Consider the following 72,089-nt stretch of genomic DNA (forward strand, 5'->3'; position numbering starts at 1 on the left):
TCCTTCCTCATTGCTTCAGTATTTATTTATGAAGATATTTGCTGTGGGTGCAAAGGTCAAATGTAATGCCCTAGAGATTAAAAGCTGATGTTTACTTAACATTAACTGGGAAGGGAGGTGAGCTGGAGGCTGTCAGAAGAACCTCGTGGTGGGTCCACTCCCCAGCCCTGTCAGAGGGGCACAGGTTACGAGCACCAGGGAAAACCTTCCAAGGCTGGGAGAAGAGTAAATAACCTGTCAGCCCAGAAAATCCAGGCTGCCTGTGCTCACCTGAATGGCAGTATGTGTGTGTATAAATAGTTATAGATGCCTGTGTGTGGCTACTGCATTTTTTCCATTGTATATGCAGTGCTCTTTCGGTGCCTACCCGTGATGCTGCATATCGCAAGCGTCTGGCTATGCTGTACCACGTGTGAGGTTGAGAAGTGAAGCAAAACATCTGAGGCATGTTACTGAACTGCTAACCAAAACCAAAAAAAATGTCTGGCTCTCAGGTCATTAAAATGTTAGAAATACTCTTATGGCAGGTCTTGGAAGCTATTGTTTTCCAAAGCTGTGTATTCATCCCCTTCTGGAAAGTGGGAAATAGGCAAACCATAGAACCATAGAACCATAGAATAGTTAGGGTTGGAAAGGACCTTAAGATCATCTAGTTCCAACCCCCCTGCCATGAGCAGGGACACTTCGCACTAAACCATGACGCCTAAGGCTCTGTCCAGCCTGGCCTTGAACACTACCAGGGATGGAGCATCCACAACTTCCTTGGGCAACCCATTCCAGTGCCTCACCACCCTCACTGTAAAGAACTTCCTTATATCTAAACTTCCCCTGTTTAAGTTTAAACCCATCACCCTTTGTCCTACTTTGGAGTTTCTCCAGTACTGCTAAGCTGATAGATGGTTTGGAGCATCACAGCCCACAGCACCATCGGCTTCATTGTATCTTTGCAAAACTCAAACCACCAAGTCGTCAGGCAATACTTTGACAATATCTCCTTTTTTTTTTCTCTCTCTTTCAAATGCTCCATCATCTTATTCCAGGAATCACTGTCATTACTAAGAGTCTTTTGTGATAAAAAATCCCAACTGAGGTGACATTTTCTGACTTGTCTATTTTTTCCTGATCTTTCAGCTGGAAGTGTATAGAGCTTAGGAACTAGCTGCGTAAACAATCGTCTTGCACATACAGAGGCAACACCACAGGAAATACTTTTCCAAAGAAAACGATAGAATGATGTTTCACATTACTGTAGGAGCTTCAAAGATACTCTTGGCTTGTTATTTTTACTTTCTCCTGCTTTCTATGCATTTGTTTGATACTGTCCTGCTTTATACATAAATGTCAAAGTATGTTTATGTTCTTCTTTGATAACTGATGATAGCCACAGCAATGACTTGGAAGATAGTTCTTGTCTCTCCCATTATCGATGGTGGAAAAAAATTGCATCCCTGGGATAACATTCTCACAAGTAGCACTCGGTCTTGCTTACATGTTCGGTAGAAGGGACCTGTTGCAGAAGGGAAAGTAGAAGTAGCAAAATGTTATGGCAACACCTTAAGTTTCAGGTGAGGATGCTTCCACACAGAAATTTCTGTGTGGTGGTTCTGACTACTGATGCTGCCTCTCCAAAAGATTAGAGCTGAAGGAAAAATAGCAGTATTTCCTAATAAAATGACAAAAGCATGCCATGAGGATGCAATAACATCTCCAAGGGTTGCTCAGTCCCTCAAAAGTCTCTTTTCTCTCCCCAACCCCCTAAATACTACTTTTCTAATCGCCCTTGAAAACAAATGGAGACAGGTAGAAGAGTCTTACTACAAACAACCCTAAAGCTCTGAACAGGCTGCCCTTACCCAGCCTGAGTGGGAAGTGGCAGCCTCCAGCATCTCTGGAAGCAGTGACCCTCCTCTTCCCGAGCCTTCCTCAGAGACAGCAACTTAGGCACCGTGGTAGTGTAATGGGCTTCACGCAGGATTTCACGTCTTCTCTAAAGAAAAACATCCTGGTATTGCTTTTGCAGTGCTAGGTGACCATTATCCTATGCCAGCACTCAACTCCAAGGATAGTATCTCTAAATTAAATGTGTTGTCTCTATAGTTTGCAATGACAAAATGGGCATTGGCTTCTGAATGCAATCTCGCTTTTGACTTTGCTTTCTGCAATGAGCTACAGGATATTCAGTGGGACAGCAAGTATTTGGTTTTTACAGCTACTGAAACTGAAATCAAACAGACAAATCAACCTTTTGAGGTTGAGAAAATCTAAACTACCCTGATGGCGTGTTGTAATGGCCACTCATAGGCCACCAAAGGGCAGCCATGTGGCTCAGCCCTTGCAGCAGGCATGGCCTGGCACATCTTGGTTAATCAAGTGCTTGCAGGCTGGAAAGGCAGCTCTTGGTGATTCAAACAATGCTGGAAAAGGCATGACTCCCATGGAAATTTCTTTGAGGCTAGAAGGCAGTTATCACCTTACTGGAGCAGCTCAGTCTGAGAGAGGGCTCTGCATTAGGGTCCCTTTTACCTCCCTGCCCTACAGGGCAGCAGCAGCTGCAGGGCAGGTCCCTGTCCCTCTTCTAAAATAAAGAGTATGTCATGATTCGTGGAGAGGGTTGTGTGGGGAAGCATTCAGTATGTCCTTCCTGTAGTTGGTTCTCTTTATTTCTGGGTATAAGCAGGCTACAGCTGCTGCCTGTACTAGCACTTTGCACTTCTATGTTTCCACCTGGCTGAAAGCTTCACAACCCTTTTCATGAATAAACACTCCAGAGAGACAGCTTTTCCATCTCAGATATGGAGAAACCGAGTTTGCATAGATAAGGAAACTATTCACCTCCATATGTGAGCGTTGTAAGGGGACGATGGAGCTGAGGTCTCTTAATTTCTTGCCATGTACTTCAGCTGCAAGTTCTGAAGGGAAGCTTTCATTTTTCCATGACCTGTAGGGATTGCTGCTTTTAAACAGGACCCATCTGTTTGTGGTAGAGAGTGCAGCTTTGGAGAGACCATCGGTCTGCTACATAAAATGTGATGCGGACACCAAACTGTTCATCTAAAACAGCAGAGTGGGTGAGAAAAGGGCTCTGTGGAAGTGGAGCAGTGAAAGGCAGCAGCCACACAGGGATGCCACAGGGCTAGGGGATGCTCTACAGCTAATTGCTGCTTACAAGGTCCTGGCACTAAACTCTTTGTTGCTTCACGCCTGTGATAAAACAGGCAACCCAGCACTCAGAAAGGCGAGATTACCTTAGCTAGAAATGAGCCTGCCGATGGATCCCTCAGCCACTGAAAAGCTTTCATTTCAGACTGATTTTTCTGTGGGTGAGGCAAGGTTGCTCTCTCGCGTGGCAGTTTTGTTCTGGGGGGCGGTTGGTTGCTCAACATTTCGCCATTAATACTGTCACTTTCTAATAAAAGCATTGATTTGTAGACTTGGGATGGAATACCTGGGGCAGCTGTCACTGCCTCAAAGTCATAAATCCTCATGGTCTTCCTCATCTGTCCTCCGTGATTAAAGCAAGGGCTTTTTGGCACGATGAATCACCGAGACTCATAGGTATTCACTTGCTGTGTTACTGCTGTAGCCCACTCTGTGTGTTGTCCAGGCACTGTTTGCCTGACATAAACAACAGATAAAATGTCAAACATGCAGAATTGCTCTGGAAGGAAACAGCAATGATCTCCAGAGCTCCAGGATTCTTATTTCCTTCTAAGCTTGGAAATTAAATGTGGAGGTTCTCTAAAACTAATACAAACATTGGGGTGGTTGGCAGTTTCCTTTACCCGTGCATATAAAGCATGTTTCAGTGTAGCAGGGAGAGAGATGCCATTAATACCTAATACCAAGCATGCAAATTACTACTGGATTTTGTGTAAGTAATTTAGATCCCCTTGGGTTTTTTCCACAGTGTCCTCTTCTATTTATCAATTTCTTCCCTGTATCTCCCAGTTTGCCTGCATCTTCAGTCATCATTCATTTACAAAGCCATTCAGACCATCAGAAAACAATTTCCTCCCTGAACCCAGTCCTGTTACAAAACAAGACTACCCCACATGCAAGTGATGTTATGAAGATGTATGTTGTTTTGGACAGAGGGGTGTGTAGCAGGAAGTAGATTAAGACTAAAAAGAAGCCAAACTGCATTTTGTGAACTAAGTCTTGTCTTCAGCTCAGCATCCCTCCACACCATAAAAATAGGTAATTTTCTGTTAGATTCAGAAAACTGAAGTTTGACTTGCACTTTTGTTCTTTTCTCACTCCTGAATCCTTGATTCCTTTCTCCAATCAGACAGCTTAATTAGCCCAAGCCCACCCAACAAGTAGCTGGCTAGCAGCTACCCATCCCGCGCGTGCTGCTCTGCCTCTGAATCACTGCCTTGACTGACATCCAAGGGCTCCGCTTTACTCTTCCTCCAGGGTGTGCGTGTACGAGCGTGCAAGCGTACTGCAGGCACCCCGCGTTTCATCCCTATCTGCAGATAGCACATGTAAATCACCAGGGCTGTTACACAACCGCTACCTTACATTGCTACAAATTTGCTGGTCTGTTCAGTCCTGCGAGTGTTTGCTCTGGTGCCTCTGCCCAGCAAATCCCCGCGGCTGTCCTGTGGACAGAGGATTGCATCCTCCCAACACCTCCGGGAGGTAAGGAGCTCATGTGGCTCTTTATGTCTTCTCAGAGGTAGGATCAGTTGGCCAGGAGGGCATGGGGAACTGTGAAGTAGGTTGGGTTTATAGTTTTCCTAGGGTGTCCAGTCTTGTGTTGCATGCTTCTGCCTATCTCACTGATACCTGTGTCCTCTGTAGACCATGCGCGTGTAGGAGGTGAAGATGAAGGAGTCTGAGATTTGCATAGATACGATGGCTTTTACATCCTGCACTGCTCTAAGTTTACTGGGAGAAACATTTTAACTTCTTAGTACTTGGCCATTGAACTGTGCATTGTCCATGAGAGTGGTTAAGGAGGAATGCTTTTGCCAATATAGCCATAAATTTTGTGTGGGAAATAATGATTATGTATTAAAACTATTTCTGTCAACTTCACTATTTCAATGTTGCTTTGCTTTTCATAAGAGAGGAAAAATACTGCCCACACATTTCAGATCCTGCTCTCTCTATCTCACTCCTGTAAACTGAGAGCCATGCACATGAAAGGGTTGCTTCTGTACACAGCATGGCGGAGACATGAAGTCCTCCTGACTTTTTTCACCCTATCCCATACAAATAATCTTCCCAGCCATGTTCTCACCATAGTATTCCTGCTGGCATCCCTGCTCCAGTGTACCTTCAGGGAAAAGGCTTCAGGTAGCTCATTCCAACTTACAGGGCACCAGGAGCTGAGGAAGACCATTTCTTGTGCCATTGCTCTCACTTATTCTCTAATTTCTAATTTTTTTGTTCTCTAAATTGCCAAATTTCCAGTCTGGTTTATTATCAGTCTTCATGTGCATGTAAATGCATACAGGTGCATGTAAATATGTTACTCATATATATGCATATGTGTATGGAAAGATTGGGAAGCTGTAGGCCAGTATGATGCCCAGCTTTTCACTCTAGGACACGACACTCCTGCTCTACATAACCACCGTTCTCAGATTAATAAAAGCCTTTTCACTTGCCAGAGCATTTCTGCCATCTCTGCAGATGTTAGCCCATCCTCTCCTCTGCACAGCATCCCTGGCACTGAGGGGGATGTGCAATGGTGAAGGCTGGCCATGCCCTGCCTGCCCCCCCTACCGTAGGACTTGCCAAAGCATGGTGCACTGCAACCAGCCACATCTCTGTAAGGTAAACTTGGAAAGTCTTGTCTGAACCCCAGCCTTGACTGCTTTGGGAGGAGAAGCAGGTTGCAATGGCTGACATCCAAGTGAGAGGCTCTGATTTTAATCTCTTCCTGAGAATTTTGATCTGCACTGGAGGCAACACCTGGAGATGCCTCCTTTTGCCTGCAGTCCAGATGCGCCTGAGATACTTGAGCTCTCATGCCCTTGTGGCACCAGCGCCTCCCAATGTGCTGGACTGGACTGGCATGGCACTTCCCACTGAGGACTTCTTGCTATAGTCTCTACCAGGCCGCATCACTGCCCTCGCTATTGCTGAACCCCAGCACCTCCTCACTTATTAGCAATTCCTGCTTTGCAGCCAGAAACCTGCAGAGTGAGTGCCGTCTGCATCTAATCTCTCCCTGCTCCATGTCATCCAACCCTACTTTGTGTCCTCTGGACTGGCTTCTAGGGAGAGCCTGCGTGCTCTTGATGGCTCCTCTGGCTGGCCCAGGAACAGCCAGTTCCTACCTCCCTTCGTAAAACAAAGCATCACCTCCCAGGGCTTAGTGTGCACCCTGACATCAGGGCACAACTATTTCAGGAGCTTCTTGCTTTCTGCAACGTGTATGTAGCTGCACTGGGAAGTAAAACTTAAGACATTAAGTGCATAAAATGGTGCATATAAGGATGGGGAATGTTAACAACAGAGGGTAGCATGTTGTGCTTATTTACTTCACGTGACTATGAGCATAGGCCTCTCCATACTGCTGTATTTCAGAGCCAGTGGTTTATTCATCAGTGCTTTTTGGCTATTTATATTAGTAAGTGTAAATGACAGAGAATAAGCTTCACTAACGAGTTTTCACAACAAAAAGACTTTATCCTAAAGCACCTAAAGAATTAGGTGGGGGGAAAGGTTTATAATTAGCTTCATTTAGTTATCAATATAGACAAGCAATCACTAGAGTGATTTGAACAGTTTTTGTTTGGTTTTCTTCTTTACTGTTTCTCTAAGAGGCTGGAGGTACATAAGAGAGATCCTGCTCTGGTGCAAAGTGGCTCAGCATCACAAAGCCATGGACCTATGTCAATTGAAGTAGCTAAGAATCTGCCTGCATTTTTCAAATGGCATTCAAGGCTTAATGTTGTTAACTAACTACATAACTTTGGTTTGAATAATTTTATCTTACCATTTTTTTTGCTTGTGTTGCTCTACTCTCCGAGAACACTCTTTAGGCCAATACCCCAAAAAATACTTTTTTTAAAGAGGTTTAGTGGTAGAGGAAGGTGACGTGTTCAGATACAGTGATTTATATGCTGTTGATTGAGTTTAAATAATTGAGAAGTATTGATATTCTATTACTTCTTACCTACCTATGATTAATCATTTGTTTTTCAGCCTATGGTTTTCCTTCTAGATTTTGCTCCCAGATTTTTTCCTTCGGAGTACTGCCATGTACTTTAGATATAGTGGGGATTACTCCTGAGCAAGGAATGTCGAAAGATTTGTGAGGAACCTGAGAAAAAGATAAATGTGAGATTATGAGAGACAGCATCTTCATCACAGCTGCATCTTTAAGCCAACAATCAAACCCACTAAAAGGCAGGGATACCTTAGGCAAAGTTTCATTTCAGTCTCACGTAACTGCACAGACCGCAGAGACTGAAATTACTAATAACGATAGTCATCTTGAGTTTTCCCGACAAATAATTTGGTATTATCTTCATTGTAGTTATCTGAATCTTCACACCTCCCTTCGCTGGTAGTATCTGGATTGCCTTCTCCTCCTCATGGAAAACAGGCTGCACAAAAAATGAGTCACCCATAAAAGATCAGAAAATATTGGCATACATCATCTGCTCTTCAGGCTCTTGCTTTGTCCCACGTGCTGGCTGATTAAAAGCCTGATTACAGAGGGAAGGCTAGTGGCACAGCACGGCACGGGATGGCTGCCACGGCATGGAGGGCCCCCAGCATCCTGGCTGGATCACTGCCATTGCCCACCGCACGTGTGCACTTCCAGCTGCATGGCGCAGCATACCATGGGGCTCCTCTCACTGCCCAGCTCCTATAGCTGCAAGGCAGGGTAGGGCTCCAAGGATACTCAGGCACAAAGGGAGAGCAGGCACCAGGTAAGGAGTGCAACTACTGCAGGGTCGTAAGCGGTGACCATCCCCTGCCTCCACAGCTGGGAACTCTCAGGGCATTTAGCCAACCTGATCACCTCCTATGGCAAGATGAAGTGCCCTGCTTAGTGGATGAGGGAAAGGCTGTGCATGTTGTTTACCTGGGCTTCAGTAAAACCTTTGACACCATTTCCCACAGCATTCTCCTGCAGAAACTGGCTGCTCATGATGTGGACGGGTGTACTCTTTGGTGGGTAAAAAACTGGCTGGATGGCAGAGCCCAAAGAGTGGTAGTGAATGGAGTTAAGTCCAACTGGCAGCTGGTTGCAAGTGGTGTTCCCCCGGCCTCAGTGTGGGGGCCGGTTCTGTTGAATGTCTTTATCAGTGATCTGGATGAGAGGATCGCGTACACCCTCAGTAAGTTTGCAGATGACACCAAGTTGGGCAGGAGTGTTGATCTGCTGGAGGGTAGGAAGGCTCTGCAGAGGGATCTGGACAGGCTGGATCAATGGGCCAAGGCCAATTGTATGAAGTTCAACAAGGCTCAGTGCTGGGTCCTGCACTTGGACCACAACACTCCCATGCAACGCTCCAGGCTTGTGGAAGAGTGGCTGGAAAGCTGCTTGATGGAAAAGGACCTGGGGGTGCTGATTAATGGCTGCTGAACATGAGCCAGCTTGTGCCCAGGCAGCCAAGAAGGCCAACAGCATCCTGGCCCATATCAGAAGTAGCACAGCCAGCAGGGCCAGGGCAGTGATCATCCACCTGTACTGGGCCCTGGTGAGGCTGTACCTTGAATCCTGTGTTCAGTTCTGGGCACCTCATTACCAAAAAGACATTGAGGTGCTGGAGAGGGTCCAGAGAAGGACCACAAAGCTGGTGAAGGGTCTGCAGCACAAGTCTGATGAGGAATGGCTGACAGGAACTGCGGGGGTTTAGTCTGGAGAAGAGAAGGATCGGGGGGACTTTATAGCTCTCTACAACTACCTGAAAGGAGGATGGAGTGAGGTGGAGGTTGGTCTCTTCTCCCAAGTAACAAGTGATAGGACAAAAGGAAACAAAATCAAGTTGTGCCAGAGGAGGTTTAGACTGGATATTAGAAAAAAATTCCACACTGAAAGGGTTGTCAAGCATTGGAACAGGCTGCCCAGGGAAGTGGTGGAGTCACCATCCCTGGAGGTATTTAAAAGATGTGTAGATGTGGTGCTTAGAGACATGGTTTAGTGGTGGACTTCACAGTGTAACATTAATGGATGGACTTCATGATCTTAAAGATCTTTTCCAACCTAAATGATTCTATGATTCTATTCTATGATTTCAAAGTTTTTCCATAAAACTACTTCCCAGTTCACTACCCCAGGGTGCAGACTATGGAGTAAACGCACAAGAAGCCTGTAGTGACCCAGAGGTGAATATTAACCTTCAGAGTAGGTGGGGCACGTCCGAGAAGGCTTAAGAGCTGGAAAACCTGACTGCTGTTCTCTTGCTGTTTGCCCAAGTCCTCTGCTTTCTCTTCTGATTTACACACAAGTCGAACAACTAAAGCCATTTTACCCCCAAATTAATAATTGCTCCTCTCCAGTGTTTTGCAGATATTGCATGCTCAATATGAATGAGTGCATATCCTTGATATTATGATACGAATACTTTTTACATGGATCTATTCCCAGTATCAGAGTAATATACCCAGCACAGGAGAAGAATCATTATACACTTCTTAGAAAAAAGTATTAGGACTGCAAAATCTTGACCGGCATTATTATTGTGGGCAAACTGCTTAGGGACCCAGCTGCAATATCAGAGTCATTTACTGGCAGTTTAAATGCTCTCTGCCTCAGTTTTCCTTCTTGTAAAATGGACACGAAAATGTCCCTCAAAGCCATACAGATTAATTCAGGTTTCTGAAAGATTTGAGATCTTGGCCTGAAACAAAATAATTGAATGTGATGTTTCTACTGATGAGGGGTATGCGCTGCACAGACCCAGGGAGAAGTTATTTGCATAGTTTTGTGGAATTAGTTTTAGGGTGTTATTATCCACCAGTAATCAGACTGGTAAACTAAAATAGGACATGATCTAACCCATACCAAGAAAGACAGGCTTATTAAATCAAGCAGATTTGTTTTGTGGTTTTCCCATATCTCTGTAGTTACATAATTTTCATTGAAAAAAAAAAATCTCAATTTTCAGTTGTGCTTCAAAGTATTTATTTTTAACTATAGAAGCTGTACTGTTCTGCGTTTTATCTTTGTTTCTTCAGGAAAGCTGGTATATGGTAGTTTGTGACATTTCCATCGTGAAAGATCCTTAACATTAAACAGTTATTTAGAACCAAAAGCCCTTGCCCTAAGATACATATGGTTGCACTTAAGCTGAAATCACCACTTTATGTTAGAAAATATTGTTTTCATCATAAAAGGTAAGTGTTCCCAGAAGTGTATTAAAATGCTCAGAGATACAAAAGAGAAATATTGGAATTCAATCTTGGGTACCAATGTAAAAATATTTAAATATCCTATAAATTGTGCAGATCCAGCACTGTTCACTGAAGAATATTTCAGGTTATTAAAATATTTTCTGTTGAATAAGAGACACTAAAAGTAATCATGCAGTTTGTGTGCTGTTCAGTGTTAGAAACACTTCTTGATATACTTATTGAATAAAGTTCTCTGGGTCACAAACAAAAGTTATTTCAGCTCCTAAGAGGAGCAATTAGAATAGGAGAGTGCATCAAAGAAGAAAGTGGAAGGGAAAATGTGCAGATGATAATTAGTTCAGCTCCAACAGGGGTGATAAAAGGCAGAAAGGACTCACGTGGCTGAAGTGTATTAATTCATAAAATCACAGACTGGTTCGGGTTAGAAAGGACCTTAAAGCTCATCCAGTTCCAACTCCCTGCCACAGGCAGGGACACCTTCCACTAGAGCAGGTTGCTCCAAGCCCCGTCCAACCTGGCCTTGAACACTGCCAGGGATGGGGCAGCCACAGCTTCTCTGGGCAACCTGTGCCAGCACCTCATCACCCTCACAGGGAAGAACTTTAGCCTAAGATCTCATCTCAATCTCCCCTCTGTAAGGTTAAAGCCATTCCTCCTTGTCCTGTCCCTACAGGCCCTTGTCCAAAGCCCCTCTCCAGGTATCTTGTAGCCCCCTTAGGCACTGGAAGCTGCTCTAAGATCTCCCTGGAGCCTTCTCTTCTCCAGGCTGAACAAGCCCAGCTCTCTCAGCCTGTCTCCAGAGCAGAGCTGCTCCAGCCCTCAGAACATCTCCATGGCCTCCTCTGGTCTCCCTCCAAGAGGTCCTCCTTATGCTGGGGGTCCCAGAGCTGGACACAGTACTCCTGCGCACGTAAAGGCTTCCTATGCACATTGCATGCAAGAAAGGTACTGACTCATAGAGCTCATGCAGAACATCTTTAAGGTAAGCAGGCAGCATTACAGGGGGCACTAAATGAAAATAATGGCCCTTTTTTGCCATTCTAGCCCCAAATCCTGGAAAAACACAAGGCAGTTTTGTCATCTTTGCTGGAACAGAAGGCTTGGTCAGCAAAGGTTTTGCTAACAGCTTACCTTTGTGACAGGTTATCAGGTAGAGCAAAAGGAAGGATGTTGCAGCTGTATGTGGGCTGCAAATGGAAGAAAACTAGCTTCAAATCTATGTTGCAAATGGAAAGTAGGAGTGGCAATAATATTTTTACCAACAGCCTCTAACATTGCTGAGTTTGGTGCATTTACAATAAAATCATAAATAAGACTCTATAAAATCTTGCTTTAGACTTGTCCCTGTCTCTGGGTGCCTTGATTTTGGAAACGGATCTCAGCTCTACTGCTTCAGATTGGCTAAGAACAACAGACCTAACCCACCTCAATAAACAATGCATCTAAAGAGATCTATTTTAAGTGGGTAACTGCTCTCATTAACAGCAATGAATAACCCCATCAAAAAGTTAAGCAGGAGTAATAGCATCACCTGAGGCAGAAAACATCATGCAAATCATCATCAAACAATGTAGGTAAAGCAGTATGTGTGCCAACACCCCTTAGCTCAAACCTCTGCATAGAACTCCACAAAATAAGATTTTTCGCTATGAAAATTCATCTGTGCTGGAACTGAAAGGTCTCCAGTAGGATCCACGACCTTCTGATTTGGCATCAGAAGTCTTACCCTGAGTACCACTATTTTCTTCAGAAGTGTATTTATAAAGCTCTCAGCCTCACTTGCCAAATTGGAATAGCGAGACCATAGTGCCTAGCAGGGTGTTTGTCCCCCTGGGCTTCATATGCATTTTGCAGTAAATGTTTTCAGAGTACCTTGTGTTAAAGGATCCTTGCAGGAATTCTTATGCAGGAGAAGCTTTATTTATTTAGGTCAACATTAGCACTATTTCCTGGCTGTTGTGAATACTGTCTCAGGGGAGAATTTGTTTGTCATTTTAGTTGGAAAATGACAGGATAAAAATATACTGGACAGTTGCAAACATAGCTGGGGTTTTTTCAGTTACCTCGGTGCAAGAGGTTATAATTTTACTAAATGCTTTCAGTTCAGTAGTGGCCTCATAAGAGTTTCTCTGTATTTCTACTTTCCTTTAGTGTTTGTATCCTACATTACTATTTCCCTGTTTCCCTCGTCTTCTGTTGTCAACTTACCTCCTTCCTTTTTTACACTAGGGACTTACAGAGAACACAGTTATATTTGGAAGAGTTCATCATATAAATGCTGAGACAAAGTCAAGGGTCACTCTTACTCAGAGCTCGCCAGCAACCCTTAATAATCCTGACGTGATATGTACCCAGTTCCTCTCACTCTCTGCTAACTCAGTGTATAATTTCTCCAACAGATATTTTGTTCTTAACAATAACATGTTTCCATCATGCTCAATGAGGTTCAAATACGCAGCTGTTACTGAGAACTCCCATGGAAACTGATAGGGTATTTGACTGTCGAGAAGTAGATTAATATGGTTTGGGAGATAGTTTCCTTATAAACATTAACTTAGAAAGGAACTAAAGTATGCGTTTACTTTCTGCTCCTAAGTACAATTAAGGCTAATTCCCTCTAGTTCCATAAGAGTATTTCTGTACTGGAAGTGCTGGAGTTCTTTACTAACTCAGGGCTGTACAGAACTGCATTTAAAAATGTGATGAGGTGGTGGCGTAGCTTATTTTGTTCACGGTCATGTTGTATGTTTGCTCTTCTTAAAGGAAATTGAAAAAAGAATCAGTTTTAAAGGTTGATATGCCCAGAAATACTTTCCCTGTGGTTATGTGAAGCAACATTGTCTTTACTGCCAAAAGACAGGGTCCTCCACCATGTCAACGAATCCCGTAATCAGGTTGCAATAGTAACAGATTACAGCTGTCATGTTTCTTTTTTTCTCCAGGTTCTGATTTCTCTCCCTATCTCTGGTTTTCTTCTAGTAAGGGATACTCGCTGGCTCATTTTGCTCAGGTCATCCAGGAGAACTTACGTGGGCCAATAGTTTCCATTACATTTATCTCCGCTCCTGTCTTTTGCAGCTAACCTAAATGAGTGCCACATAAGCAGGTAAGATATAGTCTGAATTACGTTTGCATCAGTGGTAGTTTGAGAAAAACAAAACCTTATTTCTAGAAGTTTTCCTGAAACAATGCCTTTTCCACAAATAACAAAAATAGCTGGAGTAAAACTTTTTACAATAGTTGATGGCAAATAAATGCTTAAGGCAAAATTCAAAGACCTGTTCTTAAACTTTGGGTACAGCCCCAGTGTGCTGCAAAAGCGATGCAGGACGACCTAGAGCCAGCCAAGAATGCACAGCCAAGTATTTTCCCAGCATGAGCAAAAAGGCTGACACAACGCTGGCAGACCCACTCCTACCTTTGCCATGTTTCCTCCTGCTCTAGCCTGTGCTGTTGCCTCTGCAGTGCTGGAATACTGGCCCAGGCACCCATCTCAAGGTGTTTGCTCAAAACACCTTGGATGGTGGAAACCCTGATGTTATCCTGACTTATACCAGGTCTGAGTTTCCTTGGGCAACCCAGCTGCCCTTTGGGTCTCTCTTCTGGTTTAACTAATCGTGAACATGTGCTTGGCACAACTTGTGATTTTAACAGAAGCCAAGGTGCAAAATGCCTCCCATTGATGCTGATGCTGAAGCCCCTCTCTCGGGGTGCTGAATGGAGGTGGGCAGGATTCAAGGCTCTGTGCTGGCTATGGACCCACTACCTGACCTTGGGGGTCTTGCCCTCTCTGCCCTCCAAACATGCACTCAGAGGCAAGTCCGTGCTGAGCCATTCTCTGAGGTGAAAACATAGCAAACACACTTGCTGCCGCCTGCCTACTCCAGAGGATTTCCTGGTGCTTTCAGGAGATTGAAAGCAAGCTGAAACGTTCTAGTGCTTTAAAGGAGGACTAGGCATTGGTGGGAGGCTTGTTTAGTATCTGAGTGGGATCATGACTACGATGTTCATCTGCATGTTACCAGCACAGAATATACGCAGTTGGGAGCAGTTTGAAGACAAGTAGGCTCAGAAAGAAAGGAAAACTCTTCCAGGGAGAGAGGAGGCAGAGTGAAAGTCTGCTAATGCTTGCAGCAGGAAAAGATGGAGATATTGGAGAGGGATAATCTCTCCAGGAGGAGGAGATCAGCCACAGAAAATCAACACTTGATGGGAGGCTGCTCTAAACATGTACTGGGAGGATGGTATTTACCCTCCAGGGAGTAGCAGGGCAGGTGCCAAACCTGCCTGTTGAAGAAGCAGGAGGTTACCAGCCAAACCAGCACATAGTGACCCCTGGGAGACCTTTCAAACACGCCATTTGATGGCTGGCAGTCCCGTTTCACACAGCAATAATGTAATAATACAGCTTTCATTGCAGAAGCATCTACAGAAAGTTGACAGCTGCAGTTAGCATCTGATTCTGCTTGGATTGCTAACGCTGGTGTTCCAGGAGGGTTTTCAGGGATCTCTGAAGGAGCAGCCCGTGCACAATGGGTGTAAGGTGTCTTTTAGCGTGTGCTTAGCAGTTGTCCACACATTTTGGTAGCCTTTCAAGCATGTAAAAAAGCCAACCAAGAATAGCTCATTGTTTTCAGAGATGTTTTAAGGCAGGGAATGAATGTTTGCAGCTCGCTGAGGATTTTTGGGTGTTTGGCAGGATGGTTCAAGGTGCTGTGACTTTCTAGCAATGCTCCTGCAGTATTCTTCACATTCTTTTGTCTGAGAGAGGGGAAAATGTATGACTGATTCCCACTTAATTAGGCCTCATCTGATAAACAGTTATGTCACTATTTACATATGAGTAGTCCCACCGAAGTCAAGTCCTACAGCTGTATACTTCATCTGGTAACAATGTAAATCCAAGATAAACAGACTTGGAACAAGAGATGTACATTGCCTTATATGTATGAACTACCTGAATATAGCAAATTCTGGGCCCTGTCATTCTGGCAAAAGCTAACAGCTATCCTGTTTCAACACCCTGTAGATGGATCACCTGGCTATCAGTTTTAAACGGTGGACCAAACTCTACTCCCTGGTCCTGACTTGTACTGACGAGTATGACTTGTCCAATGAGTAATTTTGAATCAATTGTGCCCCTCTATGGTAATAAGGAAAAATAATCCCCCGCACCTACTCACATCAGGTGATTTTTCATGGCTGCATCTCCCATAGCCTAGGGATCAGTCCTTCTAGAGATAAGAACATAGTCGGAAACAAGATGTAGACAAAGGAAATGGCTGGAAACTCAACAGGCATCTGGGCTTAATTCTGCTCCATTCCCTCTCCAATGCCTTTCTTGCAGGAATCTCGGCTGTCTGTCAGTGATTCTCCTCCAGCATTTCTGTGCATTGACTGATGTCCCATCTTTAGCTCTGCTTCATCAAAACAACCTGGGCTGTTCTCTCACCATGGAGAGTGAATGGCACAACAAGGAAAGGACTGTGATTGCTTTATACTACCTCCTCCTCTTCTGCCAGATAATTCCCATGCTCCATAGCATCCCATATTACGCTACCAATGATCTTTTCTTCTTCCCTACACTTTGGTACCATTGGTACCATTCTCTTGATTACTGTGCCTGGTTTTGTATTAATTACTTCAGACTGACGTGATTGAAGTGACATAAAGAAAATAGGTGCTTAATTTGGCCTAAAGAGCATGAGGTAGGTTATCACTTGTCAGCTATCCCTAAGTGGGTGGAGTCCTATTGTGTTGTCTTTAGCAGAAGTCTTGACCAGGAGCTCTTTTAGTTAGCTCTCTCTTTGCTGGTGGTTCTGTCAGCATGACCCTGCCTTAGTATTGTTAGCAAACCCCATTGATTTGTTCTGGAAAATGCAGCTGGGCAGGACTGAAATGATAGCAAGTCCAGTTCCCGCTGTGGATCTCCTGGGAAGTTTTCCTGGAAGTTTTTTGTAAGTTTAACATTACTACATCAGTATAATACTATGACCCACCAAAGGATTCTTCTGGGCATCTCTAACAACTGAGGCCTTCCTCAGAAAATGGAAATATCTAAGAACTTAATGAGATGAGAAGCTGAGGGGAAGCAGTGCTGTAGATAAAATACTTCCTTACAAGTGATACAGCTGGAACTGCTTTCTCAATGAAAGACTCTGTTTCTTGAGCTATGAAATAAGTATGTAGCAATATTTTTTTTAACTGATAGTTCATCTTTATAAAGTTCTCTCTACTCCAAACCAGTGAGGACTCCATGGAGTCAGAAACTTTTAAAACTTGAATACATATTTGTGTAGTCAAAATATGAATTCTGTGACTAGCTACCCAAAGTAGATATTACCATAGTTATTTTATTCCCCTGAGGGAGGGGCAGGAGCTGTTTGCTTAGGGACTGGGGGAAGGCAGAACTCGTTGCAAGCCCACTTGCTGAAACACTTTGGTTTGGGGTTGTTTTGGTTTTTTTCTCTTTTAATGTAATTTAAAAAGCAGTATTCCCAACTAGTAATAACACAAACGACGAGTACTTCCAACTGCTGGAAGAAAACTTCAGCTTCCTGACTGAAGATCAATACTTAAGGATGGAGCTCGGGTGACAACTGATAGGGTGATCTACTAGGTGCAGCCTTACATCAGCAACAGCCTTTCTGAACGGCTCTGCCTGTTGCATGGCACACAGCAAGTGCGGGACGACGATGAAGGGATCCAGCAATTCTTTCTCTTCAGGGCAGCTTTGCTGGAGACCACTTGACTTTTCTTCTAACACCTTGCCCCCGAGGCAGGAAAGTACCAGCTGTACCAGTCCTAGGGCAGCATCTGCTGGTTATTGCATGGATCAACATAAATGGTTGTCATGGACGAGGCTGTTTGCTTGGGCTCCCGGGCGGAGGTACCTGGGTTGCGAGGGGTGGGCATGGGAGAAGGGGCGCTCGGAAGAGGAACGACCCGTAAACGCGATTGCGACAGTCGCTCGGGAGACAATGGGAGCGGGTGAGGAGCTGCTGGGGCTTGGGCTTTTTTTTTTTTTTTCCTATTAGGAGAGGCAGCACCCACAAGCTTTGGAGAGTCTGGGTTCAGTTGGCTCCAGTTCGACTCCAAAGGCGAAGCAGCCCTCCCCGCATTCCAACCCCCGCCCCGCATCCCATCCCACCCCGCGCCGCACACTCTCCGCGCTGGGCTGTTCAGTGGGAAATTAACTCGAGTTTCGGAGACAAAAATGCTGGGGCGAGGACTTTGTGAGACTTGTGGCAGGAATAACAGCCGGGATCGACCTCCTCCCGTGGGGAAAGGGGCCACGGTTGCGCACGGGCGGGTGGTTTTACGCCGAGGACGGACCGAACCGTAGCAGGAACGGCCGGGGACGGGCGGCGGGGAAGGGTAGAAGGGGAAGGCCGGGCCCCGGGATGCGCCCCGCTTCCCTCCTCCCCCTTGGTGTGAGGCAGCCCCGAGGGGCACAGCGGGGGAAGGGGGAGGTGCTGGGAACTTGCGACTGGGAAAGGCAGGGGTTTCCAAACGGAGCTCGTCTTGGCAACTGTGCCACGCTCCTCTTGTGGCAGGAGGAAGGATGCAACAAGTCCCTGGAGCGCTTCCTGGTGTGAGCCGGAGTGAACGTGACATTTAAAAATAAATAAATAAATAAATGGATAAAAAAGAAATAAAAGGCAAACGTTTACTTACCTGTCCCCAGCGAAGAGCTCCGGGGACGGCTCCCTGTGCGGGCCGGGAGGCGGACGGAGGGCGGTGGGAGTCGGGGCTCGCTCCGCGGCCGGGAAGGACTTTCCTCGGGAACTTTCCGTCCCGCTCTGGTTTCCTGGGAGGCGGCTGCGATCACGTTTTATACCGTTGTTAGCTGGTAACCCCTCTCATTCATTAAGCTCACGTAATAACTCAAAGGGAAACGTGACTCTGAGCTAAGGCGTTTGCGTAAATCTATAGGTTTTTAAAACTCCCTGCCAGTTGCTTTCTGTCTTCTGTAGGCACCAAGGTGGTGGAGAGTTTAAGCTTGCGGATATTGCAAAGGGTTATTAGATTCATAAGTCACACCAAGTGGTGGGCGATCCACTGAGCAAAGCAGAAGTTCTCACATGATGACTTCAAACAAGACACATTACCTTCCAGCATCTGTTGGAGAGACTGGATTTTAAGACACTTCTGTCTCCAGGACAGCAAAGAAACAATGGTGAGTACCAATAAAAAAGCCTATTTTTATAACTGGAGAGAAAACAACAACAACAAAAAATTAAGAAAAAGCTTGAGTTGTTGCTTAACGACAGTATCTGGTATCACGGGCTCGGCTTTCTGGCACTTACTATACCAAAGCAGCATGTCAGGCGCGGAGGCCGGGGGAATTGTGCTTTAGACGGTGTAACTTTAATCGCAACGCTCTTTGATTTAAGGATGGAGACGCCGCGCTTGAGAAACTTGGAGCTGCCGCCGGGCGCTTCCCCCCCCCCCACACCCCTTCCTTCCCCCCCGACTCTCTCCGCGGCTGACAGCCGGGGTGGGGGGGACGGACACACACACACACGGACGGACGCGCTCCGCGCCCCGCCGCGGGAGGAAGCGGGGGGGGGGGGGGGCGCGGTGTGCGGAGCGGCGCGGCCGCGGCACGTGACGGCGCGGGGGGACGCGGAGCGGCGGAGGCAGCACCCTGGACAGAGGCGGCGGGGACCGGGCGGGGGCGGCCCCGCTCCGCATCGCTCCGCGCCCGCCCCGCGCCCCTGCGGGCTCTGGGAGCCGCTGGCACATGGTACCGGCTTCCCCCCCCGTCTTCCCCTTCCCCTCCGCCACCCCCTCTCCCCGCTCCCGGTCCTTCCCCTCCCCTCCCCGCCCGCCGCCCTCTCGCCCCGCTGGAGCTGGGCGAAGTTGGATTCCTGGTGGTGCGGGCTGGAATAGGAAACGGAGAGGAGGGGAAATAAAACACCCAAAACCAGACCCCACAGAGTCTTGCAAGCTCCGGGGCTTGGTTTGACGGTATCAACTTTGGGAAATGCCAGTGTTTATCTCCGCGATCTAGCCACTGTCCGTGGTGTTAGCTGTGACCAAGGTAAGCGGAGGGGTGACCCCCCCGGCCCCTGCCTCTCCCCCTCCGCGGCGCGGGGATGGGTGCCTGCTCTTTGCCATTAGTCTTTAGTTTTGTTACCTTGCTGGCTGCTCTGTGTGCAGAGGCGAGAAAAGGAAGGAGAAGCTTGGTGAGATTGCACTACGAGTTGAGTTAAGTTGTGCCTGATTTTAATCTGGGAATCTCGTCTCTCTATGTGCGTGTGCATGCTTTGGGCAGAGATGCAACTGAGCTTTACCTAGATAAGCAGATGCAATGGATTTTTCTTTTTTTTTTTTTTTTTTTTTTAAATCCCCTAGCTAAGGATGCAAGTTGATTTTGCATAGCTAAAGAGACGCAGCTGAGCTCTAGCTGGCACTGTGCACAACTGATCCTACATAGATAAAGAGACGCAGCTGATCCTTACCTACATGGAAATGAGCTGGTCCCCAGCTTGAGGGAGCCCTGATGGCCCCTCTGTGTACGCAACCTACGGCTGGGAGGGAGAGCCGTGCATGTATTGCTGATGATCCAATATCCGCAGCTACTTTGCTATAATTAACGGGAGGGTGGTGGTGGCGTTTGACAAGCCTGAAACCCAAACGCAGCCCCCCCACCTGGAGATCATTCGGATAAGCTTTCTGCTCATCTCCCTCTCTCTAGTGCCTCCCTCTCCTCCATCCCCCCTTCCGATTCTTCCTACGTAGAAAGGTAGCTAATAATATTTAGTCTCCGGGCTAAAAATAAGCTCTGGAAAGTCAGCAGTTTGGCGGAGCAGCGGCGGTAGCGGCAGTGCTCGCAGGTAGAGAAGCTCCGGAGCTCTCCGGCGCCGTACGGAGATGTGCCCCACTGCCCGTGCTGCCGCGGAGGGGTGCGCTCCCGCGGAGGAGGGGTCCACACTGCCTCCGCCGCTCCGCTCGGGCCAGCCTGCGCCTCCGCACTATGGGGGATCCTGGACACCGGCAGCAGCCGCCCCGGGGGAGGGGGACACGGAGCGTGGTCCGGTTCCCCTCAGCCCAGCCCGCCACGGCGCGGCGCGGGGGTGACGGGCGCTCCCTGCGGCAGAACCGGCGGCGCCCCGCGGCCGGCTCCGCTGCGGCGCCGGGGCCCCCGGGGAGGGAAGGAGGGAGGGAGCGGGTGAGGAGGAAGGGAGAAAGAAAAGAGGGAAGGAGGGAGGATCCGTGGGCCTTCCCGCCGCGGCTCGCACGTAGCTCCGCCGAGGAGGGAACCCCGCGGCAGGCGGGGAGTTGGCACCGCGGGGGACGGCGCGGCATCCCCGCCGCGCACCGCACCGGCAGCACCGGGCCGGGCTCCCCCAGCCGCTGTGGGTGTCTGTGTCCCCGCCGCGGTTGCTACGGCGACCGCCTCCCCACCGGGAGGCACCGTCCTGCGGGGAGGGGGCCGGGGATGCCGCACACCCGTCCCCGTCCGCCGGGAGAGGCTCGTCGGCAGCAGCCCCCGGATAAACAGCTAAAATGGACGTGCTGCAGGACGGCACCGGGGGGAGCTTCCACTAACTCGGTCACCTGGCTTCTCTTCTGAGTTAGTACTTATTCGGGGTGTGTGTATGTGGTTTTTTATCATTAAAGACAAGCAGGCACCCTCCTCTCTCGGAGATACGCGGGTGGGAGCCCGGGGACGGCGCCAGGCAGGATCTCCACTGTGTGTTTTTCCATTTCCACTCGTAGACCTTGCGTTTGCTGGGGATGCCTATCAGGATGTGATGAGAGGCGCTTCTCGGGAGCTCCAAGGCGAGGAGAAACTAGCCCAAGAGCTGGGTCTTGGAAGCATCCATCATGGGCAGGCTGGATAAAACTCACACACATCTAGTTTGCAGTCTCAGTTTCATTCAGTTCGTGATGAAACGTCCCCTGATCTTTTTTTTTCACTCCATGGAAAAGTCGGGTGGTAGAGTTAATACTTGAATATACCTACTGTGTTCTAGTGGTGATGAGCCCTACTAAAACCTATCCACTTCCCAAAATAAATGGTTCTGTTATATAGGAGGTTGCCAGGGAGCTTCTATTTATATCAATTTTCCACTCCATGGGTAATCTTTTATATCTTCCTATATTTTAATTTTACACCTATTACTTCTTTTCCAGCTCTTAAAAACCCTCTTGGTTCCAGTATTTCTCTTTCTACCTCTGTTGCTGTGTTTGTATTGAATTCTAATCGTTCTCTGCAGTTGCATGGGATGGGCGGCTGCTAACAAATAACACTGGGCCCTATTCGGTCACATTTGCTCACTGTGACTCATACCTTCATCTGCAAGTAGCTTTATTGATTTTAGTATCTACTATTTCCCAAGAGCTGTCACCATCGTGGTGGTGGTTCATCACCACCTTTCATTGCTTATGGTGATGATACTGTAAAATTTCCTATCTATCTCCTTCAACTATCCCTTTGTCCTGCAAAGTTTTGCTGTCTTGCTCCTCTTTTATAATTTTCCTTTCATTTTACCAGATACCATGAGTGTTGTCTTCAGTGGTTTAGTGGCTGCTGGGTGTCTGTGTCCAGCATGAGATATTGTTTTCATGTGGTATTTGACGTAGGCATGGTCTCTTCCAACTTTGTCATTCTTGGCATCTCCCCATTTGGATAATAACATGATTGTTAGCATCATTCAATAACTTCCCATTTCAAATGGTCTGATAGTCCTCACTATTTATTTTTAGTGGTCACCATTCACAGGCAGGTGTGCTGGAGGATTATGTCTAGCATTTCATTATTCTGAGGTGGCTGGATGCACGCATTTCCCTTTGTGAAGCAGGTCCTTTATTTTGTTTCTTTATCACACTGATACTGTTGAGGTCTCAGAAATGCCCCAAGAAAATGAAAGACTGGCTGCCATTTAGTAACCATACGCTGCTTCTGCTGCTTCTGGTGGCGGACGATCGCTCTGCCATGAGAAATTCCGGAAAGGTGGATGAATCCCGAGGGACAGATTTTCCTCAGAGCTGTAAGTCTCACCATGAATCACTGTAGTAAATCGCCACAGAGTGCTCAAAGATGTAGCTGCTTGAATTTTTTTAATCAGATACACAGAGCATCCATAAGATTTCGGGAGAACTAGTTCATTCCTCCAGCAAAAAATAGCCATGTCAAGTGCTGTAAACAGCATCTGCAGGAAACAGTACCTCTCAAAGTCGTTGAAAATCAGCAGGTTCCCCAGGCCTGGGAAAGAGACAGGTAGCACAAGGTAAAATCCATATGGATAGGCACTTTCACAGCTCACTCCCCTTTGAGCTAACATTAGATTGGGCTAAGAAACTGGGGCTAGCGACAACAGGCTTGTCAGGGCAATCCTTGAAATGGGGATGATGTTTTTTTGGGCATGAAGAACTGAGAAACGTGGGTTAGAAACACTGGGCTGGATTTATAATCCTCATTTTCATTTGTGGTCAGTGAGTCCAGCTGGTAACAGGCACCACAGAACATGGGCAGATGATATGTAGAAAAAAGGTTAATCCTTGTATGCCTGGAAGTAAGGGTTTGAAACCAGTGTATCACGTGTTTCCCTCATGTTTGGGTTTCCAAATTGTTTTGCACCTCCTGTCTGCATCTCTCCCACCACATGATTAGGAATACTAAAATGCCCTGGCAGGAAAGTGTCAGAGGACGTCCTGCAGCACCCAGGGTGACTGGCGTGCAGTTCTGCATGCAAATGGCTCGCCAGCCTCAGTGAATCCCTACACCCACATGCCAGCAAGGTGCAGGGCAGGGCAGGGCACCGGCTTCTCCCATTAACCAAAAATATCTCTGAGACACACTCCTGCAGAAATTATAGCCAGGAAAACATACCAACTGACATGGGGTTCATATAACAACTGCCCACCCTTTTCATTATTTCACAAATGTGTGATTCGTGCTTGTGAGCTGTCACCGTTAACATTTCCATCTGTCTCAATATTGCTTCTATTCTTAGTTGCTATGTGATAGATGTAGGTGTATGAAAAGGATTTTTCCCCCCTCCCTGTGCCATGAAACAAAATAAATGAAAGCCACATACATGTATCCACACATTTCATGCAAGCAGCAAGAAATACAGGCATCTTTGTGGCACTCCCATTACTAGAAGTAGAGGTGGAGTAAAAAGCACGTGCCTGTGGCCTCTTGGTGCTGCTAGAACATGTACTCAATGGGGAAAACCATAAATAAGTCAAAATCTAACCGCAAAAGAACAACATTGCTTTGATCTCTCTTTGAACATGCTGTTTGAGAGTCCTATTTTACTAATCACGTAAGTACGGGAGTAATTTTGCTTATCACATAATCCTAATTGTTCTTTTCCTGAGACAACCTCATAGGGAAAACAGCTGTGACCTGCTTTGGTGTTCAAAGAATTGGGCCCTCAGCTGTGTAGATATTTCCCAGCTTGGAGCTTTCAAGGTACTCCTTGCTTGGACAAACAGAAAACTCTTTGCATAAAATAGGCAAAACCTGCCTTTCTCAGTACCTTTATGCCAAAACTGGATTCAATGGGGTATCTGTAGAAGTGAACAGGAATTTCACAACAGCCTCCAGCAAAAGCGAAATCTGGCTCCAGCCACTTTATTCCTGTTGTCATTTGAACTTCATGGCAGAGTGCAAACTCAGAGTCTCCTGATGAAAAGTGCCTTTTGGAGTCAGTAATGGATGTGACTGGTTTTCACCCACAGTGCAGCTCCATGCTTTCCAGGGAGGCGGAGATTAGGGATTAGCCAGGTCTGGTCTGTGGCATAAACAGGGCTGTGGGGGATTGGCCCCTGCTCCTCCTCAGCTGGTGGAGAGCCTCGAGTCTGGGGCATTTGCCATAGAGCCAGTTCTGCCGTCGGTAAGTGGTTTCCACATGGTCCCAGGCTGTTGTACAGTCTCCCATGGGGAATATTAGCAGTGGGACTGTAATGGACCAAGGTCTTGCTGTAAGTGGCCGAGTGTATGCTTTCTCTTCCCCCCTGCCTTTCTGTGGTGTGGCCTATCCATTTTTATTTTTTTTTCCTTCCCAAAATAGCACACAAACCCCCAATTTAACAAGCGTAAGCCGTATGCTTTGGCCTCCAATTTATTTTGACATTTGGCAAGAATGATTACGCAACATGTTCATTAAGTCATAACATTTTCGCTGCTTTCCCATTCCAGATCCTTTGACTGTAGCACATGCAAAAATAACGAACTTATTTATTCTCCAAATGGACAGTAGACCACAAACCTCCCAAGAAAACACATTGTTTACAGGTGCAATGTATGCAGAGGCTTTTAAAGCTCTGGGTCTCAACTGATTGCTAAAAAAAATAATGGTTCATTTCTGAAGGGGGACTGAAGGGGGTTTATCACCCACTAAAATGTTGATAGGGTTGCGCAGCTAAGGAAGTCTAATCAAACAAGTTGTTTCCTATTTTCTTTAACAGAGCCCCTTCCTCCTGACAAGCCTTTGTGGGACTTGGGAATAATGCAGCAAACAATTACAGTGATAGGTAATTAGATGGACCAGCCAAAAGCAATATAAAAGGGGGATGGTAGCACAAGGATTACAGAAGGTGTGTGGGCATTTTGACATCCAGAAAGCATTATAGATCTGGTCTCAACTACCTCAGTCTCATGATGATAATTAAGAAATGTGGGTGTAGAAAAGTTCTTTTGCATGGTTTGGTTGGATTATTGCTGTAGTTCAAAACACAATTGGCACAAACACCCACATTGGATATGATTGCCCTTTGATGAGGCAGATACTGACTTTTTAAAGCTGACATAGTTAAAATTGTGTGTAAAGTTTATGGGGCCATGAGCTTCTCGCTAGACTCCATTATTATAACAAATGGTAAAATACAAGCTGAAGCAGTTTAAAACAAAAAGTTGAGGCATATTGAGGAGGAAGGGATCCTGCCAGTGGGAAGACTTCAGGATTAACCCTTCTCTCATCTGCTTGGCAAGAGTAGAAGAACAAGGGTAATGTCCAGGGGGTTTGCTTTGTACATGTGGTCATACATCCTCTTCAAAGACAGACCAGAGGGAAGACCAGTGAGTCTGGTTCCTCAGGTGCTTCATTAATAAAGTCTAGTTCCTATGCATTTTGAGTGGTTTGTGGCAGGTCTTTCCCGTTCTTTTACCTCTATTTGTTCATCAACAATACAGAGATGTTACCAAACTCACCTCTGAGCACTGAATCAGGTAAAAATTACCATAAATTAAAATATTATAATAATAATTAATAATAACAATAATTTCAAGCTTCTTTATAAGTAGATTTTTTCTTTTTTTAAGAAACACTTGTGAATGGTGCAGGCTTTCTAGATGGGGACTGCTTGTGCCTAAGATAAGACATAACAGCATAGGTTAATGTATTCACTCTTGCAGTGTGTTATTCTAAAGTTAGGGATGCTAAACCTGTACGGCTATGGAAATGTCAAAGTATTGACTTCAGCCCTGATCATTCATTCAGGTTTCTTTATTCTTTTACATCTATCACTTCTTACAACAAGAGCAACAGAAGAAGGTTGTATGGTGGCCAACTGGTCGTCCTGTATCTATCTTTTGGCTTCCATTCAGATTCTCCCAGAGGAAACAGAAAAGGCCACACATTGACAGGGTAGACAGAGTTGTGAAAATATTTGACATTTCAGAATGATCTTCCTCCCCCAATATTTTCAACACAAACTCAGCTCTGTATTGTTTTACAGAGTGTTTAAGCAGTCTTTCAGTATTTCCCTCTAAAGCTACCATCAAAAGTCTGACAATGACTTTTGATAATGATTCAGATTCAAACCAAAATGTATCATGAAAAGGCAACAGGTTTCAGGGCAACAGGTGGTTACCAAAAGAAGAAGAAAGAAAAAAAGGGGGGCAGCTGATTTCTGACAGCAAATACCTTTTGAAACCTGACCAACTCTATTGCAAATGAGATGCAGTAGGAGTCATGAGCAAGGGTCAAAAGACTGGAGCTGCCTAGGTGGAGAGTTGGCTCTGTTAAATACATGTTCATTCACATCTGCCAAAAATTCATAAAAAAGAGACTATTTGGCTGAATTTTGTAAACAGGTATCTGATAAAATAGTATTGGCCAGGAAAACAAAAAGCCCTAGCAGTTTTTAAGTGAGGCTAAATTCTGGGTTTGGAATTTGCCAGTGGATGATGATACATCTCAAATTTCTTTTGCTTGTGTATGTGTCGCTTGCTGCAGCCTGAAGTGTGACGCTCCTCATTCTATTGCTGAAAATTTATTGCATTGGACAAAAAAAAAATAAATCATAATGTATCTACTGGTTATAGAAAGACATCTACACAAGGAGTGAATCTTATAGTATTTCCCATGTGAATCTCTTTTCGTGTCCCAAATTTGGTTTATTAACTAAGTAAGTTATTCTAAGTCCTTATACCATGCTCATCATTCATCGTGGTATTCAAACACCTTTCTAAGTGACATGACTAGTATCTGTCACGCTTTGCTCTCATCCTCTTTGAAGGGAACAAGTACTTTTAAGTCTAGGGGTTTTCCTTAGGTTTTTTTAGGAGGGAGAGTTTAACCATAGATTCATCTGATTCTTCTCTTTCTCCATGGCATTTTCTCTCACATCAGCAGTCGGTCACTCTATCCACCATCTATTCCCCAGGCAGATCTGATTCTCATGCCTTTTCTGCTCGCCACCTGTTGTTTTCCTCTTCCCAAATCCTTCACCTAGACTCAGTCATCAGCTGCCCAACCATGGTCATAGCCCAGGATACCCACTGCTTTTTATGCCTGTTTTTTTTGAGCTCTTTCAAAGACCTGAATGTCTCTGACTTCAGAGGGGCTTTTAATCCTCAGTCTACCGCCTTTGGCACCAAATAGTTATTTTTATCATCTACTTTCCCATCAAAGATTTCCCACAGCATTCCCTAAAGAAAATTCGGCTGGCTCCCAAATTTTAAGGAAACCAAAATATCTTACAAGAAGGCTGCACCCTTTTTAAGGCAAAGCTAGAAAGTTAATTTGCAACAGCCAGAATTTCATATTCATTTATCCGTAGGGATTTTCCAGACAAAATTTGGAGGAAATTCAGACTGATGTGAGGCATACACTCAGGCCAGGAGGAACGCCAAAGATGATGGACCTTTCAAATTGTTTTCTTTTGGGTCTGTACCATCCCCTGCCAAGTCAGCCCGTCCAAGAGCAATAGGGCAAGACCAAGGCAATGTACTGGCTCGCTTTCTTGACCACCAGAGGCCATTTCACCAGCTGCTGCCTGTGTGTGACAGCTGCCCAGGGCTCTGATTAGCAGCAGAACTTCCTAGCTTGCCTCTGCCAGGGCTGTAAACATGATGATGATGATGATGTAAGTTATGCCAATTCCCTCTCAGAAATGGAGAGTCAGGCAGACTTCAGCGTATGCTCTCCTAAGACATACTGGGGATGGTGCAACCACAGACCCAAGCCTCATTTGGATCAGTTTGTCTTTTACTTTCTCCCAGTTTGGGTTCCCAACACAGCTTGCAGGCTGAGGTAACCCCTGAGACCCTGCACATAGGATCAGCCACCTCCACAAAGCTCACAGAGCTAATTGTGGGTGGACATTAATATCTCCCTGCATAGCCGTAGCCTCCTGCTCACCCTCGCTGCAGACCTGTAGGTGGTAATGAGCCATGCGCTGTTCCTGCAGCCAGAGAATGGAGATAAGAGGGATGGGGGACTGTGCAAGCAGATGGTTTGGAGGACACAGAGCCCCTGATATAAATAACCATGGGAAGAGGGTGGGGAGGACATGGAGAGCCCCTGGAAGAGGAAATGGGTTGTGTGACGTGAGGGAAGGAGCCCCATGGAGGGGTCTCTGGCAGATGCTTGGTGTGTTCCAGGTGCTCAGCTTGAACACTTGGCATCGCTGTGAGTTTTATCAACCTCTTCTCAAGCTTTGTCCAACCCCACCTTTGACTCCTAGAAAAAGGCAGCACAGTCTCTTAGACACAGGCACTTGGAGACTTTGGGCCAGGATATAGCATCACTGCCATGGTGGGATCAAGCCATGGTCATGAGCCCTCCCTGAGCCCCCAAGTACCACTCCTACAGTGGCAGCCCAGTTATACTCTTGGAAAGGAGGCAGCCAAGTTAATTTTCCCTTATCCATAATCATAAGCATTGTCATCACTTGGCAAGGCAGAGACTAGATGATGATCATAGAATCATAGAATGCTTTGGGTTGGAAGGGACCTTCAAAGGTCATCTAGTCTAACCCCCTGCAATGAGCAGGGAGATCTTCAACTAGATCAGGTTGCTCCAGACCACATCCAGCCTGGCCTTGAATGTCTTCAGAGAAGGAGCATTCACCACCTCTCTGGGCAACCTATGCCAGTATTTTACCACAAATTTTTTCCTCACATCCCACCTGAATCTCCCCTCTTTCATGGGGATATGGTAACATAGATTGGCAAGTGATAGGGAAGGAAAACTATAGGGTTGTATGGTTCAAGCATATACAGAAGAGATGTGCTTTAGGTACCTGAGAATACTCCCCAAACTCTATTTATTATACCAATACAAACAAATCTGATGGGAGGAGCAGCTCAGATGGAAAAGAAATGGTGATGCATCTTGCCCAGATGTAAGGTCCATTTTCCTGGCAAGCCATTTTAGCAATCCCTCAGCTGTCTGTCAGTATGTCCTGCCTGGCTGTACCTGAAACCTTGATGGGGCAAGCTGCCCGCCTTCTCCTGAGTCCTTGCTTTTTGTGGGATGTTAGTAAAGATCAATGGTTAGCTAAAAATCAAGCAGCTAAATTCCGATGGAGGTGTAGGACAAGTTTGTCAAACAGACAGCAAGAATGTGGTTTTTGTACACTTGTCTTTTGTTTGGGTTAGTACTCCGGCTCAGCCTTTTTTCCTGAGCCTCTCTAAGCCCATCAGTACATGGAATTAACACAACATTCATTTACTGAAAGGGTGAGGGCCTGGCAAAAGCACAGCAAACCCAAACTGCAAAATAAACTACGTTATCAGTTAGGCTTCCCCAGCTTTGGTAACTGGCGCAATTTTCTGGCAGTTAACAGGGTCTAAATTAAGAAACTAATCAGAAATAAGCCTCTAAACTATACTGGTTCTTATTCAGTTTCTTTTATCTTGATACAACTTCTTAAAAGAATATTTTCAACAGATCTTTTAAACATTTGTAGTAAGAGGCAGTAGACAAAATGTCATAATTTCCATATGAAGGAGTTTCTCTCAGTGTAATTTCTATCTAAAAAGCCATTTTACCCTAATATGGTCCCAGAGTCTAAGTAACATATTCTGTCGCAATGACTTTTGCATCAAAACAGTTTTTCTGTTTCATATCTGAGAAGAGATGTTGAATATTTAAATTCCATATCCTTTTTGATCTTAATTCCCATCACAGAGGAGCTCTTTAGGCCTCATCAATGTGCTCTAGGTGCAATATCAGAGTATATTTTTCATATTATGGGATCTAACCCAATTAAGGAACCAAAGAGGAAGAAATGATACATGCCTGGAAGAGAAAAGGATCCTGCTTGGAGCACGTAGCAGGGTAAAGCATCAAACAGCAACGTAATGCAAGTGTAAAATAAGGGTTTAACTGCCTTGCTGCAGAGCCCTCACTGAAAATCGAGCACTCGGCTCTCTTCCGATTTAAATACTTTGCATTCCTGTTGACTTCAGTGGTTTTTATAGTCAAATAAGTCCAGGCACTATAAGGCCATATAGTACAACTGTGAGTTGCAATAAATTATAGCAGATTAAACAGGCTAACTAATGAAATACAAAGAGGTGTTTCAAGCCACCAGTCCCTTGTAAGCATTTACATTTCAGCTGTATAAACTACATGAAAAATAAACAGTGTCCAGGAAATAAATGTGGATAATGTTGTTTACGAATGAATACTCCAGTGGCATGAGTCCTGAACCACCAAGAAAAGGCTCTGCTGAATGTCTCGCCAAAGCCAGGGGTGGATTTTACTGGAGTAGTCTTTGAGTTGCCTCCAGCCCTAAAAATAGAGGGTGTTCGGGCTTGTGGAGTGTGTAGTTGCTTTCTTCCTGCTTGATGTTCTGGCTGCATGGGTTTTGTGGTGGTGGCAATGTCCCCGCTGTTGGATGCTCCTGCCCCCCCACCACCTCTCAAGAGCCACCCTGTCCTTGTGCAGGTTGGGACAGATAAATCGATATGTTTTCCCATTTAAGAAATGGTGGAGGACTTCAGGAAATTTAAAATAGCTTAACATTTGTATTGATTTTCTGAATCAATATTTCAGGAATATATCAATATTTCTCCTCCGCCGCAGATAAAGAGACCATCCCTTTTATCTGGAGAAGTGAAAACTGCCAGACTGACACATGGCTGCCTATTAATCTCCAAAGTGGACTGTAGTAACATTATACACATCATGGTTCCAGCCATTAAATTAGTGGGAGATTAACAATCCCAAGTGTTCAAGAAATGGAAAAGACAGCAAACAAATGAAACGTGTTAGTCAAGGGAAAATTTGGCTTTAATGTGACTAATCCAGTACTTGTTTCTTGAGCCACAAGTTACAGTAACTGGAGGAGGAGAACATGATGTGGTCTGGGTTTCATTTTGAGGACTCTATTTAATCTTTATTGCTGCACTGATAATTTTAGTTTGCAATTAATAAAAATATCTACTGTTCCTCAGATACTTCTCTCTTTAATGCTTTAGGTGCTTAACATGGAAAATGCTTTGAACTCTAGAGTTGCTTCTTAGGTAAAATAGCTCAATACTCTATTTAAAAAACAAATCTTGAATTCATCTTTAAACACATCAGCTTGTTAAAAGTCTTGACATGGCTGTGCTTTAAAGAGAGATGGAGCCAAAGCGCCTTAACCTCTTTGGGAAGATGAAGACAGCAATCTAAGTGCAGTCTGAAATGCCTTAATATGAAAGTAACGCAGGGCAGGAGAGCTACAAGAACTATTTAATGTTTACACATGCTTTTCATTCCCAAGGATCTCTGCGTACCCGACAAGGATCCGTCCTGCCAGCTCTGGGCTGGAGGTGGTGGGCACCCGGGTGCATCTACCGGCCCCCATCAAGGAATGCCATCTCCCATCTCCCCTCCCTGTCTATTTGCTTTAGATCTCTTATCACCCATCACCCTCCAGGCAATATAACTGAGCGGCCCGCACCTGGCAAAGGGAGTGCTTGAGCTTCATGTCAGAGGAGATTTTAGTTGCTGGAATAGAAATAAACTACAAAGGAGGACTCACAGGGCTGCAAACCTGGGGAGTTGAGCCTTGCTTATTTTTAGGACATATCCAAAATAAGCTCCCCACAGTCACGCGCTGAGGAGGGTTTGGTAAGGTACGTATGTACTCTGACAAGATGCCTGACTAAGTTTATTAAACCCTTGCAATCTGATCTCTTTAAATAATAAAAATTATCCACTGTATTTCATCTAATTGAAACCCACTGAATACTTAGAGAAAAGGAGAGATGAATCAATCCCAACACCTTTCACTCACAAGTGCACCTACAGTTTTCTGATCTTCTTTAATCATAGTGCTCCAACGGCTGGATTCATCACAGGAGTGTATCTCCAGCCATCTAATCTTTCTGCGCTTGGCTCGGGTTTCCCCCATCCCAAGGAATCACACACAACCTCTTTGGGGAAGAGGGGATTTTCTTTTCCCTTCCCATGTCTGCAGCTGACTTGGAGCCTGCTTTGTTGCTGTTGTTGTTCCATGCCCTCTTTTCTGTCCATTGCAATGGAGCCGTGGCCGGACTGTTAAGTGGGTAGGCCAGGGGTGAGTGGGGAAGGGCTCTGCACTGCACGCAAGACAGACAGCCGGTACACAGGACACCCTCAGGCATAACCCAGATACTTTGCTCTTTGCTCAGGTGCCGGGTGTTTAATGCCTCCAAAATGACAGCAGTAAGGCAGAGACACTTGGGAGGTGAATTCCCAGTTTTAGCGAGTGTCGAAGCATTAAATGATAAACCCAACTTTTCATTTTGCTGCTGGGCCAGATTCATTCTTCTCTTTTTTTTTTTTTTTTTTTTTTTGCCTGGTTCTTGCCTTTTTGGCTGTGCCACCATCCTCAATAGCTGCCCTCCACCCAGCAGTGCGGGTCCAGCCTGCCAACAGCTCCACACTGGCCATGGGACCAGGTAGTCAGAATGAAGAGTGAATTATCCTGGGGGCTACCCCCAGCCCGTCTGCACAGGGAAGAGGGATTTCCTGGGTGGTGTAGGAGCATGTGGATTTTGTACAAAACCCCAAAAGGGAAGCCTGGAGATTTGGATGGGGAGGAGTGTGTGTGTGTTCATCACTTGATGTATGTGGTAATTGTCACGTATGATTCATATTCCTTTTTTGTGACAGTTGATGCCAGTAGAGACAACTACACGAGCAGTGGCAAGAAACAAACACAGAAGGGGCGTACTCGTCAAACAAGTATGTTCATGAGCAGCTTAATGAATTTATATATAATAGACACATGCATTTCCTCGTTTGCAAAATACTAATCTGCACCTACCACAGAGCTCTGTTCTAGAAGCTGTTTCATGCGCAAAAATTGTGCTGAAATCCCTGACTAGAAGGCATGGGACAAGATCCAGGGTACAGATCCCCCCATGTGACGGAAAGCTGGCATGAGCACCTCTAGCAGACATGAGAAGAGACCAATTATCTTAATTGTTTGTTGGAGTTTCAAATTCACTTTTTCTGTAGCTGCAGGGTGAAGGTTCTGAGCTATTAGGTGATATTTTCTTCAGCAAAAATGTTGTGGTTTCGGTGCCTGTGATTGAAAGGGTAAGTTTCACTGCTTTATCCTCTACACGTGCAGGCTACAAACTATGTCTAATGAAAGATTTCTGTGTCTTTGCTGTTTCACAAATACTTTCCCTGCTAAAATGAGGCCGAAAGGCCTCTCGGCAGACATTGTTCACCAAAGGCGAAATTATGCTCGATATTAAGAGCAAGTACCCTGTGCTATTTAAGGCACAGGGTATATTCTGGCCACCCAGCAAGCTACTTGCAGACCAGAACCATAGCAACTCTTTGTGGCTTGGACGCAAAGTAAACCTCGAGGCTGTGAGATCCAAGTGAGATCCAAGTGCCACCAACCCCAGGGCATTAACATGTACTGCAGGTGCCCAGGAGAAGCTGTGGCCACAGTTTGGATGACCCCCTTCTCAGTCACAGCCTGGATGATGATTACAAAGGTTTTACATAGCTGAGCAGAATTTGGGCTTGGTCCTCAAAGATGCTGAGGGTTTTCCAGCCCTGCTGATGGTAGTGTGGAGTATGAGTGGTTCTGCTGTGTGTGCTGTGATCACTGAATCATTAGAGTGGCCTCACAGCCCAGTCATCTTCTTACAAATGCAATGTGCCTGCAACCTCCGATAGTGTTTATAATCCATTGCAATTTTTAGCATTACTTGAGTTGGAAAAGTTTATTTCCATGAACTTTCCAGCCCTTTAATGTGACAAAATAGCAAAGATAGGTAACTAGGAAACATGAATAAACATAATTAAACATAAAATGCTTGTCGTGATATAAGAACTGACCTCAGCCAATTAAAATTATTAATAGTAAAAATACTCCAGTGTCAAACCCGAGTACCTCGACAGCATTCCCATTTCTGTAATCAGGATTAGTTTATATTTCCTGACAACCGAGTGAGAGGCAGTCCAAATTGTAGCTTCTTGACCTTTTTCTCGTTCAAAAACAGGTCAAGATACTATGTGAATAAAATGAGGAGTGTAAAGACATGGTTGTGGGGGGAGACCGAATCGCCAGCTGTGTATTGACTAACTATGGACTTTTAAGAATGTTACTCTTTTCAAATATTGACTTTTTTATTGCTTCTCTTACAATTGCAATGGGGGAATTTAAGAGCCCCACAAACTACTTTATCATATAATTAGTTTATCAGTAAATTTGGACCTTGTACATCAATCACTATAATGCACAACCTCCATCAAGACAGAAAACAGATGTGTGTGCTTCAGCTTTCTTCTTTATAGTATCTACAGCATCATTAGTGCCTATGCTACAGTTTAAATTGAATTCAGCAAAAAGCAATGGTCTCACCCCCCTGCAAGCAATCTGATATTGCTGCAGGGATAAATCAACATTATGTTGATTGACAACTCATACTCCTTCTTGCTGTTTCCCTGTTGCTGAATGGAAAAGGGCGAAATGTGGTTTGTGTATGCAAAAAATCATTTTAACTAGTTAGGTATAGGAAAAAGAGACTCAGTTTCATGGTAAATGCTGTAAGGTGGGCATGCCAATGACACCGAGAGGCTCGAGGTACTGAATTAACCAACCCAAAATCACCAGGAAAGGGCCTGCCTGCCTGTTTCTTCCCCATGCAGCCTGAGGTGCAGCTTTCCTTTTGAGTGCCACTTGGTTCTGACGCCTGTACAACCCAAACCTCTGCAACTGAAGATGGGAGATGTTCTTTTCTGCACATGGCAAGAGAGAATTCTTCCTGGGGTCACCTGGGAATCTCCACAGGAAACATTAGGATGTCTGAGCATTGCATCCTACATATCCTACAAATTTCAAAGGCGAAGGCTTACGTACACCTCCAAGCTTACAATATGTCATGTGGACAAAGGAGCAGAGCTCTGACCAGGGCAGTGTCTCCATGTGATGACTGTCGGTTGCTTCACAAACTAATCCTTTGCAGGCCCAATCTTTTGGGGCTCATTCATACAAAATTCTCTTTGAGGTCAGGGCCTGATTGAAAAATATGGAGCCCAGCCTGTATGTGCATTAGAAGTCCAAACAGATCATTACTTACACTACTTTTTCATTTTCCCAGTAATCAAGCACTGGCTAGTTAATAATCCCCAAAGGGCTGATTATACCGGCAAGATACAGCATCTCTCTGACCACGCCTCTTCCCCAGGAAAATCTCTGCACTGGCGCAAAAGGCGGCATGTTGGTAGCAAAGTGGGAATTTCGGGACACATTGCCTGGGATTGATGGCTCTCACAGTCTTAGCAGAGCTGAGCTGAAAGCGCACACCACAGTATGAGGACTTGTCAGGTGGTCCGTAACATGCTTCCGTTCCAAAATTAAAAAGCTTGTTCTGATTGCAAGCAGACTTTTTGAAGATATGTGCCTTCTCCTTCGCTCCTGAGAACAAGCCAGCAGATGCTTGGGTGTCTCTAAAGCATGGTACTCGCTGCTGCTCATCTGCTTGTCTAGTGTAGTAGGAGAAGAGGCCGTCCTCCAGGAATAACACGTGTGTAACGTATTACATGACGGCTGATTAAAGTAGCCTCTGCTGCTGCTGTTAAACTTGACTGGTAGATCATCCAAATATTTGCAGACGTCATGTTATGAACACAGAGTATCAAAACTGGATTGTCTTATCACCATGCAAAAAGGCTGCTGGATGGTAACGTGGTACTTTGGACATGGTTTTTAAAGGAGTTCTTAAAGCTGCAAAGGATATTAACCACCAGGATTGTTTCCCTTAATATATATTAAAAGCTGTTTTATATGGAAGGCCTTAGGTGTGCTCAAATTTCAAACGCCTGGGATATTTTATTACTGATCTAATCAATGCAGGTGTTTCATAGCAAAAGCACACAGGCAATCAGACTGTCTGAGGGCAGCAATGAGTTGCACACATTTCTCCCAGTATAGTCAACCACAGGCATGCCGAAGTGGACAGGCCTTTGGTGTTAACTGCAATTAGACAGCAGTCAGGCTTTAAAGGTGTAGAAGGATACTTGGTTTAACAAGTTTCGTAAGGTACTGAGGCCCTGGCACAGGTTGCCCAGAGAAGCTGTGGCTGCCCCATCCCTGGCAGTGTTCAAGGCCAGGTTGGACACAGGGGCTTGGAGCAACCTGCTCTAGTGGAAGGTGTCTCTGCCTGTGGCAGGGGGCTGGAACTGGAAGAGCTTTAAGGTCCCTTCCTGTGAAAGGTCCCCAAACCTTTCTGTGATTCTATAACCAATTTGTAAAAGAGATGGGGTACCTTCTCCTGAAAATCTAATTTCTAAGGTATTATTTATAGGTGAGGAAATGGGAGGTGAGGCCACACCGGTCCATGCCAGCCTTGGGACGAAGTGGGAGCCTCCTCTCCCATGGCTGGCTCCCGTTGTGAGCTGTGACACGAGGTGCTGTGCCCTGCTTGCACACACGTGTGCTTCCAGCCCAGCCAGGGAGCATGCCATCTCTCTGTCTTTACCAAGATCAAATGGAGCTACTCAATCAGGGGATGCCATTATTGCCTCTGCCATGCAATTTCCACTATCAATAATTCACCGTATCGGCTACACAGGCAGAAGGGGGAAAAAGCCAGACAGATTTTTGACAGGGGGGACGGAAAACTCCCCGCGGGTGGCCGGGCAGGGCCGAGCGGGCGTCTCTGCCAGGAGGGACCCCGCGGGCACCGCGGCCGCCCCTTGCTCCGGTGACCGGCGGGCACCGTGCGGCTCCGGCTGCCGGTCCCGGCCCCGGTGCGGCCAGAGCCGCCTCTGGGCCGCCTGGATTGAGCACCCGCGCCCGCTGCGCGCCTCCAGAAAGTCACCGGTGTAACGTTACCTGGGGCGCTCATTAATAAGCAATGCCTGTTATTATCTTGATTGCATTCTTAATAGGCAAACTACGGGAGAGGTCAGTGCGGGAGCGATATTTAAATGGATCGGGCTTGCTTAATACCCCTCGGAGTAAACCAATATCCCGCGCCGGGCGGGCGGACCGACCCCCCCCGCCGCTCCCCGCCCGGCCCGGCCCCTCCGCGCCTCCCCGCCGTTCGGGGGGCGCCGGGGGAGCGGGGACCGGGCGGGGCGGCGGCGGGGCCGGGGAGGCGGCGCAGAGGCTTTAAGCGGGGCAGCGCGGCGCGGTGCCTGCGGCCGCCGCTGCCCGGAGGCTCCCGGGCGGGGGGCGAAGCCGCCTCGCGGGGAGGCGGCTGCGGCGGCAACGAGGCCGGGCCGGGGCGGGAGGCTCCGCTTGGGCGGCGCGGGTGGGGGATCCAGCTCCGCTGCCCTCCCGCCCCTCATAAAGCTTTGATGAGACACTTGAGCTGCCGCCTGCGTTGCCGGGGCGGCGAGAGGCGGCCGGTGGGACTGGGCGCCCGGGAGAGGATGTGACTTCCCGGACGGGGGATCCCGACAGGCTTTGTGTGGACGACGAGGTACGCGGCGCCTCGCCGGGAAACTTGAGGGGCCGGGCGCGTGGCGTCCGGGGATCGGGGAGGGCCGGGTCAGCCCCGCGCCCCTTTGTTTCCGCACCTGTCGGTCGGGTAGGGCGGCCCGGCGGGGCTTTCGTTGCGGCTGTCGCCGTCGGGGGGCACGCGGAGCCCGGCAGCCACTGGGCGCCGGTGGCGCTTCCCCGACGGCGGTAGCAGCGGCGACGGCGCGGGACGAGGCGGGGCCGGGCGCGGGACGCGTGCTCGCGTGGCGGCGCCCTGCGCGGGCGGCGCCCCCTGGCGGCTCCGACCACCTCCTCCCCTCAGCGGCGGACGGGCCGGGCCGGGTCGGGGCAGGGGGTTCCCGGTGTCGGGGTCCCGCCGTGCGGTGGGTGGGCGCGTAGAGAACCCTAGTGCGGGGAGGGACGGGGTCCAGGAGCCGCCCTGGGCCGTGAGGGACGGGAGCGATGCACTTGTTGAAGCGGGGCCGAAGCCGGAATGCGAAGCACGCCGGGCACCCTTGCTGAGCTTGCGGTGCTGTGGGGGCTTTGTCCTCCGGCTCGCCCGGCGACCCCCTGCGGGGAAGGGAGGGAGAGGAGCCGGGATGGGTCTTGCCCACCGGCTTCCATTGCGTGTTGGTGTGGAAAACATGCCCCAGCCAGAGAGGAGCTGACGTTAGCGTGGATGTGCTTGGCAAAGGTTGAATAAATACTTTGGAAGCCTGGTGCTGCCCCACTGATCATTTTCCCTTTTCCTCTATAGGATTAATAGGGTAAGGTGTCACCGCTATGGGCCATGCCTGCTTTGGTTGTTGATGTTTAAGGGGTGCAGTGATACCTTGGGTTGCACATTACAGTTAAAACGTGCTCTTCAGTTTCTTGTAGCTTGCTGTTCTGAGGTCATGACTATTGTGAGATCAATAGTCACTACTTATTTATGTTTCTAGTAACGCCGCTCTAATGAATGCAAGAAATCTATCCGGGCAATACATTTTTCTTCAGCAAGTGTTTCTGTAATCTTTAATTCATGGCGTGATGAGTACATACAATTAACTTCCTCAGTTGTCTTTGGGTGCGGGCAGGAGCAGCTTTCATGTCCCCGGGTTTGAGTGGCTGTTGGGCAGCAGAAGGGAAGGGTGTGCCACCCCTCACCTGGGTCTCAGGGCAAAGCAATGACTCTGTTTCAACTCTAAAATACCTTGAAGGAGATGGTAGACGTTTCAGCTATTTACTTAATGCGACTAGATACAGGAGCCTTTCTGCAGGGCTCCAAATCGCAACAATTTTCTGCTGTAGTACTACCACTTAATGTTCAGCTTCACTGAACCTCGGCTGGGAAAGCGCATTTGTAAGTAGCGTGCCTTCTGTTCACATCACCAGTGCTCTCTGTTTTCTGGAGCTGCAGGGTAGATCCTGTTGTTACATGGCTGTGAAATCAGGGTAAAACGGGTCAGAAGGATCAAGACTGCTTTATCAGAATAATCCAGATAGAACAGTGGAGGAAAACAGGAAAGGACTTTTATCTTGGAGGGAGTGAGGATAAACTAAAAAAAAAAAAAAAAAAAAAAAAAAAAAAAAAAAAAAAAAAAAAATTTAATTTCAAGCAGCATGCTTTTAAATACAAAGGCATTATGTGGTAGCGTAGTGCTATGGGAGTACTACAGTATGCTGCAGTACTACAAAATATAGTACACAGATGCAGAGGATTTTAAAGACTTGTACAAATGTGAAAGAATATAGTGGAAAATAAGGATCTGTGCCTTTGCTTAAAAGCTTTGCATGTAGCGAGAGTGCTGAGCTGAAAGCAGATGCAGTTAAGAGTCCTTGCCGTACCTGTAGCACTTTCTGCAGCCATTCCTCTGCTGTTACAGTGAAGAAGACACAAGAAGCTGCATTACCTGTTGAGCTCAGATGATAGTTCTCTGCTGGGGTGCAGGTATATAAGCAGGTTGCAAGAAACTTGCAGCTGGGAGACCCTCTCATCTCCATGAAGATGAGAAACAGTTCACTCAGTAGAGGGGATTGTGTAGTAAGTGTGGTCCTATTAAAAAAAATTCCCTATATCTGCCTCCTTGGTTTGTGTAAAAAGCTGAAATGCTGTTCTAGGAATGTGCCCTGTGCCTACACTAGAAATCTCACATTAGGCATTGTGTGAACTGGTGGAGGCTCCACTAGAAGAGGATATGTGCTTTTAATAGGTTAATTGCTAACTTGTCTTGACCTGTTTTCAAGCATATGTTGTGAGTGCTTGGTTCCTTCTAAATAGTTACGATGCTGCTTAATTAGGAAACTCTCAATCATTTCTTAGATCAGTTCATATGCTGGTGTTCTTGTTAATGCTTAGCTGTGAACACCCTTTAAAAGGAAGCTTTTAAAAGCACTGAAGCTAAGCTATTTTTGTGTATTTGCCAAAATGAAGAGGTAACTCAATAACCTACTGTCTTTGGTTCCAGTTAGAAAGGTGCTGTGTGTAAAAACTCTTCTGTTCACTGGCATACCCATTGGGAAGAGATACAGCTGTGCACTGAGCAAACTGCCTGATGTTTGAGCTGGGATGGAGCTGGTAGGCTGTCCCCACTGTCTGTCAGCAGATCATACTGTTTCCCTTCCTTATCCATACCCATTATTCAGTCTCATCTTTGACTATAAGTTCTTGGGGCAGAGGTAGTCTTCTCTGTCTTCTGTTCCTGTTACCTGGCAAGGGCTCCTCAGTGCTCTGGTAATACAAACAATAAATAACAGATTTTGCTCTGCAGTGCATACAGGCAACTCTGCCATGGTGCCTTCTAAAATGTACATGTTATCAACATACATCCTTATACTGCTTGATTTGGAAACACTAGACTGTACAATAACTGAAGACAAGTGATTTAATTTTGGAGATACATTTGTGAGTTACTGGGGTCACTAGGCCATTATATTATGGTCTATGTCCTCTGATATAATCTTACATTGGCCGTGTTGCTTACAGTTCTAGGCTCTGAGCTGTCCTATGAGGAACACTGTTTGCAGAAGTTGTCCTATTCTGCATGGACAAGTGGTTATGTTCATGAAGTGTAGGTGATCTGTAGGGTCAGGTTCATGTTTTCCTCCTTTTCGACTTTCAGGACCTAATCATCAGGCAACTATAGACTGGCTGCTGCACCCAACAGTAACGATCAAAGTGGAACAGTCTGAAGCATTGAAGGTGCTATGGACTTGACTAAATAGGCAACAGGCTTCCAAAAAAAAGCCAACCTCATCTCAAACACAATTTCTACCCTTTATAAACTGTGAACAAAGGGTTGGCTGGGATGCTGCTGCTCTGATGTGACTGTAATCCTTTAGTAACGCTGATGCTAGTGGTGGCAGAAGGTCCTGCTACAGCATAATTTAGGTATCGTGGATGGATACAGTTGTCTGACGATGAGCACCAGGGACAACCAGAGGAAGCAAAAGGAAACTTCATTTAGGGAATTGTCATGCCCCGCTGACAGCTGCCATAAGGCTGTAGCAGTTGTATACTTTCCTTGGTAAGAATATTGTATCTTTCAGAGAAGTCATTTTTTTGAAACCAGTTAATTAGGACAGTTATTTCTGGCCGTGGCATTTCTACAGAACAGAAGGCATGATTGTTCTTATGTTTGTTTCTCTGAGTCCTTTGATCGACTAGAAGCTCTCGATGCTTTACGCTATAAATTACCTCAATACTTTGGCAGTTCATTTCTTTTCTTGTGTACTTGGTTAGGAAAATGCAGAAATCCTTGTGACTCAGCTTCAGACTACTATAAATTATGAAGAAATGGGGGAGGGGGTCACATTTCAAATTAGAAAAGGCAATTCTAGGAGCATGGGAGGAATACTGTTTGCTAAATTTGAGGTAAGCATCGCTCCGTATCTCAAAATCTGAGCAGCTACCGCCACCTAGAGATGCACGAACCAAACACGCTGCTTGTGGCTGGCTCTGGCAAGTGAGGCTGCACAATTAAAACGAGTGAGGCTGCTGATCCAAACCGTTCTTACTCCGCAGCAGTAAGTGTAGTGTATGCATGCTGGGTTGTTTTTTTTTAACCCTGTAACTGAGGTGGTACCTGCAAATCCTGTCCTAGCAATGCAGGCAACTAATCTTTTACTATCTTCCTTGAAAATAGGTGAACGAGGAGCACCACTTTGAGTAAATCATTTGCTGACTGAACTTTAGACTACACCTAAAGAAGTATTTGCAAGTCAAATGTGTTTGTTACAGCTGTGGCTGAGACTTGGTAGCGTTTCCAAAGCTTGCACCGTAAAAAAGCAATGTAGAACTCGTCCCTTAAGGTTTTGAATTGGGGGAGGTTGTTGCCTGTCCCATCATTGAAGTCTACTTGGTAGGGGGTGTCTTTTAGCAGATATTTGGTGGAATCCTGATTTTCTTAATGTATCAATGCAGCAGCCTTTAGCTTGGTTTCACTAGATCCAGGCTGTTCCCAATGTCACAAATAAGTATCAAATTTAAACTGGATGTGTAGGTATTTGTTGCTACCTCAAATCTAACAGCATGACATGCGCTTTTTCTATCTGCCCCATGATTCTTAGGATATGTTTTCCTGTTTTGTTTTGAGCTCACAGCTTGTGATTTTTGTTTTGTACATAAATCTTTGGCTATAGCAGGTTTTTCCTCTGCATTGGAGAGAGAAGAATAAGCACTGTTCCCTATTTAATTTGTGAGGAACTGCCTATAAAGAGGAACAATGTGCCCTTTTTACCCACTGAACTCATAATCTCATGTGCAGTTATTTCTGTTGGGCTCTTACAGACACAGTACATTTTGGGGGCTTTTGTAATAACTTCTAGCTTATGGCTATCAAGCGCCCAGTGGAATAAGAAACTCAACACCACTAAACCTCGGTGGGAGTTGCTAACTTTGATCTCCCAGAGCCTTGAAAATGCAAGCCACTAGTTGACTGCATGTGCTGCATATCTTCCTAGGTGATGGTTTGGGTGATATATTAAGATAATTGAAATCTGTCAGTGTAAAGTATATCAGGAGAAGCACTTAATATATAGCTTCTGAGGGATCAGAGTTTTCCTGTGTGAAACTGAGAAGCTGTGATACAGGGATATTTGCCATTCAAGTTCAGGAGGCAACTGCCAACTGTTTGTATCATACCAGGGTGTGTGAGAATTGTTGTTCCAAACTAGTGTTTGAAAAACTACCCTTGGCTCACCTGGAGTTCCACATCCAATCTCAGCCTTTCCAGTTGGCTACACTGGGCTACAAGTAGGCCTGTAGTCCTTTGCGTGTGTGTAGCATAGCAGGAAGAGCCTGGAAAAATATTGAACTAGGCAAAGTCTTGTGCAAAATGCTGTTATATGCTCTTTATTAACTCAGAATAGAAAAGACTTGTGGCTGCAGTTAAGGCTGTAACAATAAGATCAGAACTAAGTCCTTGTCATCCTGTCCTCCGTGTCATGTTGTGTCATTCCCCCCCTTCCACTTCACTCCCCCCATCCTCTAGTACACATCTTAAGAAAGAGAGTTAAGCTTATTTTGTGCCAATTCTACTGCAGCTTGTGCCTTATCTAACATGATCAAAACATGGCTTTCTTTAAACATAACAGCTCCTGGAGAAATGACGTTTTGTCTAGATGAAGGAGTTAAAGGTTATGATCTCTGGATTCCTTAGTCCCTCCTGCCATTTACTTTCTGTGCTTGGTGCAACATTTAGTATCTATATGGTTTAGTTTACCTTTCTTTACACTGGCCATGGCGCTCTCCGTAAGTGTTCAGTACTTGATATACTGAGATAAAAAGAACTGAAATCTAAACTTTATTCAAGGGCTGGATTAGTAAGTAAACCAACCTCCCCTTAGTCATAGCTGTCACTGTACCACAGAAGTGCATGGACGCTGTTGGGATGAGCAACAGGACTTGTTTTGCAGTATTTGTAGATAATTGTGCCTGCTGGCTGCCTGCATTAAAACTTGGATCTTCACTTGCTATTTACATTCCTTTTGAGTTGATAATCCAGTTTGACTGAGCCGTAAATGCCAAGAGAGAAATGCTATTTGATAGAGTTTGTACTGAAAGCCAGTGTGAGTCCAAGGGGGAAGCAAAGCCACTAACAAGTTCAAGCTGGCAAGGGTATCTTAACCAGAACCTGTGCCAGGAAACTGTGGTGAAGTACGCATTTGCTGCTGAACATCATGACTGCCCTTTATCTTTATAATGGGTTGAACCAAAACTAGCAATAAACATATCTGAGGTTCTCCATTTCTGGTTTTCCAGTTAGAAACATTACAGTTTATGTCAATATCTTGATTAATTTTTTTGTTGTTGACAGTGAGTGGCCTGCAGACTGGTGAAGAAGGATTGGTTTTATTTTATGGGAGGCAAAGAAGGATGTTTCATGTCTCATTACAGCAGCAGGGTACTTAAGGTGTTGGCAAGTTGCTGCCAATGAAATGGTGCAAAGAGAGGATAAGCAGGTGCTTCTTTACATCTTCTCACAGAAATCTATGTTTTGTGTAATGACTAGCAAAAGAATATCTGAAAGTGAGTTTTCCCCTTAAAGGTAATGATTTGCACCTGAATTGAAAACAAAGAACAAAGCTGCCTTCCTTGGAAGACTCATGTTAAGTCCTTTTTCTCTCTGTTTTGCACTGATGATTAATTTCTGCTGCGCCGTGTGCAGAACCTTCCTGCAGTTGTAACTGCAAAAAAGTAGCAGGAGTGATACTGATGAACAAGGGTGTTGCAAAAGGAGAAGTGAGTCAATGCCACACGCCTCCATTAAAAAAACAAAAATAAAAAGGCAGAAATAAGATTTAAGAAGAAGCTATTTGGAGTTCTAAGTCTCCACAGAAGTCTGACAAACCTAGATGCAACATCTTGAATTCCATAAGCCTCAACCACGAAGTTGTATCGCCTGATCCTTAATCAGTTTTGCTCAACATAGGTATTGTTGTATGGTTTTTTTCCTTCCTCTAATTCCTGTAACTATTATAAAAATTATAGGATCTTATGCTTGGAAATACGAGAAATCATTTCCCTTGCCTTTTGCTAATGGAAGGACAGGTGTTCAATGAGAGCTAGAAAACACAATAAATAACTTCCGTGTCTACTGAGTTAAGCACTTTGGAGCAAGTCTTCAGTCACAAAGCACCACCAGACCTACTGGTATTCACTAGAAGAAGAACTGCTGATACTCTGCATATCTTACAAGTAGTCATGTGCAGGCATATGTCAAAACATGACCTGTAGTTTTGTTGAGGACAGTCTCGAGCCATTTGTATTTTAACAGAAGAATGCTTCTGTGGAGATGCATTGGAAAAAAAAGACGACTGGAACTCGGTCATCTTTTTTCCTTTTCTTGTTTCGATAGGCATTGTGCTGCTACACTGGCTTCATCCCCTATATATGCTGAACATCCATATTACGAGTAGACATTGCCTTGCTCTTCTCCGTTTCATACAAATGAAGGCTGACCTTTGGGCCCTGGCAAGCCACCTGGTTTGTGTTTATAGGGCTGGTAAATACCTACTTGTGCAGTCATAGTTCTCCATGGGACTAGGTCTTTCCTGAATTTCATAGCAAATTTGCTGCAAGTAAAAGCAGTCCCTGGATGAGACAGAAAGTTGTGTTGCATTTCAAATCAAGCCTCATGAAGGTTTTAATGGTGAAGAATATTTCTATTTTAACACTAGTTTTGCTGTTCTTGTTGTTCTTTGTTGTGTAATGGTTGAGCCCACAAATTAGAAGCATGAGGCTAAAAGCTGAAGAATGAAGAAACAAAAAGCCATATGGCAATAGCAGGAGGTCCTGCCACCCCACCTTAGGCTCGTGACAACATGCCCTACATTTAACCTACAGTCAGGAACTAATTAACAACACAGATGGAAGTAAGTTAGCGTATGTATTCAAAATAATACCCCTAAGGTTTTAATCAGCTGCCCTGCCTCTTTCTGGGTTAGACATCTAAGTTACCACAGAGAGATTTGCAAAATATGTGAGGGATACGCATGGTTAAGGCAGCTTGGGGTAGTGCCTGAAGCGAGGGATTGGGAGCAGGGGCTCCCTTGCTCTCCTCTGGTTCAGCAGCAACTTGCTATGCAACCTGGGGTAAGTTGTTTAAATGTCTTTATAGGCTTCAGCCTACCCAGAAGGAAAATAGAATTTCCGATGTGGTTCATCCTCACCTAAGGATGCTGAGATTTAGTGTTTGCAAAGCACTTTGGAAGCTTTGATAATATGTTCTCCAAGAAATGTTGCTGCTGCAACTCTTCACTTGTACATAAGTACCAGGTCTCTCTGCTCTTGCAGCTTCTAAGTGGTTTTTTCCTTTCTAGAGCCACTAATCATCTCTGATAAGGCAGCTCTGCTTTTGATTCTGAATAGAATAGTGACTTCTACATAATCTATTGTGTTGTGCAGAGGTTTGGGAGAGTTTTCAACAGACTAATTGGGTAATTTAATGTTTTTCCCTTTAACTTTCCTTTTCCTCCCCCCACCCCCAGCTATTTGAAGAGAAGTTCTCTGTCCCTGCAGGGCAGTAGGATCCGCTGATGTGAGGCCACAGGTACTGAAGTTTTTCCAGGGAAGTGTTTGTTTAATGACTGAAAGCCTGTACATAGACTTGTCCTTTGGAGCTTCATGGCTCCTACAGTGAGAACAGTATGCTGGCAGCAAAGCCACTTTCTTTGGCAGGGGGGTGTGTGTGCATGAAACAAGACACCCAAGTGCGGAGCAGAGTTAAGTTAGGTGCTGTTGGGCTGGATTTTGCATACTTCTGTTTACAGGCATGTCTGGGCTATTTATGTGCTGCTATCGGTGGGGGAAGGAAGGAGCTAGTCTGCACACCTTGAAAGCTTCCCCCCCCTCCCCCTTTAAAGTGTAATTATTACCAAATATGCAGGTATCCTTCAGGAGTCCTGAGTGTGAGGAAGCTGTTTTGCTGAAACCTGTCACATTTTGTTCTGATACAGCTATTATCTTGGGTTTAGGTGTCAGCCTCATCTGATTTTTATGAGCACATAAATACAGGGCCACCTTTACAGCTGGTATAAATCTATGAACTATGGGCTTACACGAGGCAGTGACTGTGTCCACCAGGATTAGGTCCACTGGAATATACTGCTTCAATAAACCTCAAGAACTTTTGTGGAAATAATTTCCCGTGATGCCACAACCTGTAGTTGTATTTGGTGGCAAAGTGTGAAAAGTTGTGAACCAGCTAAACTTTGCTTTTAGATGGGGAGGGGAAGGACCCAGTGTCAGTGTAATTTATGGGAATTGCAGTGTAACACTACTCTGTGAAAGAAATTACACCATTCTATAACTGGGAGAAGGCAGGAGCTTGATAAATTATTTTTTCCTTCAAGACTGCAAGTTTTTTTTCTTTATGTTCCATTAAATGTTTGTACCTTGAGCATTACAATTCATGAAGCTTGTTTTCAGGCACTTGCAACTTTACCAGATGTACCTCCTCACCCCTTCTAATAATTCTAAATGCTTTTCCTCTGTGGAGCTTGGAAATGAAAGCAACAACACAGTAAGTCTAAGTGGGTAAGCACATACACTGGTGTTTGCCTGACTAAGGATGAAAGGGCGGGGGGGAGCTTATTTGGGTGGGTCTGAGCTACTGTATGCTAGTTCCAACACATGACCATGGAAATAGTGTTGTCAGTGAAACTTGTATCCCTCTATTGAATCCAGTTGAAGTTGGCCCCCAGGTTTTTAAAACAGGTGAGATTTTGAGAACCAGGCATACAATTGCAGAATTTTTTTTTTCAGCATGAAACCACCTTGAAGGTGTGGAAGAAAAAAAACAGCGGAAAACTATAATGCTCTAATGCTTTGAAATCTGTGGTGTACTGTATTGTCGTAGTGAAATGTCAGCGGTGAAAGAGCACTTCTTGCCAAAGTGTTTTCAATACAGTTATATTAACATAGTAACCTAATTTTCCAACAGTGTTATCTCCAAAGATAAAGCTGCTGTCACAGCAGGACACGTGCAGGGCTGGCTCTGGTGAGGTCGGTTAGATTCCTAATGAGTATGTCCTTACTCCATACAGATTCTTCATTATTCCATTAATGTAAATGGAGATGGCTTTGCAAACTGACCAATTTCTGCTCCTGATCTGGTTGTTCCCATATAACTTTGGAGTTGACTCCTCCCAGAAGCTGCTCTGATAGATACCTCAGCGTAAGCTTTTATCTCTTGCCCCATCTGTGGAAGGTATTTCCATAAAGATGCCGTGCTAACAACTGGACTGAGCATGTGTTGAGAGAAATCTGCACACGAGGGCGGGCAGCCAAAAGATGACTGATAACACCACTGGCAAATGCAGGCATATTGTTAATACCTGTCAGGGCTCCGACAACAGGCATTTCCAGTTTCGGGTTCGTGCACACCACGACATACTGATCTGTTTCATTTCAAGGACTGACTATGGCTAAAAACGAGGTATGCTCTTACAGCAATGCCACACACAGTCAGGGTCTCAGCAAAGGTAAGAGTCTTGCAACAAATGGGTATAGCCCTTGCTCTTCTCCCTTACCCTAGAGAAGGCACTGCCTGCCCAAACCATGGGTAGCTGCTCCATCTGATGCTTATGCTTTTTAACCATTGACTTTCCTTGGCTAAGCTTCACTTATGTTCCTGTTGAGTGCATAATGTTCTATAGGTCCTAGGAAACTTGCCACTTGCAGCAGAACCGATGGGTGCGTGGGATGTTTTACATGCTGTTCACTAGTTTATAGGCACTTGTGAGATCCAAGCTCAACTGGTACAGCAGCTTCTGGGTTGTTCCAGGACTGCTGGACACATGTCACAGTACAAGGGATCCAGCTCACGCTAGTTTGCACGCAACATGCTCCGTTCTGTTCCTAATCTCGGGTGCCAATTATCCTTGACTTCAGTGGGAGCTTCATGTGTGTACTTGGCAGAATAGCTTAGTTCTGTGACGATTCAGCACAGTATTTTATACCAAAGACCCGTAGTGAAATGGAAGACAAACCACAGATGCTGCTCAAAGGTCTGAGGTTCTTCTGCGTGCAGCTTGAATTAGCATCATATAAAGCTCTAGTGGCTATCAAAGCAAATGATTTCGGAGAACTATAATTATCTGCTCCCATAGAGGAACCAGATTGTATCTTGGCACAGAGCAATTATTTCATGGAATGGTTTTGTGGTTGGTTTTCTTGTTTTGAGGGGGGTAATAGGTAGCCTAATCTATAAGGTGAACTTTACTTTCACAGACATCGCATAATGTTACTTCTGAATGACCACAGAATGGCATTAATGTATCTTGACATAAACTCTAAAACAGATTAATGCAGTTTTCTAAGCCTGAAGTCAGTTTTGAAATTGAAATTTGCTAATGCTTGGGTTTTAGACTTAGAAGTCACATCCCTACTGTACAGTATTTCAGTCATGGCAATAGGAGTGCAGCATGTTACCCCACCTGTGATACTCCTGATGACCAAAAATAAACCTGCTGGGAGTGCTTTTATTTGAGGAGGACCCTCACTGCATACCTTGGTATGTCAACATGGAATTAGGGCCAAAAAAATATTGTGTTTGATACGTATAGTGGCATGCACACAAGTACCCTTTTGGAGCTGAGTTTGCGCAGGGATTGCAACCCCCGATGCAGTTGGAAAGCCCCATGTGCAGGATGCTGTACAAACAGCTGGAAAGGCAGCATGTGTGTCACTGGCTCAACAATCAGTTCTCATTGTCCAGTTATAAAAATAGTGCACATCTGTTCTCTTCCATGGCTGCTGCCTTCCTGAAAGCTCTGGTACCATCTGTGAGTCTGGCCTGCTATTCCTTCTCGTGCGTGTGCTGCCAAAACTCATCCTGCCCATTTCCTGGTATGGGCAGAATGGGCCTGAGATCCATCCGACAGAAATCCTGCTGGGAACTCCTTGTAATCCTGCACTTGGCCAATTTAAGTATATGCATGCTTGTAACAAGGAGACTGTCTGGTGTGTGCCCATTAGAGCAGCTGGATTCTCTCTTTTTGAGCTTTGAAGCAAGTGTGTGCCCTTTGCAGTGTCCAGAAAAGTATGATGAAAGTTTGTAGGAAACTGATGCATAACTCTGTGAAAGATTAGGGTATAATGTCATGTCATTATTATTTTGCCACTGTTCTCTTTGGGTTCTTTCCCACCTCTGGTTGACAGGAGAAGTTGTGATTTAAATTTTTTTTTTCCTGTGTTGGGGGGAGAGTGATAAAACCCCACAAAACCCCCTTGAAGTGCTTTAACCAGGATGCATACCTCTCCAGAGCCAATGTAGGCATTGCGGAGTTTCACTGCTCTCAGAAGCTATAGCATAGGCAATATTTAGCAATGTAAGATGAAAGCAAATTTCTCATGTTAAAAGCTGTAGTTTACAAACTACTTGTACATTTGCTTAGTATTTATCTTCAGAATGATTCTTGGTCTCTGCCATCTCTGGCATTACAGTTAAGTAGATTTTATTACCTCAGGGAAAAACAACATGAGGAGAAAAATAAAATGGGTTTCTTCTTCCTGACATGAAGCACCAACTTACAAGAATACAAATTGAGTGTGGGTGTGCATGCGTATGTATTTGGGGGGGTGCTTTATTTTCAGTAATAAAAAGTAATTATGTAGTTTGCTGCATAAATAGCCGTGAGGATAACCAGAGTGTGTCAGACATCCAGTTATGCATGTGTTAAAGGTTAATACTATTTGTTCTCAGTACGTTTAGTCTCTGCAAATCATGTGCTGACATGCATCCCATTTTGGTATCTGTTCACACGCTCTGGTAATGATGCGTAGAGCAGGAACTCATGCTTGTGCCATTCAGTAGTATTTAGTAAATTGAACTTGTGTATAAAGGTCTTAAAAAATGGCAAGGCAGAAAATGAATGTCTTCTTGCTGCTAATTTTATATTCCACCACACACTCCTTGCTGGAGACTACAGCATTATGTCTGAAATTTATTCACTACTACTGAATATTATTCACTACTGAAAGTTACTTCAGCTTTCATGGCACATATCAGGATGCAGAAAAGCACGCACACGTTCACAGCTGTCCTTCAGGTCTCTCTGCTGGAAATACAACCTGTTAAGCTGCTCAATTTCTGCTTAAAATAACTAAAAATAATGAAATCAAACAATTAACTGATGAATCCTCATTAAATGTAAATAAATAAATTGTACAGCTAGGTAATTGACTGCATATGTAAACTAGCTGTAGATAATTGACATGACCTTCATTTAATGAGCCTCCTTCCCATTAGTGGAGACAACTGCCACAATTATATGCCCTTATTCTAGCTGGAATTGTGTGGACTTTATTGAAGTACAAACTAGGTCACGCCTTCCTGAGGTCTGGTCCACGGTGGGTGACCTCTTTTCATTACTTCAGCTTTACTACGCTGCATGAGAGAAGGATGTTCTTGCAGCCATGAGAATGAACATAGAATCACAGACTGGTTTGGGTTGGAAAGGACCTTAAAGATCATCCAGTTCCAACCCCCTGCCATGAGCAGGGACACCTTCCACTAGACCAGGTTGCTCCAAGCCTCGTCCAACCTGGCCTTGAACACTGCCAGGGATGGGGCAGCCACAGCTTCTCCGGGCAACCTGTTCTAGTGCCTCACCGCCCTCACAGGGAAGAGCTTCTGCCTAATTGTAGAATCATAGAATGGTTTGGGTTGGAAAGGACCTTAAGATCATCTAGTTCCAACCCCCTTGCCATGGACAGGTACACCACACACTAAACTATGTCTAAATCTCCCCCTGTCAGTTTAAAGCCATTCTCCCTTGTCCTGTCATTACAGGCCCTTGTAAAAAGCCCCTCTCTAGATTGCCTGTAAGGCCCCTTTTAGGTACTTAAAGACTGCTATAAGGTCTTCCAAAGCCTCCTCTTTTCCAGGCTGAACAAGCCCAGCTCTCTCAGCCTGTCTCCAGAGCAGAGCTGCTCCAGCCTTTTGATCATTTTTGTGACCTCCTCTGGACTTGCTTAAGCAGATCCACATCCCTCTAGTGTTGGGGGCCCGAGAATTCTGCGCATCCAGAATGAGCAGTGTTCAGAAATCTGTTTTCAGATGTGATTTCTGACACGTGTTGTGTGACCTGAGAGAGTAGTTGAAGGCTATGTCTCAAGGGGGCTAGCATGTATCTGTGATGTGCATACAGATAGGCAGTATATAGAACAGCCTATAGGACAGCAATTGAACCAAGATTCTCTCTCCTACAGAAGGGATCTTTTGTGCCGAGCGACGTAGCTGAACAGGAGTGCAAAAGGGCTGCAGCATTCATTTGTGGTTCCTAGAAGGTGGGGAGTAGACCTGAACCTTCTACAGTTGAGACAGGAGGGCATGAATGCATGATAGGACTATGGGTTGAGGCTGTACATTCAGTGATTTTAGTTTGGGTTTGGTTTACGTTTTTTTCCTTAGCTGTATGTCTGACTGAAAGTGGCCATAGCTACCCTGTTCTGTCTGGCATTCTGCAGTACTGATGCCCTCAGAATGTGTGGTATCAGCCAGGTTGTTCCCACTAAGCAATACTTGGCATTGATGAGGGAGTTTTACCATGGGAAGTAGCTGCTCACTCTACGAGGGTAGCATCAGGCATGGGTGTACACAGAAATGCCGGGCATCTCTATGCAAGGCCTCATCATGGTGAATGAGGCCAGCATGGAAAGGGGCAATACTTTGCTCAGGAGTGTAGCATACTGGGGAAGACAGGAAAATACAGCTTTCTCCCATGTTCCCACCTTGGTTCCGCTTCCACGCGGGGTGACATGGTGACTGCCTTGTGATTGGAAGGGTGTACATAATCTGTTAGTGTTTGGGGTTTACAAGGCACTTAGTGTAACAGGGCAGGTGGTATCTTTAATCTTTGCAATATAATGAAGGCTTGATAGTTGGGGAGCAGAGGGAAAAGACTGGAAGCTGCCATCCAAAGTGTTTCCAATGACCTTTTGGGTGCTACATTGGGATACTAGTCCTACCTCACTAAGTAAGAGATGAACTATGCATTCATGAGTCAGTTCAACAGTAGCTGAAAGGTGGTGCGTTTCTACCCATGAAATGAGATTTAAATGTTGCTCTGCTATAGTATGTTAAACTAGTAGATTTAAAGCAGCTGATGCTGGAAATTACTATGGCCTTTAAAATGAAGAGATTTCCTAGGTGTTAAAATGTTATTTCCTTCTATTAAATAATTTGATATTATTTTGCTGCCAAAGACAAGGACTGTGTATATTCCTCAGATAGAATAATCTTTTCACATCCTGCTCACACAGTTAGGCATAGTCAGGGATTCATTTATAAAGAAGTAGATGTTTGATTTGTTTGCTTGCTAGCAGCATTGCATGTGTCTGCGCTGCTAAAGCTTACTGTGACATACTCTTCTACTGTTATAAATGGGAGGAAGAAGGGTGGCTTTCAGGGAGACACATTTCCTTGTGTGTTTTCAGTATGTTATATGGGTAATGGCTGTCTTGGAGTTACTGGTTTTCAGAGCCTTAGTTGTGCACTGTTTCTTGCCAGTCCAGATAACAGTGGTGGTTGTATATCATGAGATGAGATGTAAATTGATCAAGCTTGACAGCAGTTTCCTTGCTAAATGGAAGGCAAAATTGATTGAGGAGGGATTAATTTAACATGAGCTATAAAGTACCGTTGGATCTGGTGACCAACCAGCCATTGGCAGAGGATGCTGAGGTCTTATTGAAGTCAGTTGGTGAGGTTTCTCCACGTCTCTTCAGTCTTCTTCCTTGTAAGAAAAATATGTCTGAATCAAGTTGCACAGCCGCTATTCTATTAATTTCACATCCGTCCAAATTCACTGCTACCATGAGGTAAACAGCCCAATGACAACAGTGAAGGATGTGGCCTGGTCCAGAGATCCTGCCTAACTTAAGGTTGAGCTACTTACCTTGAAAAGCAAATGTCCAGCTTCCAACCAGTGTATATAACTGATGGGTGCAAGCTTCTCTTTGTTTCGTGCTTGTCTTGGTGCCTCTTGTGTGGTGTCTTCTCTCTTTTGCACTGGAAGGCAAAAGAGTACTACTACGTGCTCAGACAGAATCTGTCCTCCAGAGTCAAGATACTGGCTGGGATCTCTGGGCACTGCTCTAATGAAAATAACAGGAACTTGATTAGGAGCCAGATGATCTGTGTTGTGTTCACTGCTCTGGTGGTCACAGAGTTTGATGTGGGTGTTTGGGGGTTTTTCCTTTGAAGTTTTATATAATACAATTCTCAGAGTACATGAATTATTTGTGTTGCCTCTTCCACTGGCTCTGCATTTGTATGCTTGCTGAACTACCCTTTCTCCCTCTTGTCTTGTCTCTCCTTGTTTGATAAAGGAAGGCTGATAACCACCTTCCTTGAGTTGTAAATCATCTCTGTGTTTCTCTTCCTCCCCTTTGAGGAAAAAAATCTGGTATTGCTCCCTGTAGAATGTTATAAAAATCCAAGGATGAAAAAAATCTGCAAAATATTAGTGTTCTGCATGGTTAGAGCAAACACTATGTTCCTGTGAGTCACAGATGTCAGGTTTGTTTAATCTTAATAAATCTATGCCACAGTAACAGTTTTAAACAGGAAGAAGGATGGAGAGATGAAGAAAGAGTTGTGCTGGGGTAGAGAGGATTCTTAGCCAAAATCTTGTTTGAGAGGGGCAGGGACACAAACCCAAACACTTCCCACTCTTCCCACTCCATTAAGTACACTTTGACACCTACATTTTGGGCACTGCCTTTCCAGTACATATTTCATTTTCTTTTTATGCTTTATGATAGATTGTCTTTCCATGTTCTAGTCTTAAGAGTACTAGTTTCCCACAGCATATTTGCAAGAGATGAAGTAAGCCTTTTAACATAGCACCCTGTTGGCAAACAGAAATAGCATTTACTACAATGAGAGTTGCCAAGTATGAGGTACTTCCGAATGAACTTCAAAAGCTCTGAAACAAGCATTAGCTGCTGCTTCAAAAATGTGAACAATGTCATTGCTTTCTAGCAAGCAGAACTGGTGAGAGCAGGGATTGGAAAGAGAAAAAATAACAACTGGATGTGATGCATTTGTAGTAGCACTTGGGATAGGTCAAAATATAGCTGCCTGTCACTGGAGGGTTTGGGGGTTCTTATTGTAATAGTACACAAAGTGTGTACTCTGCACTTGAGGAGGAAAACATTTCTAGTTTGAGGAATGTACAATCTACAGAGACTTAGTGAAGCGCTTGGGAAGGGGCAGTCATACAAGCCCAAGCTGTTGGGAGTTCTGAGAGGAGTGAGTCGTGCAGATTCCAAGCCTGGGGAGGAGTTTTCTTACTGGCGCTTTCCTGGTGCTACCCCTCTATGCTCAATGAAGACAGAGCCAAGCGTACACATAAGCCCCAAAGCATAACTTGTGCCAGAACTTGGGGCAGAGAGTGAGAGAAACGAGCAAGCTTGTTGAGTATGGCAGTAGGGCTGGTTGTGCTGCTGGATTTCTGCTTTGCTTGCTTGAGAACAGGCACTACGGGGCTTTGGCAAAGTACAGTGCAGTGGTTCTGGTGCTGTCATTTCAGTGTAGCTCTTATCAGCCTGTAATCCACCAGGTCCCTTCCACAGCATTCACATGATGCAAGCAAGCTGTCCTGCTCAAATTTAGTCTACTGTGCTGGACCATTTTCTTGTTCTATATTTATGCATACATACCTTCTACTTTTAGTTGAGGATTTGACCTGCTGAGACCTCAGAATTGTGTGGTAGTGGCTTCTTGTGTTTTGAAGATTGCTTTCAAAACACAAATGCAGTTCATCCTGGTGCTGTTTGTGGGGGATGGGGAGGGGATTGTGAATAGAATGACAAAATATTTTGGCATAGAGAGATCTTAAAAATCAAATATTTCCACTTGAAGTGAAAGTCTTGCCTTTCATGTTTGTGAAGCTGCCTTTTATTGCTGAAATGTTGCATTGCTCAATAGCAGTTCTGTCTTTGCTGTTACTTTAAATAGGTGTAATCAGTCAATAAATAAGGAGGTTGCATAGTGTTTAATCTAATACTTACTACAGGAAGACTTTGGCATGTAAGAACTCTGACTTGGTGGCATCGGTGATGCCCAAGCTTTGGCATATGCTTTCTCTGAAACTCTGAATCAAAAGAATACCCTTGTACAAGAGTATGCTTTATCAGGGGTAATGAGTTGTGGCTGCATGCAGCAGATCTCTGCAGAAAGTGCATAATGTCTCATGACAACTCAGGTGAATTTTATTATTACTCCATCCCTTGTAAATTAATTTTTTTTTTCCTTGTTCTCGTCCTTTACAGTTCCACCAAGTGAGAAGAGTGATGACCATCCTTTTCCTTACTATGGTTATCTCATACTTCAATTGCATGAAAGCTGCCCCGATGAAAGAAGCTAGTGTAAGAGGACAAGGCAGCTTGGCTTACCCAGGTCTTCAGACCCATGGGACTCTTGAGAGCCTAAATGGGCCCAATGCTGATTCAAGAGGACTGACATCGCTGGCAGACACTTTTGAACATGTCATAGAGGAGCTTCTAGATGAGGACCAGGACATCCAGCCCAGCGAGGAAAACAAGGATGCAGACTTGTATACATCCCGAGTCATGCTAAGCAGTCAAGTGCCTTTGGAACCCCCACTGCTCTTTCTGCTTGAGGAGTACAAAAACTACTTGGATGCTGCAAACATGTCCATGAGGGTCCGGCGCCACTCTGACCCAGCTCGCCGTGGGGAACTGAGCGTCTGCGACAGCACGAGCGAGTGGGTGACGGCGGCAGAGAAAAAGACTGCAGTGGACATGTCCGGGGCAACTGTCACCGTCCTGGAGAAAGTCCCAGTACCCAAAGGCCAACTGAAGCAATACTTCTATGAGACCAAATGCAACCCCAAGGGGTACACAAAGGAGGGCTGCAGGGGCATAGACAAGAGGCACTGGAACTCCCAGTGCCGAACTACCCAGTCTTATGTGAGAGCTCTCACCATGGATAATAAAAAGAGAGTTGGCTGGCGCTTTATAAGGATAGACACTTCCTGTGTATGTACATTAACCATTAAAAGGGGAAGATAGTGGGTTTGTGTTGTATAGATTATATTGAGACAAAATTATCTATTTGTATATATACATAACAGGGTAAATTATTCGGTAAAAAAATAATTTTATGGACTGCATGTATAACTGAAGTTTATACAGTACAGTAGTTCCACAATCTATTTATTGAACATATCCATGACCTGAAGGGGAACAAAAGTCATTTGCGCACAAGGTTAAAAAAAAAAAAAAAAAAAAAAAATCCAAAAAAGGAAAAAAAAAAAAAGAGACCCAAGCAAACAGCGAAGTCTGCATTACATTCCTTGATAACATTGTGGTTTGTTGCCGTTGCCAAGAATTGAAAATAGAAAAAGATTTAAAAAAAGAATAAAATTGCATGCTGCTTCAATTGTGGATTGATGATAAACTGTCCTCTTTCAGAAAAATAAATTGAACCAAAACATTCCGTTTACATTTTAGACAGTGAGTATCTTTATTCCTGTTAGTATTATATCTGTTTACTGCTTTTAACTCCTCATAGCGTTGGAATTAAACAATGTCAAGGTGCTGTTGTCATAGTTTTACTGTTTCTCTTTTACTTTTGAACTCCCATCAGATTGAAAAAGAAAAAAAAACCACCATTACCTTATCCTGGATTAAAAACCAATTTGTTTTTTGTATGTTGTGAAGGTGTTTGCAATAGCAATCCAACTACTGACAAAAAATAATAAAAAAAAAAAAAGAGGCAACTGAAAAAGAATGGTGATGTTCCACTGTTCCACTTCACATTGTAGAAACTTAAAGACAGCACTTAATTAACCATACGGCAACATGCTTTCTTGGGTTATTTTCTTTTTTTTTTAATTATTTTTATTTTTTATTTGCTGTCTTTTGAGACCTGCATTTGCTTATACCATGGTTGTTTGTGTTTGATTTTTGTTTTTCTTTTCCCTTTCCTCCCTCTGGAAGGATGTTGGTTGTGATCTTCAAAGTGTTTCACTTACCATACAACTGGAGCTTGTCATATAGAAAATATAGAGTGTTGAGAGCAATGACCTTCATGTGATAAAAGACTCTGTGCTGGGATCAAATGTCTTGATGAAGCACAACAAGAATGGCACTAGAAAGAGGGTCTAGAAAGGTGAGGTGGATCTGCAATCAGGTTGGTCATGAGACTGAGTAGCTCAGTGAGTTCAGGAGAGCAGTGTTTTGGGTTGACCAAATAGTCAGCACTGAACATGGTCCTGTGCATCCTGTGAGAGGGAGAGCTTGCCTTGCCTGCTGATGCCCTTACTCTCCAGGGCATCTCCAGCAGCACCAGGCCCTCGAAGTGTGGTGTGAAGCTGCAGTGGCATCCCTGCCTGGAAGATAGCTAGGGAATGAGGCAGAAAGAAGCACTGCTTCTAGATGAAGCAACTGGAGTTTGTGTGGCTCTACCTCTGCTGACAGCCTTATTTTATGAAACAAATATAGGCATAAAAAAAAATATACTCATGAAGTACATGAGGAGCAAGTGCTGGAGGAGTTGGCTTAACATTGCTGAGGTTCTAATAGATTTATTAACTGGGCACTGCCTCTCTAACTATCCTGAAGTATGTCTAAAAAGGCAGGCTGGAAGCCTGGGAGTTGTGCATAGCACTTGCACTGACTGCAGTGGGCAGAGAAGCAGAAATAACTCCTTGGTGAGCTCACTGGAGGCAGATGCTATATTTGTAATTCCTGTAGTTGAAGAAAAGTAGCTGAACAAAGAGGGAAGTACTGCGAAATACCACTGCTTCTGAATGCTGCAGAATCTGCATTAGTCTGCCTCACTGTTTGAGTTAATTAAAAACCTGAACTGGGCAAAGCTTATTTGGAATATGCTTCCCCACAATAATTCTCTCTGAAGAGCATATTTAACGTTGACTTTATGTCCTTTCTAGTAGAAACCCATGCTGGAAGCTAACAGTGACTAACACTTCAAAATCAGTGATTTCTTCTACTTAGGCTAGAATGATTTCCCCTTCCCCGGGATAACTGATGGTCAAAGGAGAACCAGCACAACTGTGCAGTGAAAACCTTTTGCACTGGCCATGTGCACACTGGATTGTGATAGAGAAGAGGGAATTGCGTGTCCCATCTGAACTTCAAACTTCAGCCTTCCCAATCAATTGCAGATATTCAGGCTCCCACACAGACATCAGAAATGAGAAGAAAAAGAATAAAAAGAACTTAATGAAATGTCTCAAAACTTCAACTGAATTGTTCTTTGTGCAAATTAAATGTTGGTATACTGGAGAATTTCATTCCTCTGTGGCCAATACCTGTGTGTATTACAATTCTTTGCATTTAACAATCCAAACATGGCTCAGGATCTATTCTTAGCAATATTCCTAAACTACAGCAGAGAGATGGTGTAACAGTAGCTCCCCTCAAAACCAGGGTTGATTGCTTAGGAGGGAGAAAGGATGATGCTAATGAGTGAGTAACAAATGGATCACTCATCTAGACTAGAAAAAGAAATGATAGCTAGGATGTGACAGTAATCTAATTCAGATACAGGAATAAAACAATTCCCAGCTCTAAGAAATTGAATTTCTGAAAGAGAAGTGTTAATGCATAAATCATGCTAGAAACAGAGTTCCTCATTCCCAAAGTTAATTATGGCTATATCCTTAACTCAGCAATCCTCACCCAGCATAGGTCAGGGTGGTGCTGGTGTGGGGTGGTAGGTTCAGGGGGGTGAAGGGCAGCCTGTGCAGGTGAGGGGGGGCCTAAGGGTTGGAGCTGAGAACCTACGGAAGAACTGTGTCCTGTATCCACGTCCAGAGTGACGTTCCTCATACTCCACCAATTCTATGCCTATTGATAACAATGTGAAACTGGCAATTGAACTGCAGCCCTATGGCTCTCGCCTGCCTGACCTAATGCATCCATGAGCCCAGGCTTGACAGTTTCAGCTAAGTCAGAGATGGGAAGGAGGGGTGGGGGTGGTTTTCTTTCATGTCGCTTAATGGAACTCTTGCTGTGGTCTGTTTGTGACAAAGGTATATCATGCATGTCAGCAGGCCTAGTGCTGTGTTAAAGTAAAGACTCTTGCAACTGTAAGTTAATGTCTGTGGCCTTGTTCTCTATTATTCACCTTGTGTAACATAAATATTTATTGTATATTTATATAATTTTATGTTTTTTGGGAAAAACTGAAATTGGCATTAAAATTTAAAAGCAACTGCATCATATTGTAAATATAATTAAGCTATATTTAAGTGTACTGATTAACATAATATATGTTTAACTATAGAGTTTTTTATGTTTTTAAATATATTTTCAGAAGATATATATATATAAAATTTGGGGTTTTTTGGGGGACCATGTGACTCTTTTCTCTAATTGTAAAACAAACTTGAGTTTTACTATAAAGATGTGTGTTCTTTGTTTTAAAACAATTTTTACTTTATTTTAGCAATAAAACTCTCCCTCGGAGGGCAGATAGCTCTCTGTTTCATAGATGGACAGTTAGCACTGGGAGGGGAGGGGTGGAAAGAATTGACCTTTCATAGAAGTTGGGGATACTTGCAGAACGATATATTTCCATTTACTTCTAGGACAAAAGTCCTCGTGAGTCTAAAAGCCCATGAATGACACATATATATGATTTTATTCAGCCATAAAATAATAAGTGTAATGGAAGTGAGGGGGAGGGGTTACAAATCTCAGTAACTAAGGGAGATGTGAGACATAAACTCAATAGCTATAGCCATGATTTTTAAATGGTATCATCTATATTCATATCCCCTGCACTGAACTTATTTATGAACCCCTTGGAGTACTAGGGGTAGGATTCCTTGGATTTAACATGTTTTAGCATTTGTAAAAGAATATTCTTTACCACAGCTGCCAAGCTTTTGTATATTTAATTATCCCATAACCCTAGAACAATCAATAAATCTTCATGATGAATGAAAAACTTCCACATAACTTAAGGGGAAGGGAGGGAAGCACAAATCCAGACTCTTAAAAAATTCTATTGCTGCATATTTCCCACCGGCAAAGACTCCACAGGAACTGAGGAAGTGGTGCTTGTGAAGATTATCATTATAATCATTACATTGCTTGCTTTATTGTTGTCTTGAAATCAGCTAACAGAAGCAGTTGCAGGTACTAAAACCTTTGGTGGATGGAGGAACGGGGCTGTGTTATTACCACACCACAGGCCTGCTCCTGGCTATGGGAGCCAGCTCTGCTCAGACCCTAGGTAGGACAGAGGTGGGTGAGGTTGCTTTAACTTATGAAATATGTGTTAAAGATACGGCCTAGGTACCTAGGGAATGAAATAGGCACCCTCAAAATACGTACTGGAACTACAGAAGAAGATATGGGAGCTAACCATCCATCCATCCATCCACTTTTACTGAATCCTAGCTCTGTAGGGGAAAAGAAAGATATTTCCATAGCTTTTATTACTTGGAGCTGAAATAAAGGCATATAGCTAGACTTCTGAACTACTCAGCCAGAAAACTACAGCAAGCAGTAAAAGAAGATTTTTGAAGAGAATCCCAAAGCTACATTGAAGTGCAAGCAGAGGGGGAGGACATTTATTTCAGTTTGTCCCAGGTGGATCCAATGCACTGCTTCCACAAGCTATGTTTCCTAATTAAGACCTCATTGAGAAGACACCTTCTGGCAGGGCAGTTAAAATGAAGAAGGAATGGATGCTCTTGTTTCAAATGAGTATAAAGAGCACCAAGTCCCCACCTTATGAAGCAATTTTGAAGTTCAGAAGGTTCTGTAGGGGTGTATTTTGGAGGAAGATAAGATTTTTTGGAAGTTTTTTTTTGAGGGGTGGCTTTTGTTTGGCTTTCCCCTCCCTTGCTGCCATTTTGGGCAGTCAGAGACTATGGCGTTGATATAAACCAATGGAGTTAAACTAATATCCTTTTTTGATGCCTGTGCGAGAAGAAAGCCTGGAGGTGGTATGAGGGGGTCCAACATTTCCAGGCAAGATTTGGATTCATCTGTGGAATTTGAGATGCCTCTGCAAATCAAGTCTTTTAAACGTAATCCTGTTAGACGGTGGCAGAAAGCATTCAGAGAGGTAAGCTGTTCTTTGCTACACCAGCCCTCTGTTGAGGGAAATAAGAAGTAGCTCTTTGTTTTTGCATTGTTGTATGAGGGTGAGTCTCTAAAACCTGTCTGCAACCTGCTCAGTTCTCTTGGGGGTCCATATGGGTGTCACAAACATGCACATGTATGTTCCTAGATGTAAAATACCTCCTGGTGCTGCTGTGTTGTCTCTGTTGATCAGGCTGATGCCGTGTTGCTGACTCCATATAGGACTGCAGCTACCCCACTTGTTGCTGCAGGTCCCTGCTTCATAGGAATAACCTGCAGAGGGAACCAAGGGGTGGTGATTCCCAGTAATTCCCCAGTGCCCAGAAGGGACATGCAGGCATTGAGAGCTTCCCTGCTGCCAGCTGATCTCATCAGTGTAACCTTTACCAGTTTGCTCACATAGGGATTTTAGGAGATGAGGAGAATTTGGCACAGAGCTGCAAGGCTTCTCATCTAAATCCCTCCTTTCTGTTTCTACCTGCGGGGCAAGGCACCCATGTGGTAGTGGGAAGAGTCAGGGAAATACCTTTAGGCCCCAGCATGGCAAGGATGCTGCAGTGGGCTATCCTGCCTGCTGCCCTGGCACTGGTAGCACCTTCCAACTGGAGAAGGCTGTGATGGGGTTTGGAGGCCCTTCCAATACGCTCAGGCAGACAGCTAGGATAAAATCGGCTTGGGAAAACCGAGCTAAAATGTTGTGAAAAGAAAGTTGTTTGTATGTACTGGTAGCAGGAAGCAGAAATATGAGTTCCCAGTACAGCTGTTGCTCTTTACCATTGGCACGAGGTGAAATTATGTTCTTCCTTATCCCCTCTGAACCTGAATAAACTTTGTATCTCAGTAAAGAATGACAGAGCAGGAACTCCAGAAGCATTTGGGTTATTTAATAGGAGTAATCTCTCAGATGATATGCAAAGGGATGTGTTACAAGGAAGGAATATATCCTGCTAGGAGTGCAGAGTTTGGCACTTTCAGAAATGATGTCTCATGCGTCTCACTATGAAAATGTTTCTTCTTGCTAAAATAATCCTTTCTTTATACCATCTCCTTCTTCCCTTTATTAAAAAAAGACCCCAAGCAAGCAATCTGGTCTAGCTTAAGTCTATAAAGTACTAGAATTTCCAAGTTAAAGCTGCAGTTCATGTACGTAAACCAAGCTGTCTTCTCCTACTGTGTTATGTTGGTTATAATAGCTTTTAAAATTACTCAGGCTCTAAATAAGAGCATAGGTACTGACTGCACTAAATATTCCTTCAACTGGCATCTCCACTGAGGATTTTAAATTACCTTAGTAAGGTTCCCAACTATTTTTTTTTCTGACCTTTAGATAAAGGCCACTCTGCTGGGAGACTCATTTTTGCCCTAACCCCAGCATGATTCTTCATAGAAGGTTCACTATATTTGGACGTCAGTCTTGGGAATCTGTTATTTGAAGACAACATGAAGTATTTGTGGCCATGCTTGTGTTACAAAGATAGCTAGCGCTGCCAACTTCACCATTTACATCCATGGAAAGGCCAGTGAGTTCATTTCCCTCCCAGTTCTATGCTCCGCTCTTACTCAAACACACGTAATACATGCACCTATTGGTACAGCTGTAAAATTGCATGGAAATAGGTATGCAAAAGAGCTTTGAGGAACATAAAAAGAAGAAATCGAGTGAGCTTTTTTAAAAGTTAAGTACAGATGATGTGATGCAGGACAGCCGCATCTTGCGCAGCGCTATGGACATCCCTGCCTTTGTCAGTCAACAAGCAGGAATAAGTAACAACAAATACACATCTTAAGTCCTGTTTAGTTACAAGAAATACACTTACTTGAACAAGAAGCACAGAGACAATTCGTTTCTTGCCCAGACTATGCTGTGTTAATTTGTTGTTGTTGTTCCTGAGTGTCTCTGGCCTGTTTTATTCTTGGGACAAGCAAAGTCACCATCCCTGACATCCCCATACGGCACAACCCACCAACAACACTCGGAGCAGCAACACTTGTCCTGGCAACAACAGGAGTGCATTGATTAAACAATAAATAAATCGCTACATCAACTTGTAAATTAATGTCATTTCTGCCCTGTCAATGCTACTGCTCCAGAGGGTATGGTCAAATGGTTATGGTGCTGGTGTGGGCACAGATCTCTGCGAACAGTCAGTGCTGGGATGCACCTGTCAGTGCTGGGATGCAGCAATAAGGTGACTTGTGCTTGCTTCATCTGATGTTAAGTCACCTCCCAGCTGGTTACATATTTTGGCCTCTATTCCCTTGTATTTGACTGGCATCTTAGTGTTAGAGATTCCATAGTCTGGCTGTTTAATTCTGAAGGGTACAGAGAGAGTCTCATTCAGCTTCAGCTGAACTGCTCACAACAGCCATTTCTTCCTTTAAATTTCCCCTCCTTGCTGTCAGCTGGGCTGGTGTGGAGTGCTCACCTCCCCGTTGCAGGGGATATAAGTTCAGACATGCTCATCCAGTCTTGCTAGTAGCTGCTGGTACATACCTCTGAGCAGCGCAAGTCTGCCGAAGAGCTGTCGGGCAGGAGAGGGGCTCTGGAAACCAAAGGGAACCCTCTGCCTGCAGCCTGCCCTCACTATGCACTGTTTGCATGGAGATGGAGTAGGTGGAAAACAGGGATTCTTGTTAGCTCAGGGCAGGGCATGACATGTTGTAGATGACCCTAGGCTTAAATTCTGAGAACTAGCAGCCTCTGCTTAGCACTTCAGGAGGAATAAGCCACGTTGCTGTTTTTAGAAGTCTTTTTGTGAGTGAGCTGTTTAGTGATATGGAAGTTTACCGACTGAAGTGCCAAACAGCAGCTTTGTTTCCCAGGGGGAAACCAGGGCAAACACTCAGAAGAGGCTGTGGGAGGGAAAGCACTGGTTTGCATGTTCCCTTAGAATATGCATTGCCTTGAGCTTCCCCAAAAGCTAAAAATCTTCATGTGACTGTGTGAATTGAGGCCTGGATAGTCAGGTATTTTATTCTGGTAAGCTTAGTGAGCACAGAAGCTGCAGGACTCTATCTGCCAGCTGTTAAATTCACTTGCGCAGTGTAGGACAGAGAGGAAAGGCAGATGAGCACATGAACTCTCTTCATAACTCTGTCAGGTAGGCATCTGCGGTTAGCAGTAGCAGTGCTGCTCTTGTCTGTGCCTCCTCTAAATTAAACCAGAGATTCCAGGCATAACTCTGCATGTCTTTACAGCTTTATGATTGTTGTCTGCATGGGAAGTTGGAGAAATAATGAGGATAAAGTAGTGCAAACAATAGCTATACAAGCTAATTAGCCCTGCCTGTCATTGAACATAATATGGTGGATGGGCTGATGATCTAAAAACTTGCTTAAACTTTCGAGGCAGGAAGTTAGTATGAGGAGATCCTGATATGAAGCATTCCTGCAGCCTCAGATTATTTTAGGGGTCTGCAATCCATTACCCACACAATGGTCACATCGTAAATTCCCCTTTAGAACCAAGATATGCTCTGTTATGTGCTTCATAACACAATAGATAGCTATGGTTTCTAGGAATTGGTGCAACATCTCTAATAAAGTGTGTGTCAGGTATTACACAGGGCTGTAACTACAGTGTAATTTACAGTTTGGTGCCAGACTACCAAAATGACCACCTATGCGGCGATGTGTTGGAGCGTTTCAGAACAACAGGCTTTCTTGCAAGCCCAGAAACCCCAGCAAATCTTTCTTGGACCTTTCATTTTTCTCTCCTCTAAATAGGACAATTTCTCCTTAATCGCAGAGCTTAATTCTGCCTTTGAAAAGGACAGTATTTACTGAATTTAGTGGGAGGATTGAAGAGCAGCTCAATAAATCAATAGAGAATAAACCTAGCAGAAGTAATTCTGCACAGTATCAGTTTTAGCTCAGGAGGACCCTGGGAGGAAGCTTGATGGAGGAATACTCTGTGAGGCAATTGCTATGAAATTGCCCCTTTTCTGCTGCCATCCTGGGCATCATTTGCTGGCTACTGTTGCAGGTCAAGCATGAGGGTGGCCAGTGCAGTGGTCTCATTTGGTGTGGGCTTTTGCAGAAATGAGTTTCTGCGCTTGCACAGTAAGGTGAAGAAGCCCCTGTGGCAGGCGGTGCTGGCACCAGGGCTCCAACACCACCACAGTGTGACCTGCGTGCTTCCAGCCCTGGTGACCACTGACCCCAGAGGAGGAGCGAGTGGGACCTTGCCCGGTCTGGGAGGCTGCTCCAAGGGCATGGTGAGTAAAGCCTTCTCCTGGGGGCCTGAAAACATCCACATGTGTAACTTCTTCCTGCTACTTCGGTCTTCACGCTCCTAAATTGTGTGAGTTCAGCTTTCTGGTAAATTGAAGTCAGGCCAGCGGTCTGTTTCACATTTACATACATGTATTTGAGATACAGCTAGCCTAGGGAATTAATCGGGGACGAGAAACCCATCGTGTCTCAGTGGTGCCACAGATTTGACACATGGCCTCAGGCACACTAGAGCTCTGCTTTCCCATTAGGCTTTGTCTGGTTTTTGTTGTTTTCTTTTTTGTTGCTGCTGTTGCTCTGGATGTTGTTGACTATACTTTTTTAGCAGGTTGCTAGCCCTGAGCCCTGTGCCCGGGCAGATGTCCTGCAGCTGTGCAGCTGGCCCGGAATTCCCACTTCGCTTTGAAGCAAACGAGCCTCTTGCACCCAGCAGTTTCAGTCCCCCACCAGATAGAGTGCAGACCCTTTGCTCTAGTTCAGGGCTTGGCGACCATCTATTTCTGTCTTTTCATGTGCTATAGATCATACCCAGAGGTTTTTGTTGTTACCCAGGAGGGGATTTTGCTGTGTCTGTCCCAAGAATCATCAGGGCCCAAGAAGGAGGCATTTAAGTGCTTATCTTTAGTGCAGTGTTATCTTTAGGGTACTGCAGCGCTTTGCAAAGTGTCAGTGCTAAAGCAGTAAAATTATGTCCAATCTGGTGCATAGTTTGCTTTGCAGTAGGTGTGTTTTCAGGATCTGGGGGCTGAGTGCAGTTTAAAGCCCATTGGGAAGTTGGTGTATGGCATGCACCCACGGTATGGGCATGCCACCTTCACACAAGCAGCTCCCTACTGCCCCCTCCCAGCTCCCAGCTTGGGGAGCCCTCAAACTTATTGAAAGTGTGTGAGCTTTTGGGCTGGTGGAGAGCCAAAGCTTGGCCTCTGTGCGTGGAGGAGGAGGAGGAGGATGGGTCACCCAGGCCTACTGCAGCAGGCGAGAGCTCCCATCCTGGCTGGCTGTGCAAAACCCCACTGGGGTCCTTTTCCCCTCAGAGTCCACTCTGCTCAATGGCTACTGCAGATCTGCCTTCAGGCAGAGAGATGTTTAATACTGACTTTATTAATGCTGTATCAGCAAATACAGACAAGCTATCCTCAGCCCCAAAAACATGCATTGCAAGCCTCTGTGAGGCACATGGAAGCAGAACTCTGCCAGCACCCTGTGGCTGGGTGATGGGGTGGCACCCACGGTGTCCTGTGGACCTTGCCAAGCCTCTTCCCAGCCCACCCCAAATGCCATAGACACCCATCCTACCATGAATTTTGAACTTTCTGTCTCCTATCCCACCTTTGCACACCAAGAGGCAGCTCATCCAAAGCACTGCATCTTCAGCAGCACTGCAAACCCTATCCTGCAGGATGGTGGGGTTTGCAGGGAAGTTCACACCGGGCAGGAGGGTCATGGGGAAGAGGAGGGTGTTTGGGCACCTGCGAGCCAAATGGCTGTGGGAAAGGTTTGGCATCTGATCCAGAATGCTAGGCAGTAATGGCAGTTCAAAGGATCAGGACTGAAAAATAGCATCTCCCAGATGCACTGGGAGCAGCTTGAGGGAAGTTGTATTTCCCATGAAGTGCTGCATAAGCTGGCAAATCTCTGTTATCAGGGAAGCTTTAATTGTCTGTCTTTCTGAAGTCTCAGGGACAAAAATTTTTTCAGAGAAGTTTTCCCTTTCCAGTTTTGAACACCAAATGTTTTGAAGCCCTTTGTGGCTTGGCCTCCCTGCAGGGAAAGACTTCTATGAGACCAGGTAACTGGTGCTGTGGTGTCTGCTTGTGTAGATGGAAATGGACTCTGTTGAACATGTATATTAGAAAACAAGCAAACAAGAACTCAGAAAATACTTTCTGTCAAAGCTGTGATTGCTGTGACTAGTAACTAGGGAGTTGCAAGAACTTGTATTCAAACACAACATCTGAGCTGCAGAGATCAAACTCTGCTTCCTCTCCTTGCACGGCAAGCATGCCAATCCATCTTGGTGGGCCAGCTTGGTTTACAGGGCAGCAAACCTAGAGTTATTCCTTAATAGATCTATTTTAGACATAATGAGTGTACGTGGGAGAAGAATTTGGGCCAGTGGCAGCGTTTGGGAAGTATATCAGGATTTGACTAAATATTAATGTGATTAAGTGTTTCTTTCAACTACTGCCACCATTTCTGACGTACAGTTTTCTTTCTTTGACAACATGCAATATATGATGCCAAAAACTTTTAGGTTTGGATGACATATTTCTGAAGACTTCAGCACATCACTGGACACAAAACTATCCTTTCTATAAATGGGTATTGCAACATACCTGTTCATTGATGCTAAAATATCTACAATATAAATATTTTGTAATATTAATATAACTCTGCATGAAATAACTAAACAAAACCCATGACAGGCTGTGTGAGTCTCTAGTGCAGATATATGCTGTATTGATTGCCAATGCAAAGGTCCACTTTGTAGGCTGATTTTATTTATCAGAATACATGCACCACTCCAAAACTGGAAATACTCCTACCCACAGAGTATTTAAAGGATGTTCAAAATAAAATCCCCCTCTGCACTTATAAAACTCTGCCAAAGACTTCAGACTCCTCAAGTACACTTCAGGCTTGAAATGACAGAAAATATGGCCTCCAGACATTTGGGGTTTTGGGCCTGGCAAACAAATGTTGAGACATCTTGTCGTGGTTTAAGTGCAGCCACTCGCTCACTCCCCCTCTTCTTCCTCCCCCCACTCCCAGAGGGATGGGGAGGAGAATCGGAAGAATGTAACTCCCACGGGTTGAGATACAAACAGTCCAGTAACTAAGGTACCATACAAACCCACTACTGCTACCACCAATGATAATAATTATTAGTGAAATAACAAGGGGAGACGATACAATTGCTCACCACCCGCCGACCGATACCCAGCCTGACCCGGGCAGCGATCTGGGCCTTCCGGGTAACTCCCCCCAGTTTCTATACTGGGCATGATGTGCTGTGGTATGGAATACCCCTTTGGCTAGTTTGGGTCAGGTGTCCTGTCTCTGCTTCCTTCTGGCTTCCTCTCCTCCCTGGCAGAGCATGAGAATGAGAAGGTCCTTGGTCGGAATAAACATTACTTAGCAACAACTGAAAACATCGGTGTTATCAGCGCTGTTCCCAGGCTGAAAGTCAAAAACACAGCACTGCACCAGCTACTACAAAGGATTAAAAATGACTGCTACAGCTGAACCCAGGACAGATCTCCTGGTAAGGTCCCTGGAGCCAGCTCTGCCCTGCGCAGGGCTGGGCATACACCACAAAACAGCTCTTGTACTTGGTGTTTGGATGGGCCCAGCTCAGCTGGGATCCAGTGCTTTCTGCACTTGTTTCCCACAAGTACTCGACTCTAATCCCAAGCTGGGCATATGGACACCAGCCCTTTGAGATGGGTGCACATGAGGGTCTGAGCATCTGATTCATGAGCCCAGGTAATTGGTGACTGGGAAAAATCGCCATGGATAATTATACTTTGTTATCACACCATCGCTGGTCTCATCCTCTCGGTCTCCCTTCCCTCTTGTTGTTTCTCTAACTCCACACTTGGAGGAGAGCCCAGGGTGAGGACAGGTTTGCTCCATGGCCAGGACCACCACATGAACCTGGCCCCAGGGATGAGCCATCCTGGGGCAAAGCTGCTCTCCCTCCACAAAAGACCTCGGGAGAGCCTGTACCTGTGGATGAAGTGGCCCCAGGTCTGCTCGCAGGACATTTGAGGGTGGTGGCTGTGTAGGTCTGTGCTTTGCCAAGAGAGCAAGATCTGTTAACAGCTTCCCAGGAAGAAACATAGGGGACAAAATATGGGGAAAAAGAAGGGACAGGATTTGCCCTGGGAAGGAGCAGCCTGGGAAGTGGATGGGAAATCATGTTCCTGGATTCTCATGGCCTTGGGGGGGAAAAGGCTGATATGTGGTGTGTGGAGGCAACTAGATGGAGCAATGGGAAATAAATGTCAGCGAAACTAAACCTGGGGGGAAGCACTGGTGACTGGTGAATGTGTTTGCAGGAAGGGGAAAAAGAAACAGCAGTGATGCAGATGGCTGGGGGAAACCCCAAACCTTCAGAATCGAGTTGCAGACTGGGGAATGCTGCTGAGTACAGTGGGTTACTGAGATGCTGGAGAGGCTGGGTGGCCAAGCGTGGAGGCCATCAGCTCACTGTGGGGATGTAGTCATGAGCAGCCTGCACACAGGGCTTGTTCGTGCTTGTGTGCTGTTGGCGTCTGAACCGGAGCAGCTTCGCTAACAAGCAGATGTTTTCTCTGTGTGGCTGTTACAACATCCTTGAGGGCTCCCGCTGGAGATGTGGAACCAGTCCCTCCCCACCCACGCTCCGGCTCTGAACACAAGCTGTAATACACAGTTGTGCAACAGCATTCGCTTCATGCTGCTCCTGACAGTCCAAGGTATGCACGGAAACCAGAGCCTTAAATGTAAAAATAGTCCTGCTACTGCTACAAACAACTTGACATTTCTGATCTTCAGACATCTGGCAATCTGCCTGGCCCAGAAACCCAAATATGGGGTTCCCAGCGTGCCAGGCACCTGTACTGCTGACTTTACAGTTTCTTCCTACCTGGCTCCAGAGCTGCTTAGTAAGGTCACCCCAGTCCATACCTGAATCAAGAACAGGACACTTGAGGTACCAGAGCTGTGGTCTCATCCATCTTCTCCAAACTGGCCAGCATCACACAGCAGCCAGCTCAGCTACAGGGATGCTCAGGGTTAAAAGAAACCATTGTGGTAGCATAGAGTAACAACTGAAATGTTACTCATGTAAGCCACAAGCACTTGCCACTTTCAAGAGTGCTATAATGAGATGTCAAAAACTTTTCAGAGGAAACCCCCAGCCATCTGCATACAGCTAATCAATGCAGCAATCAATTTAAACCACTGGCAGATACAAAGGATGTTATTTATGCCACATCCAGCTGTAAAGCAAAAAAACTCAACTCAGTGCGTGTTAGATAGACTATAATTAAGCCATCAATTACAGTGCACACTACCTGAGGCATAAGTCTGATCTCTTCCATTTTTCTGGAAAAGTCTCATTTGGTTTGTCATTTATCACCTGAGAATGAACATCTCGCACAGACACCGCAGAAGGTGGAAGAATAAGTATCTCTTCAGTTCTAAAGACATTTTCATGAAAATGGAACAAATAACAAGTGCTTGTTTGTTTTTCTTAATGGATTAGCTGGCCTTTTTAAAATAGATTCCTTTTCTCTACTAACCTAATGTTATTTAAATATGCAGTTGTGAGCTTCTCATCTTTCACTCTATGTATTTGCATGGTATTGCTGAACCTCTCTAATTGCTGCTATTATTTGTGCCTGAGCAGGAATGGGTGAGGAGTAAAACTCTGTTGATTTAAGCAGATGTGTTTGCATATTGCCTAGGTTACCATTTGCATGGAAGGGAAAAAGATCAAAACCATGGCATCCTCCCTCTTTCCTGACTCAACCACAGTCTGCGGAAAGCACTAAGTGACAAAGAAATCATCAATAAATCATAATACTCTTCCCTGTTTGAGCAGTTTATCCTGGAGAATCTTAAACTGCAGTTATTCTCAGGCAGGGCAAGGGTGGCACTGCCTGAGGACCATCCGCTCTCTTTCTTTCTAGTCCAGCACTCTGAGGGTACATGGAAACTGGCCCTTGTGTTTGTTGTACCCGGGGATCTGCACCTATCCATCTCTGCCTACAGCTCAGCTGGAGCACAGTAACCTCAACGTTCTGAAGCTCATGGCATGCTGGCAGGATCCGCTCCCCTTGTGTTTACCCCACTTGAAGTCCCCATGGCCATCAGCGGGGGAGTGGGCAGCCTTGGGGTGCAAGAGGCATTGGGAAGGACCAGTAGGTAATGACAGAGCTCACGCAGGGGCAGCTCTACTCTGTGGTGTAACTTCTGCACCGTGCAGGACCATGTGTTCGTAACTCATACTGCAAGAAAAGCCTGAGTAGGAAAAAAATAACAATAAAGCGCAATATGACAGTAGAAAGTAAGGTTTTAAATTGTATTTTTAAGCAGCTAGCTGTGGATAGATGCTTTTTTTTTTTTTTCTATTAATGAGGGTGGTGAGACCCTGGCAGAGGATGCCCAGAGGAGTTGTGGCTGCCCCATCCCTGGCAGTGTTCAAGGCCAGGTTGGACGGGGCTTGGAACAACCTAGTGTAGTGGAAGGTGTCCCTGCCCATGGCAGGGAGTTGGAACTGGATGAGCTTTAAGGTCCCTTCCAACCCAAACCATTCTGTGATTCTATGAGTGTGACACTTGGTGTC

The 72,089-nt window shown here is 45.1% G+C and overlaps 1 protein-coding gene across 3 annotated transcripts; it reads left to right on the plus strand.

Annotated features, from left to right (window-relative positions):
• Positions 1-18,193: 18,193 nt before the first annotated feature.
• BDNF (brain derived neurotrophic factor) lies at positions 18,194-59,072 on the plus strand. 3 transcript variants are annotated; one of them, XM_030484817.1, is made up of 2 exons: positions 18,194-18,508; positions 55,709-59,072. In XM_030484817.1, exons 1-2 carry the CDS (start codon positions 18,506-18,508, stop codon positions 56,468-56,470), a joined length of 765 nt encoding a protein of 254 aa, XP_030340677.1. In that variant the 5' UTR covers positions 18,194-18,505; the 3' UTR covers positions 56,471-59,072. The 3 variants fall into 3 exon arrangements, with proteins under 3 accessions (XP_030340677.1, XP_030340679.1, XP_030340678.1); XM_030484819.1 differs by lacking the exon at positions 18,194-18,508 and adding an exon at positions 18,960-19,375; XM_030484818.1 differs by lacking the exon at positions 18,194-18,508 and adding an exon at positions 37,039-37,447.
• Positions 59,073-72,089: the final 13,017 nt, after the last annotated feature.

This window comes from Strigops habroptila, chromosome 4 (genome assembly GCF_004027225.2).
Source record: "Strigops habroptila isolate Jane chromosome 4, bStrHab1.2.pri, whole genome shotgun sequence".
NCBI lineage: Eukaryota > Metazoa > Chordata > Aves > Psittaciformes > Psittacidae > Strigops > Strigops habroptila.